The sequence below is a fragment of the Schistocerca nitens genome, chromosome 8 (assembly GCF_023898315.1).
Source record: "Schistocerca nitens isolate TAMUIC-IGC-003100 chromosome 8, iqSchNite1.1, whole genome shotgun sequence".
NCBI lineage: Eukaryota > Metazoa > Arthropoda > Insecta > Orthoptera > Acrididae > Schistocerca > Schistocerca nitens.
The window spans coordinates 545,716,541-545,788,629 of record NC_064621.1 but is presented as its reverse complement, the minus strand read 5'-3'; positions in this window follow the sequence as shown (position 1 = coordinate 545,788,629).

The following is a 72,089-nucleotide window of genomic DNA, read 5'->3' as shown; positions in this document are numbered from 1 at the left end:
TTGTCATCTTTGAAAATGAAGTCAGAGCTCAATGCACCCTTGCACAGACGCACATGAGGAAAGAGTACAGTATGACAATAACATTGGCCTATGTGTCCACCATGTCCAAAGATTTGGAGGTCAGGATGTCCTTGCAACATTATGCCTCCTCCCACCGTAACACCTAGAGCACGAAAACGACCATGAAACTTACTGACAGATTAAAACTGTGTGCCGGACAGAGACTCGAACTCGGGACCTTTGCCTTTCGCGGGTCAGTGCTCTACCATCTGAGCTACTCATGCATGACTCACGCCCCTCCTCACAGTTTTACTTCTGCCAGTAAAGCACTACTCACTCCCCGTCCTCACAGCTTTCAAAAAATGGTTCAAATGGCTCTATGCACTATGGGACTTAACATCTGAGGTCATCAGGCCCATAGACTTAGAACTAATTAAACCTAACTAACCTAAGGACATGACACACATCCATGCCCGAGGCAGGTTTCGAACCTGCGACCGTAGAAGCAATGCCGTTCCGGACTGAAGCGCCTAGAACCGCTCGGCCACCACGGCCAGCTCTCACAACCTTACTTCTGCCAGTAAAACTGTGAGGACGGTTCGTGAGTCGTGCTTGCGTCGGTCAGATGTGCTCTACCATCTGACCTACTCATGCACGACTCATTCCCCCTCCTCACAGTTTTACTTCTCCCAGTAAAGCACTACTCACGCCCCGTCCTCACAGCATTACTTCTGCCAGTAAAACAGTGAGGACGGGGCGTGAGTCGTTCTTGGGTAGCTCAGATGGTAGAGCACTGGCCCGCGAAAGGCAAAGGCCCCGAGTTCGAGTCTCGATCCGGCACACAGTTTTAATCTGCCAGGAAGTTTCATATCAGCGTACACTCCGCTGCAGAGTGAAAATCTCACTCTCAAAAAGATCGTGGTCGGCAGTGCTGGGCGTCTCATATGGCGAGAGATGCAAAGACGTTATTCACCCACGAACATTGTGTAACATGCTCGTTTTCGTGGTCCAGGTGTACTGACCTCCAAATATAGGGTGTACCATTAATCTTGACCACGCCAAATAACTCTTTGTCCAGATGCAAATTACAAAATGTTTCAAGCAAATGTTCTTTAGACGTCAGGGGGACACCAATTAGCATGATTGCCTTCGTTGTAGCATTGTCTTTTACAAAGATATGAACATTGCTGCGACTATTTTAAAAGGCATCATGTATTTTTTATACGGTAATTCATTTCCTCTCCTAAAGGCCTATTCAAAAATGTATCACAGTGTACCATTCACTGAAACACATCGTTATTAATTACATAACACAACATTGACGTTGACACTTCCAGTGTTTACCGCAGGTACTCGGGGTAATGGACCACATCCAAGTGCTGACGTTGACAGAGGACAAATGTAAACATAGGTAGAATGCAGACCCGTCATTCCGTCAACCATCATCAGTTGAAGAGTTGTATGAGCTGAATGCACACCAAAGAAGAGAAGTTAGAAGTGCTACTCATCTATCGGGAATGTAAGTTAGAAGAACAGTAATTCCAATACTGTTTTCTTATGAACTGTCACATTTAGTACACTAGTTTAGCCCTTTTAAATACTGTTGTGTACAGTAGGCATACAGTAAAAGCTGTCCTTCCTACAAACTGCATCGACATAATGTTTCTTTTATTGCTGTTGTTGAAAGTAGGCGAAATTCTACGCAGGCAGCGGAACTGTACAGAGAGATATATCCTGACAAGAACCCACCTTACCGAAGGATGTTTTCTCGTCTAGCTGCGACGATTCAGGAAACAGAAAGTTTGAACGCACGACAACGCAATCGTCGTAGCACTTGCACAGACGAAGCTGCCGAAGTTACTGTTCTCGCTTCCGTTGCTATGAATCAACACGAGAGCACATGACAGCTTGAACACGAGATTGGCGTTCCTAAAACCAGTGTACATTGTATTCTCACACGTCACCTATTCCATCCTTACCATGTACACATATACCAAGAATTGCAAGGGAATGATTTCCAGAATCGTGTACAGTTGTGTCAGCGGGCACAGCTGCAAATCCTTGTCAAACCAAACTTCTTCTCCAATGTTCTATTTAACGATGAGTGTTCCTTCTCAAATAAAGGACAGGTAAATACAAGGGACATGCATTATTAGTCCAGCGACAACCCACGATGCTTTAGACAGCTGGAACATCAGCGTCAGCAGAGAATTAACGTCTGGTGTGGAATGCTTGGTACTATAATTATTGGCCCTTATTTCATCAGTGGTAGTCTAAACGGCACAGTGTATGCCATCTTCGTCAGACGAATTCTTCCTCCTCTTCTGGATGAAGTGCCGCTAAGAATCAGAATTCTTATGTGGTATTAACACGATAGATGTCCAGCACATAATGCTTCGCGTGCACGTCGTGTTCTGAACCGAAGGTATCCCGCCAGATGGATTAGTCGAGGAGGAACAGTTACTTGGTCTGCTAGGTCTCCTGATTTAAATCCTGTGGACTTTTTTCTTTGGGGATGCATTAAAGATGTTGTCTATCGAAATATTCCAACATCTCCAGAGGACATGCAGCAACGTATCGTGCTTGCTTCTAAATCTCTTCAGCAGGCAACACTGGAAGCAGTAAATAATTCTTTCATTCAACGAGTGCACCAGTGTATCCGTGACCAGGGTCACCACTTTGAGCACCTTTGAATGTCTACTCCTGGACATCGGTACAGGAGAGTCAAAGTCAATTTTGTGTTTTGTTTTTACTTGGCTTTCATTTGTTTTCTGACAACTCCAGCAAGTGGACAAGTTTGTGATCCCGGGCTCAAAGTCAATGTTGTGTTATGTAATTAATAACATTGTCTGTGCACCGTGATACATTTTGGAATATATCTTTACGATAGAAAATGAATTATCGAATAAAAAATATAGCGTTCCATTTAAAAAAGAGTCATACCGTTGCTCATTTCTGTGTAAAAACAAAGCTACAACGAAGGCAATCATGTTGACTGATTTCCCGCTGACGGCTAAAGAACATTTGCTTGAAACGTTTTGTAATTTGCATCTGGACAAACAGTTATTTAGGGTGGTCAAGAAAAATGGGACACCCCATTTATGAGAACTGTACGCCGGTCAATGTTATTGTGACACTGCACTCCTTTCCCCATGTTCATTCGTTCCCGACTTCAGTTTTATGGATGACATCCCATCGAACAGCAGAGGTGGAGAAGCTCTTCGAACGAGAGGATATTCGTCGAATGGGCTGCTCTGCCTGTGGACCCGAATTAATTCCCATGGAGCAGACGTGATACGCGTTGTGAGACGTATTACAGCAGCTCCTCTTGCACCAATCACCCAGCAGCCATCAACAGGGCTGGTGGAATAATGGAATGCCCTACCACGAGAACTCCTTACCGACCTTGAGTTGGACAGTGGATTAGGTTACAGAGCAGACGTTATGGTCCATGTTGATCACATACCCTATTAAGGACCACGGGACCATCATAAATCGCGGTGACATCAGTATAATTATCTTCTTTGAACAAAAGAGTCATTTGTGTTCCTCTCATTACGTATTTCTTTCATTTGGCTTCTGTAATAACTTGTAGCTATTCTTTCTGTGTATGATCCAAGTTTCATAGAGCTATGTTACTTGTCAGAGAGCTATGCTACTTTCGTCCTTAAGTTTCCATCGCCAGTGTAGTTGTACTTGACGAGCAGCTGTACAAAACCGTTACGACAGTTTCAACCGTTTACAAATTATTTGTGGAGAGCACATCACATGCGTTATGTTTCAACTATCACATGCGATACTTGTGATTCAGGAGAGAGTGTGATCGTAGTGGGCATATGATCTGTCTGTGTGATCGACAGCAATCCCTGCTTCACAACTATGACATGCCAGTTTTCGTATTCCATTTGTTTATACGTTGGGATTATACTCTTTCTGTCCTTTACAATTACCCATTCAGCAGATAACTTTTACTAGGAGGGTTTTATACTTCATCATTGTACATCACCTCCACTTCATTGCAGAAGCGCCATCTTCACCTCCATCGCATGCTGTATACCTTAATCCATTACTTTTAAAGAAAGAACGTGTAGGCTGAAAAGTGTTGATAGACCCAGACAGTGCTCCCTATGAGGGCAAAACGAAATGACCAAGAAAGAAGGAAAAATCTGTACACTGAAACACTATGTAGTAAAACGCCACAAACTGTGTGTTTTGGAGGACCTGGAAATAATTCTTTAAAGAAAGAGTACCTGGGCAAATGAGTATCGTGGAATGTCTAACCAGAGGTTCCAGGAGAGATCTGCCCATGTTTAAAGGCATTCCAACGTATATGAATGTCAAACTAGGAGCAAACACTGTCTCCTGCAAAGTAGAATTGATGTTTCCTCCTGTAAGTGCAGCGTAATGCACTCTTAAAACAGGTATAGCTTAGACTGTTCGTAGCAAGATCACTGTAAAGCTACCTGTTGATGAGGAAAGAAACTAGTCTGCCAAAGTACATAAGGAATCCGAGAAGCAATGATCTGCAGCGCAATGCCAGCGTGTAGACTGGTATTGGGCTTCTATTCGACGTGGATAAGTTTCCTAGAGTGTTATTGTAAATCGAAACAAGTCGTTACTCTGCACTGTGCAAATACTTAATATGGCCTGTATAATACCAAGTCCCGCGGATTGTGACTGGTAGTGGTTTCTGAAAAAACATTTCATATTTTTGAACAGTCACGGTCAATTAACAATCAATATTACTTTAAATAACCGATTTTCTTTTAAAAAATACTACCGTCATCCAGGAAGTAACGTCAATTCTGTTTTAATAAAAACAAGAAATACATTTTATTAAAAAGGTACACGACATTGAAGGTAATATCTGCTGGGCGGTTAGACCGCGTTTGTTCCTCTTCAGACAGGTGTTACCAGATTTTTGAATGCTCAGAAACTGACACTTGCAAAAATTTACGATCGACAGAAGAAAGCTATTACTGATACAGGAATTGACAAACGAAATGTAAGAAAGAGATTTGAAATGTTCGACAATGGAAAAACCGATTTCCATGAGCAGTCTCGAGCTCTCTCTTCGTAAGTTTGAAGAATCGAGTGAAGAAAGAAATCCTGTTGACGACACTCAAAATGTACCTGGACGGGAAAAGTTATGAAGTGATGCGAAGTTGAAGAACACAGTGAAAAGAAGCACAATGGGCTCCTAACAACGAAGAACGGTACGCGTATTCCAAATTTGGACGCTTGGGACAAGTGCTTAAATAACAGAAGAAAACCTTTTCTGAGCGATTATGCAACGGCCTGTTCTTCAAACTGCTTCTGTACTCAATATTCGGTTAACTGGAGACACCTTAAGCCTCCTGAGGAAGGCTCCTCCGTAACAGTGCGGTTGAACCACCTAGTACTGAAGAAGTAGTCTGAAGAGGAACAAACGCGGTCTAACCGTCCAGAAGATATTACCTTCACTGCCGTGTTCCTTTTTAAGGAATTTCTTGAATTTATTAAAACAAAATGTTCGTTACTTCTTGGATGACAGTAGTGTTTTTTTAAAAGAAAATAGGTTATTTAAAGTCATATTGACTGTTAATCGACCGTGACTGTTAAAATATAAAAAGGTTTTTCTGAGACCGCTGCCAGTCACAAAATTTGTTGACTTACTCAAATGTTTCGGGGTATAAACCGCATCCTCATGCTAAAATGACAATACAGTTACATTTGGAAAAGTACACATAGATTCTGAAGTTGTTCTATTCAGTGTTCGTATCAGCTGTCATCCTGTAAAAAAAGAGAAGGATAACCTAACATCAAGGAATATTTACTTCAAATGTTGGTCTGTTATTCTCACAAAAAGACTGCCATTTCACATGAACGAAGTGATTGATTATTAATCCTTTTATGCGAACAGCGGACCAACATACCACGTGAATGCATATACGTTATCTTTTTTCATTCTCCACACTATGACCACTACACAGTCCAAGGCTGAAGAGAATAATTTTGGTATTTACGTGTACTTTTCTCAATTATTTTTTTATTGCCGTTGTAGGCTGAAGATGAGGTTTATACCTCGAAACATGTTGCATCATTAAAGAATTTAACAAGTCAACACATTTAGTGACTGGTAGCGGTCTCTCGAAAAAAGTCTGTTATATTCCTAAGTATTTCTTTGAAAACATAATCAGTTGTTGAAATACGAATTTTTAACTTTTTCTGCGAATTTTGACAATTTTGAATTATAATGGACCCTTGTAATGCCTACCTGCAACAGTGGTCGAAACGTAGTTTTCCATTATTACGCAGCTACACGCCCCAAAGCATATTACTGAAATGTGAACAGGCTTGGCTGAATAGCGCTCGGCACGACACTTTGCAATGGAGTCAGTGGTCGTCGGCGACATGCACGAGAAGCGCCGCCCATCTACAAGCTAAGCTGAGGGTCGTCTTTAGGCGAAGGACCAGCCGCCGTCTACCGCCTGGTGAGAGGGGGTGTCGAGGGGTTCGCGCAAAGCGACAGGCAGATGCAAGTAGCAGTGCCGGCGGAGTGGCTAGAGGAGGCAGGCGAGCCTCGCTGGCCGCGGAGCGCTCCGCACCGTTCTAGCGATGGCCACGGAGTCGTTGGTGGCGTCGGTGAAAGCCCGCCTGAGACGGGCCCTCCGCGCCTGCGCCAGAGTCTGCGGGCAGAGGAGCACGCCCTGCGTAACACCAACAACAACGCTACGCTGCAACAACACACAGGCACGACCACGTCACAACACGGGGGGAGGAGGGGGGGTTCACATGGTGGGGACTCTGGGGAGCAGGCATCCTTCAGCTGGGAGGTTGCCACTGCTCGGGATATTGGATGGTTTATGTTGGGAAGTTTGGGAAATGGGGCTGGGTTCGCTGCTGGTAGCTTGTAGAGAAGAAGGTATAACTCAAACAGGGGCTCACTTTGGTGGCATTCAGCAGTGAGCTGGGAATGTGTGTTGGGAGTTTCGACAAATGGAACAGGAACATTTGCTGCTGTGGTTTCGTAAATGGAACGTTCCTGAGTGGGCTCTGGTGCTGAGGATATGTGACATTAGGGAGAGGGGAAAAAGCCTTACTAGCGTCCCTCAACTGAGAGATTACCGCTGCTCGAAAGACTGTGTCAGTATGGTGAAGCATTGTCTTGGGAAGTTTCGGAAATGGGGCTGCAGTCACTGAATGAAGCCTGTGGAGAAGAAAGCACAACTGAAACTATAATTCATTTTGGTATCATTCAGCTACGATTTAGAATTAGGGTGTCTGGAATGAGTTTTTTGTAAGGACTTTTTGCCAGTGGAATAGGAATCCTTACTGGAATGAATTGGTTAAAGGAATATTCGTCATGTGAGAGTTACTTCTGCAGTCAATTAACTAGGTACTGGGAATGTCTGAGTTCGGATAAGCTCTGATGATGAGGAGATGCGACATTGGGGAGTGACCTTTTGCTCGTCATTTAGGAAGTGGACACTGTTCAGGATATCAGGCAGGTGTGGCTGGGAAGTTTGAGAGAGGTAGCTGTAGTTACTAATGGTAGCCGGTTGAAAATAAATTCGAAACTCAAAATGGGGCTCGTTTTGATGGCACTCGGAAATGAACTGAGGATGTGGGTGTTTGGAATGAACTCGCTATTCAGACGTTTCGGAGGTGGAACAGGAAACCCTATTTCTCTGGCTTCGTAAAAGTAATATTCCTCATATGAGAGCTAATTCTGCTGTCTTTAATCCACAAAATGGGAATGTGTGATATTGGGAAGTTTGGGAATGAAAATTTATTAATCATTAATAGACGTTGTTGAACAGAGTTCCGAACAAATTGTAGATCATTCAGTTGTCACTTGGCTAAGAATTTAAAGAGAGTTTGCGGAAATGGAACGGCAGCAACTGTAGGTATCCTGAGGAGGATGGCGTGCACGTCAAACGGAAGTTCTTCTGTTGTTGTTCATTTAAAAAGGAACATCTGCTTGAGAGACTTGGTGTGTGTGTGTGTGTGTGTGTGTGTGTGTGTGTGTGTGTGTGTGTAAGTCTCATTTTTGGGCTGGGAACTGGAAAAGTCACAGCCAGGACCTTCTTAAAAGAAAAATTAGTCTCTGTTAACACCAAAAAAATTAAGGATCAGAAGAGTAAAGGGAATTTATTGTGGTGGCATACAGCCACGAATTTCGCGATTGGGTGCGTGGTGATGCATTCATGTTGAAGTGTGTCTATAAACGAAACAACAGTACCTGTTTGCACTTTTTGGAGAAGGGGACCAAATTCTGGAGGGAGTTCATTCCACTGCTGCTCAGTTAGGAGCACTGATTTTGAGAAGTTTGGAAACACAACAGTTGCTGCTGGTGGCCCGCCCAAAAGGGCTGTATATGTGCTGTGATTGCTGTCAATGGCTATAGAAGGGATCGGTTGGTAGTCATTAGAACAAGGGTAAGGTGACAAAGAACAATTTCAGTGAAAATCACGCGTTACGAATTTTTTCTTGGCATTTTCGTTTTGACAGGTGGTTGAAACTCAAGCATTTTCTGTCTGATTGCTCCCAGCCCATATTGCCGTGTTCCAGGTGATGGCGACTTTCATAAACAAGGCGACCCACATAATACGAACAGCGCCATATTTACATGAACGCTTCCGAATATCCGACCAAGGTTTTCAGCTAATAATAAAAATCATAGTGGCTATTATACCTTACGTAATTAACAATCCAAATGGTATGCTAGGAGACATATCAATAAATTTTTTTGTTGATGGTTAAAAGATGTACCTCACTGAAGTTCTTACAACTCGTTAAAAGAGCAATGTCGTACTGTAAAAACTTACATATCTTAAAACTTAATCAGTTACATTTTGAAATTTGAAACGCATTATTTGTGAGGTTGGATAAACACAATTTTGTAAGCGTTGTCTTTCAAACGTGGCGCAACGGGGCTAAAATTATACTTTGCAGATGCTAGTCTGTCATTTTGCACGTACCCCAGTTATTTTTACGAAGAAGTGCATCTACACTTTTGTAGGTCAAAGGTTCCGAATTTTGCTTAGTAAATCAGCTGCAGAAACTATTGTTTTAAGGTCTTATTGCAGTTATGGGATAATAAGAGGTATACATATTTGACGACAGCAAAGGCATCTGAGAAACCTATATCACTAACATGCCAAATCTAGATTCAACAGGCCGAGACCGTGTACATACGGGATAAAGAACGAAGAAGAAGAAATGGATGTGTCCCCGTAGTGTGAGCCACCTTCGCTGCCGGTAATGACGTCACTGGTGTTTCCGACATCGCCCTATACCTCCGTCCATGGCTTCACGCCATAGTCTGCTAATCTAATACGAATCAATTTCTTTTATGAATCTATGCTATTCCAAGTCATTGCCCATCTGTATCTACATCTGTACTCCGAAGCCACTTTACGATGCCTGGCCGAGTGTATTTATGATACCACAATCTTCTGCCCCTTCCCGTTCCATTCACAAATGACGCGTAGGAAGAATGATTATCAGTGAAACTCCGTAAGAGTTCCCAGTTTCTAGTCGTGGTCATTGCGCGAGACGTATGTGGAAGGAAATAAAATGTTGAGCGATTCTTCTCGGAAAGTACACTTGCTAAATTCCACCAGTAAATCTTGCCATGATACACAACGCCTCTTTTGTGGCATCCATCACCGAAGTCTATTGAGATTCTCCGTATGGCTCTCGTGCTAAGTAAAGAATACGGTGACGAAACGCGCCGCTCCTCGTTGGAGCGTCTCTATTTCTTCCAATAATCCTGAGTTATCAACAACACGCCTAAGTGTTTCACGTAGTTATTATTTCCAGTCATCGGTCACAGTAACGTAATTAGTAACGAATGTTTTCGTCTGTATAAGCGCAATACCTTACATTTTTGTATTTCAAAGTTATTCAGTAGATCATTAATGTAAATTGAAAACAATTGCTGTCATATAAGAATCCCTTGGGGCACTTCCGAAATTACATTTACATCTGTCGTTTATCTTTAGGCAGCAACGACACGTTGAGCTCTGTCTGCAAAGAAGTCTTAAACCTAGCTTCAAATCTAATCCGATACTCGGTCACGTTCGTACTTTGATCAGTAAACGATATTGTGGTACCTTGCCGAACGGCTTCCAGAAGTCCAACAACACATCATCGACTAGGCTGTCTTTGTCACTGCCGGTCTGGATCTCACGAACGAATATTGCGAACTGAGTTTCTCAAGATCTCTGTTTGCGAAGTCCATATTGACTTTTACATAGGAGATTTTCGTGCTCCGCAAACGTCATAATGTGTCGGCATAGACCGTTTCCCGTAACTGTACAACAGACTGACGTACAATAACGCGTATCTGACCGACGCAAAGGGTCGTTTCATACTATAGCACTCCTGGCATCATGCGGAAGGTTTCTGAGATTCCGTAAGGAAAGTTAGCTTCTGGGAACGTGATACCTGGAAAAACTGCTCAGCGAGCACTTTGCTCTGCATTTGATTACGAAGTGGTATCCAGCTGTCGAAAGGCAAAAGCGGACGCAAAACGAAAACATGTGCTACGAACCTGTGACGTCATGACTGGAAGGGCAGCTGTATAAGGATGGTGACATCGAACGAACGACACTAGGTTCGCTTTGCATATTAGACAGGGAACAACCGCCTACATATAAAAGAGAGAGAGGAGGCTCAATACAGAGCCACTAGAGACGGCGAAATCGTAGAGGTATAACCCTCTTCCGCTGCGGATATCCGCACGATGTTCTAGTGCAACGAGTTGGCGCAAGATTCTACTCTACTTGCCATTAAAATTGCTACACCACGAAGATGGCGTGCTACAGACGCGAAATTTAACCGACAGGAAGAAGATGCTGTGATATGCAAATCATTAGCTTTTCAGAGCATTCACACAAGGTTGGCGGCGGTGACTCCTACAACGTGCTGACATGAGGAAAGTTTCCTACCGATTTCTCATACACAAACACCAGTTGACCGGCGTTGCCTGGTGTAACGTTGTTGCGACGCTTCGTGTAAGGAGGAGAAATGCGTACCATCACGTTTCCGACTTTGATAAAGGTCGGATTGTAGCTTATCGCGATTGCGGTTTATCGTATCGCGACATTGCTGTTCGCGTTGGTCGACATCCAATGACTGTTAGCAGAATATGGAATCGGTGGGTTCAGGAGGGTAACACGGAACGCCGTGCTGGATCCCAACGGCCTCGTATCACTAGCAGTCGAGATGTCAGGCATCTTATCCGCATGGCTGTAACGGATCGTGCAGCCACGTCTCGATCCCTGAGTCAATAAATAGGGACGTTTGCAAGACGTCAACCGTCTGCACGAACAGTTCGACGACGTTTGCAGCAGCATGGACTATCAGCTCGGAGACCATGGCTGCAGTTACCCTTGACGCTGCATCACAAACAGGAGCGCCTGCGATGGTGTACTCAACGACGAACCAGGGTACACGAATGGCAAAACGTCATTTTTTCGGATGAATCCAGGTTCTGTTTAGAGCATCATGATGGTCGCATCCGTGTTTGGCGACATTGCGGTGAACTTGTCACCGCCATACTGGCGTATCCACCCGGCTTGATGGTATGGGGTGCCATTGGATACACGTCTCGGTCACCTCTTGTTCGCACTGATGGCGCTTTGAACAGTGGTCGTTAGATTTCAGATGTGTTACGACCCGTGGCTCTACCCTTCATTCGATCCCTGCGAAACCCTACATTTCAGCAGGATAATGCACGAGCGCATGTTGCAGATCCTGTACGGGCCTTTCTGGATACAGAAAATGTTCGACTGCTACCCTGGCCAGCACATTCTCCAGATCTCTCATCAATTGAAAACGTCTGGTCTGTGGTGGTCGAGCAACTGGCTCGTCACAATACGCCAGTCACTACTCTTGATGAACTGTGGTATCGTGTTGAAGCTGCATAGGCGGCTGTACCTGTACACGCCATCCAAGCTCTGTTTGACTCAATGCCCAGGCGTATCAAGGCCGTTATTACGGCCAGAGGTGGTAGTTCTGGGTACTGACTTCTCAGGATCTATGCACCCAAATTGCGTGAAAATGTAAGGACATGTCAGTTCTAGGATAATATATTTGTTCAATGAATACCCGTTTATCATCTGCATTTCCTCTTGGCGTAGCAATTTTAATGGCCAGTAGTGTACATTCGTGGACGTCAGCGACCAGACATTTATGTGGAACGACGCTGGTGAGGAGTCGGGGAATGCGCTTATCACTGTTGCAAGGTTTGTTTTTCGAATATGGATGAGTAGTTCTAGAAAAAAGTGATGTAGCCGAAAGGTGCTTAGAAGCAAGGTTTATCTATGTAGCTTTTCCAAGTATCTGTACATAATGGACACAATGTATCTGCAACACTTTGTATAAGGAAAACGTTTCCATTAGAGGCCGTTGCTGCAGCGTATAAGCAAGCCAGCGCGACACCGATGCGGGTATACAAGTTTGTAAAGAAGGCGACTGCGACAAGGGATGCTGCTGCCTCATGATGACGCGGGTCCCCATACCTCAAGTATCGTAACGCAGAAGTTACGACAGCTCAAGTGGAAGGCACCTGCGCATTCCCCCTATAGTCCCAATCCGTCATGTCGTTATTACATCTTCGGTTCCTTAAAAAGAGGCCTTGAAAGGTCGACGATTCGTATCGGACAAGGATGTGCAGCAGGCAGTTACGGACTTCTCCACGCAGCAGGACATGGTGTTTTACCAGACTGGTGTCGTCCTAATTGCTTGATTCGATTACATTCGCTCAAACATTGACGAAAAGGGCACGAGCGAGTTAACTGTCATCCCAGTCAGAACCCCACTAACCTCTTTGGTAGTGGCCAACAGTAACATTACTACATCAATTTATTTGCGACAGCAACGCATTTCTTGGTTGTTATGTTATCAAACGACTTCAGATTCAAACTTTCGAACGAAGGAAGAAGTTTTAGGGATCAACAATCCGCCGTCAGCCAGACCATTAGAGATGGGGCGCAAGCTAGGACTGTACGAGTATGAGGAAGCAGATCGATCGCATCTTTCTCAAAGCAACTACGTCTGTTGATTTAGGGAAACTACGGAAAACTTGAATCTGGATGTAAAGACGGGTATTTGAGCCCCTCTGCCCCCACACGCTAGCTCTGTGTCTCACCCGCCGAGTACTGAATGTGAATCACCAGACTGACTGTACAACCATTATAACCAGCAGGCTTATTCCTCCTGTGGAGAGGTCGGTATTCCAGCAGGTATCAGAAACGGTCAAAATCGAAAGCTTTGTATGGGCATTATTTCTCCCAACTGGCTTTCGGCCCATTTTGTACAACTATTTGCATGTTCTCTTTTTTGGACAATACAATACTTTAGCAAACAGAAGAAATGAAGTTGGTCACAAAGCAATGTACTTTCACCGTGACGCTATGCCGCGCCTCAGCCGCACTTTTCCACATTCGTGGCTACGCGAGACAGACTGCGAAAATGCACTACAGACGCTGCTGACGTCTATTAGGAACGTCGAGGTGCGCCAACGTGAACAATGCAAAAGAGCAATAGAGTTGACGGTGAACATCTTTGAAATTTTTTGGTGAGCTATTTAAACTTCATTATGTACTGTCCAAAACGTATTACGCCCTGCTGTAAATTTGTAATTTTGCAATAATTAACACGTAAAACCAACTGAAAACATCTACAATAATAAGACTCTCAGCACAGCAGCCCAATTAAGACATCATACCACAGCTGAAGTAGAAGGTATGTAGGCTTCAAGGACCCTGTGCATTAATCAAAAAAGACGAGTCCACAAATCACTTAAAAGATAACACAGGAGACTCGAAAGATCTTAGGCAGTAAATGAGTTGGAGGACAGGTTCGATTCATACCACAAAAAGAAGCAGGCAGGAAGGAGGGACCGATGAAAATAACAATTAAAAAAATTGGATTACTCTTCAACGGGCACATCTTTCTTGTGGCTAACGACCGTCTCAGGAAGAAAGGCTGATATTTGCTTAAACCGAAGTGTCAAGATGCTTCCAAGAGTGTGAGAGTGTTGTTCGAAAGATGGACGTTGCTGAAGATAAAATAAATGACAGGGACTACTTAATAAGGAAGATGAAGAGCTATCATTGTTTCATGATTGAATCGGTACCCAGAAGACGATCAGGGGTTTTACCAGAGGAGCGAAAGAAAATACCGATTGATGGGCTCACGTACATACAGAAAACGGTATAAAACCATGTCAAGACGACAGCAAATATTTCACACCGTTGCACTGAAAACCATACGGTATGGAGTATATGTACATTTGAACTTGATAGCTTCAAACGACTATTTCCGTCTCCCCCTGTAATATTTATTTATTTGTCTCTTGGGGTTAATACAGATGCTACAATTTACATTTCGCACACTACGTTTATTCTCCGTCACCACCATATTTTTAAATATTACACTTGAATCCATATGGTACATAGGTTTTTGGGCAGATGTTGGGAGAAAGAATGATATAGAACTGTGCAACAATATACATAATACCATGGCCATAGCGGTCAGAAGTGAGAGGGTAATAAATTAAAGATCTATGTTAAAGTTGACAAAACCGAAATCTTCCTAGGGGTACATAAACCGTACGAAAATAATAGCAGTTGTTGTCCTTGGTTAAATGATGCCACTGAAATATAACACCTCCTGTAATAAGTTGATGGAACACAATGAAGCGTTGACCTGTGCTTTGCAGAAACGTAATAACTGTGATGCCAATGAAAAATACGTAAATTCATAAGTAGCCTAGAAGAAATGTGAGTAAAGTTGCCAACTATATTTCTTTTCGCTATCACGTCCAATGGCCAGTTACTGATATACTGTCTGTCTAAGAGTGCACTATTTTTCACATGCAATGGACTGGAAGCGGTATCAGCCGTTAAAGTACAAAGGTGACAATGGAGAGGGAGGTCTGAATGTTTAGCAGTCCTTTGGGTGCTCTATGGGACTACAGAATTGCAAAGATTTGCTACGAGTACCAGATTACGAGATAACGGGACCACCGAGGCCCATTATGTCACTAGCAGGGATTCGAATTAGAGCTGGTGTATTTTGTTATCAGTAAGATCTATAAATGAAGGATATGAACAATCCGGAACAATGACACAAACACGTTCTAAAAGTCAAAGCTGCTAAATGCTTCTTAGCCACATGGATGGGACGGGGGAGGGGAGGAGAGGAAAGCTCCGTACTATGTACACTAAATGCCCAAAGAATGGAAGAATCTGATCTCTACACATTTTCGAACTAGGTAGGCTTGGTAAGCGGCAATGGAGTAAGCAGCATGGACCAAATATCAGAGTTAAAGAAACAATGTGGAGGGAGGTAGATCAGGTTTCAACACTTTGTCGACATCCAGAGATGGTGCCCGAGCTCTGTTAGGTAAGAATGCAGAAAGGAACAGAATGTGATACTGTCTGGGGAAGCGTCGCAGAATTCGTCTCGACTGACTTAGGGAAGCCGTGACAAATGCATTTTAGGATGAGTGCGTGGTGAGTTCAGCCACGCTCCTTCCGAATATCAACTGAAAGAATAGAGTGAAGATTTCCCACAAATCTTATCCCATGGCGAATTTTGTACGAAAAATTATAGCTCTGGCGTGCCTGGAATTTGAATGTGCCTCCATGAAGCTATGAATGCAATGACTTGCAGCTTAATTTACGGACGTCTGACTGCCATAGCATTACTATGCTCACAGTCATCCCTAACGCAAAACGCAGTGTTGCTGTAAGCTGATAACATATCAGTGTAGCTGGTATCACCACTTGGGTGGTTACACTGCTGCAGTGATTCCCCACTCCATAAATCACGTGAAAAACTCTTCATTCTTCTAATAAATATATAAACTTCTTCCTCTTACCAACCATAGTCCTCCCAACGCTTTTCCTCAATTCTGTACTCAATTTTCATATGCATCCGTTGACGACGTTGTGCAGCCCAAAAATTTATAGTGCATTCTCTAACTTCCCACAGACTTCAAGCCCAAAAGTCGTGATTTCAATTACGTAAACATAGCGCTGAAATAAGCATCTACTTTGAGAACTGAAAAGATACATTCTGTCATCTACATGTCTGAGTGTGAAACGGAGTCTGTATGCATTTGATACATTGAAATGGCAGTTACGCTTCTAGATACCAAACAATGGCAGGGACATAATCGATCATTACAAAGGACACCCCTCTTTACCCGTCAAATGTAGGGGGTTCATATTACTTTGGATGATGGGCTGGATTAATGCGAAATAGCATCCCACAGACCTTAATGTTATCTTAATGCATTATCCCCCAGCGCATAGTTTGATTTTGATACCGTTATTTCTTGGAACGGAAATCATCGTAATATCCACTCGTTATTCAGAACGGATGTTCAGAAAAACCGGAAACGATAACTATATTTAAGAGGATATTTAAATTCAGTGCTACAAGGAAAAGGGCTTAAGGAGGTGTGATTTAGAAGGTAGATCAGTAAGCAGTGGGAAAAATAGCATTCATAAGAGACTTGCAGCAGTTAATAAGGAGTTTTATAAAAGGTTGTGGGTGTATTTAGAAGAAATTTAGGAGAGACGCTGAAGGAGAAACACAGTACATTAGAAGACGCAAAACACTGACACAGACACAATTAATGCTAAGAGACACACAAGTGAATCCTGCAAGTTGTTTCACCGTTATTTATTTTCCCAAAATATAAATTTACTGTTTTATGAATGTAATACTTATCATTTACTTCAAACATGTCAACTTGCAAAATTCTTCAATGCTAGGTAAAGAAAGAGAAACTGCAAACGACATCACACAAGCAGGAATAACAGATCTAAGATTAGAAACAAGAAGTACAAAATTAAGTTTAGAAAGCACAACTATTAAAACACAAGAATCAGTTATACATTTTAAAAATTATTGCACAAGTAAAACTAGAGAAGGTCATATAGTTAAGTTGAAACAGAATTTTAATATCTACAAGTTTCAAATTAGTATGAAAAGTTTGTGAATGCAGGAGAAAGAAATAGATTTACAAGATCTAGCAAATCTACAATATAAAGCTGCTCATGCAAAGTGACAGAGAACAGTATATTCAGTAGAATAGCTAATCGCAGACTGTTGCTCTGTTTTGTGATGAGTAACCATTTCAAAACGCAATTTAGAAAAGGTATTGTTGCTGTTGATCTTGTTGTTATCTTTAGTCCGAAGACCGGTTTATTGCATCTCACTAAGCTAAACTGTAAGGGGCAAGCCTCTTCATCTCCGAACAACTGCTACATCTTGAACCTGCTTATTGCAGCAAAGCCTTCGTTTAGCTCTACAAATTTCATCTTCAAACACTACGCTGTACTGCTGAATGAACCATTCCTTGTCGCCTTAGAAAGTGTCCTATCAACCGACCCCTTCTTTTAGTCAAGTTATGCCAGGAATTATTGTCCTTGATTCCGTTCAATACCTGTTGTTTAGTCATAAAATCTGCACATCTAATCTTCAACATTCTTCTGTAGCAACACATCTGAAAATCTTCTATTCTCTTTTTGTCTGACCTGTTTATCGTCCACGTTTCACTTGCATACAAGGCCACACTCCAGACAAAAGTATTCAGAAAACGCTTCCTAGCACTTAAATTAATTCCTCGTTATATAGCATGTCTACATTTTATATCATCCCTACCACTATCACTGTCGGTTAAATTTGCTCTACAAATAGCAAAATTCGTCTACTAGTTCCAGTGTCTCATTTCGTAATCTGTTACCCTCAGCACCACCTGACTGATTTTGACAGCTCTCGCTTACCCATGTTTGTTTGGCTTATATTCACTTTATGACCTCATTTAGAGTCAGTACCCATTCTGTAGAATAGTTTTCCCGAGTACTTTGCTGTTTCTAACAAAATAAAAAGCCATCGGGGAACCTTACGTTTTTATTTCTTCTACCTAAACATTTATTTCCTTCTCTGTGTGTATCCATGTAGAATCTGCCATTCTCCATCGGTTTGGTAGCTATCTCATACCTTTGTAACTCCAGTCTGTATAGTCCCCTTAGCCTACGAACCATCTTGTGATATGTAAGTGTATAATATTTCCTTTAATACGAAATGTTCTCTTATTGCATCTATATGTCTCTCTCTCTCTCTCATACTTCTTTCCTTTTCATACGCTTTCTGTGTTAAGCTACTCGATAATTTTTCAAATTTTGTGAGGTACAGTGAGGTTAAGGACGTAAATATTGAATGGTAAAAAATGTGTCAACTTTTTGGTCAGCTCACAAATCAGGGGTGGCCACAGTATGCCAAACGTCACGCGCGCAGTGCGTGAGGACCACGGGCAGACCAAGGTCCTCCATACCACTCGGCTTTGCTCGGCCTTTCTCGGAAGTACCGGAAACAGAGCGATATTTCATTTAGCACTGCGGTGAGGCGTTTTTCGCTCGGAAAAACTCGCTTCATTTCGACAGAATCGGGCTGTCAGCGCTGTTTAACCTTCGCTATTTACTCGGTATATGAAGGACGTTGACAGGTTCAAAGACTGTTTGCATGAAAAGAGGCAGTCTAGTGATCCATTGTCACAATCGTTTAAAAAGAACAGGAAAGGCAGAAGAGAGGGATGAGAATTCTCACTTCACTTAACTGATAGGTACTGCATATTTGCTTCGAAACGACGTTATAATAACATGCATGAATAATTTAAGGATTTAGCTGACAATGAAAAAGGAAAAAGTTACAACAATCGACAAACGGGATTCTTTGTTCTGTATACTAAAAAGGACTTTGTGCTAAATTTGCAGGGTGGAGTACGTGAAGAAGTTGGTGGTACGAACTGCAAAATTTCTGAACTCCCAGGCATTATTCCATTGTTAGTTGCAACACCTTTCAGTGGACGTGAAAGAAGAGTATGGAGACTTCATATGTTACTGCAGAGTACGTAGGTTAAGTCAAGGGGCAGGCCTGGAACAATTTTTCGATTTAAAACCCGCTGCTGTTGAATTTATGAGGGAAAAAGGAGTGGAAGAACGAAAATTAGAACGTCCGGAATGTAGAGCAGATTTCTCATTTTAAATGGACTTGAATGCACACTGCCCACAGTAAGACATTTCAAGGTAACTTCTTTCTCATTTGATGCGGATGCATTTAAAAAGGAAATCGAAGGGTACCATTGTGGCAAAGACAGTCAAATTCCGTAAGCTCACTGCCATTAAATAAAACTCAAAGTTTCAGAAATTCACTGTGGCCTTGTCAGAATTATAAGGACAGTTTCCTAAGTGTTTTGAGGACACTGTCAACCTTACAGCTGTTTCTAGACAGTTTTCCGATTCAGTTGAAAGCGACCTTGTGCACGTGTGGATTTAACTAATTAACCTAAAAGGTAATCCCAGCATTAATGACAAGTCTTTTTACGTTAAAACCGATCAGGATGCCTACATTACTTTCCCCAGGCAGAGTTTCCAAGTCTCCGTAGCGAGGTTGCAAAAGTGCCACGCTCTTTCAATCGACATATTTGTGTGAAAGACTTTTTTCGATTATGAAACTAAATAACCCACGATTACGTGGAAACCTAAGTGCGGAGTTCTGTGACGTTTTGCCGGCAGTTTGTACTACATAAGAATTATATTAAGTCTTTAGCGCGCCAGAAGTAATTAAATAATACTGAAAATTCGTTTTGTTTGTGATCAGTGTTGTCGAGAAATGTGGAATATAAAATCAAGTCGTATGCAGTGCGGCGGCATTGCCATTTAAATGGTGTGCGTTCGCAGTTTTCCCCAGTCCCCTCTCCTCACGATCAGGCAGCACGGCATGGTGGTGGGGGAAATGAGAAGTGAGGCTGAGGGCTTTGGCACTCGGCCTCAGACACGACATATAACCCGACGAAATCTTGGCCGCCCCTGCCTCAGATACTTTTGGGGGAAAATCTGCTTTCATATATAGTATTTTGTCCTAGGTAGCTCTGTTTGTGCTGGTGTCAAAATCCAATTTATGCAAATAGGTGCATTTCATTTACACAATAATGTTACAAAGTAATATTAATTGCGTAACTTGACCCAATACATTCATTGGTCATCTGTGTCACCCTTACCAAAAGGATGGATTTTAAACTCGTAATTTTTCTCGAATTAACAGTGTCTTTTATCGTTTGTAGATCATTTTAATTGTTTTCTTAAAATTTCTAACAAATACAATTGCTGCCTTTTGTTCCAATCTATATTAAGTTGTCAGTGTCATATATTTCGTTGAATTGAGTAAATACGACTACTGTCGCGGCAAGAATATTTTCTGTTCTGTAAATTTCAGCCCATGTGCTACTCGAGTCAAGTGAAGTTCATAAGGATACATATGAACCCCAACACCGTTTGCAGCGGAAAAAAAATGATCGTATGGTCATTATAAATTTGGCACGTACTTGACAGCTAACTGTTTCAAGAAGCTGTCAGTTGAGTTAACTGGCTAAATATGATTTGCACAGCAGCTGTATTTCTACTGTACTGTACACAAGTCATGTCTGTGAGACAGCAGTCCGCCATCATGTATAAAAGCGATATCAGTTACACGACGTGTGTCAAATCGTGACAACTTTTGTCTGCAACAATGTTAAAGACTAACTGTATCAAAACCACAGCATGCAGGAAAGCATTCACCTAACACATAAGGCAATACGATAATGGTCCATGTGCTTCAGCCATTAATGTGGTATGGGGCCATTAGTAAAACCTCAGGTGTGCTGTGTGGGACACGAAGCACCTGATCATCCGAGATTCGAAATGAAAGGAAGTGGCAAGTGTAGCTTACACAGGCATCTGTCCACAGGAATTTTCAAATAAGTCGGATAAGAGGAAGTGCAGATTTTCCAGCCGGTCCAGTGCAGCGGCTTAGGAAATCGTGGAAGTTCTAACAAGATAACAAGTAGCTAGGGTATCAGGCATCTCGTAGCATCTTAATTTAAGGTTTAGTTCGAAACTTTCATCCGTAGAACGTGAACAAAAAGTAACGCCAAAGGGCTGTATATCACACTTTGATACAATATCTCTTTGATATTTTTCGATGTTACTCTTTAATCATGAATGTATAGGAATTCCATGTAGACAGGTACCAGGAATGGATCTTTGTGAATGAAAGTGTTTAAAGACCTTCACCAGTCCTCGAAAGTCTTCCTGAACGTGGAGAGACAGTAATGTCAAAACGATCCTCCTTAAAATGAGAAAAATATTTCTTTTTCTGTGTTCTGTCCAATGGCATTATTCCCACACACGGCACAAATGTTCCTGGCTCCCTTCGCTGATGTCACCCGTATACCATTTATTTATTTATGCATTTATTTTACCGGCAAGATAAGGGCCTTCAGGCCCTCTCGTACACCTAACCAGGCATACTCAGATTGAACGAATTTCAGTTTGTACAGAGCATTATGGACATACCACGTGTTATACAGTAATAATGTTAAAGAAAAAATAGAGATTATAACAGCAGTACAAGACTAATTATAACAATCAAAAAAATAATTTGAACAATCAAGAATAATAATAATAATAGTAATGACTATCTATATCAAAGTTGGCATATTTTTCTTTTATAAATGTCAGTCCTATTGCTAGCTGGTAATACTAAACTCAAACAAAAGAATATGTCGAAAATGCTCAAATTTCTCCGTTTGGCACATCATTTTCTAGAATCCTTAGCTCCACTCACTGTCTCCAAATGAAAAAGTGGCAACATGTAATCTCGAATAGCAACAGTGAAGTACAAATAAGAATGACAATCGATAAATAAACCCATAGCAACCAGAATGTTACACGCAAATCAAAAACGCTACGAACTTATTATGTACCAACATAGTATAGTGTCAATGATACAGTATTAGTGATAACAGCACGTGTAGAGTACAAGAGAACCAGTAGACTGTCAGAAGTTCGGTGTAAACGATGGTGGGCGCTATATGCCTACGAAAAAACTGCGGGCGCACAAATAAGTTTATATGTTGCTGGCGTGGTTTCAAGCACCTAACAAGGCTCTGTGGGGGTGATGAGCATGCAGTTTGTGGACGACATACAATGTCAATCAAGAAGGAACTACAAGAGAATTATTAAGGCAAGAGTACTGTGTGGCCAGAGCATATTACTGGAAGAAGAGCCTTCATTAAAATAACTGTTGCCACCGAACTACTGCGTCACGCCAACAGCGTCACCTCTAGGAAGACTGTAGCATCTCAGAAAATTAGAACCGTAAAGGATTTGTCAGTGTCGTGTTGACTCCATCCGAAAGCTTTAATGTCACTCCTACGTTAATTATTTGCTCAACTCATTATCACACGCAGGATCCGTGTCCCATCAACCTACCAACCATAAATCTCACTCTAATAGGAAAGGAAAACTTTTGTATAAAGTATTAAATGTGAATCGATGTATATCGAGATTTCTCTCTTACTTCGATAGTCTTTTTTATGTTAAGGATTTCAAACGAGCCACTAGATGCACTTTGTGTTTTCTATTTACCAGTTTCGCTCTTCAAATAAAGAAGAACATCATCACAATATATACTGAAAATATACAAATTGAGATAATACGAAAACTTACTTTCACGTTACATAAAGTACATATTCTATTTCCAGTATGGTGACTTTCGTTTAAAGTAGACTGCTCTAAAGATTAAACTGCCCGTACCACAGTACTTAAACTTACGTTTAATCTACAGTAGTAAATGATGACATTGACAGTGCGAAAGGTGAACTTGGTTGTGCAACAGTACTTGTAACGTCCATGATATAGTCAGTCAAAGACAATCTGCAACTACGTAAAACGAAGTTTATATTTCACTCGCATCTTTTATGGGCGTGTGTATGGAATTGTCATATCTGTACATATCTGCTTCCAGAACGTACCATTACATCTGTAAAAATTGAAGTATCTTTCAAAATACATTATAAAAATATATGCCTTTAGAAAAATATATCCAAAATCACAGTTAAAAAGAATTCTGTTGACGACAGTTCTATTCAAAGGAACCAAGCAAGTTTTAAATGAAACAACACACAAGGCTTGTGTGTTATTCACAGCTGAACATGAAACTGATAATACACTAGTGGCCATTAAAATTGCTACACCACGAAGATGACGTGCTACAGACGCGAAATTTAACCGACAGGAAGAAGATGCTGTGATATGCAAATCATTAGCTTTTCAGAGCATTTATGCAAGGCTGGCGCCGGTGGCGACATCTACAACCGATTTCTCATACACAAACAGCAGTTGGCCGGCGTTGCCTGGTGAAACGCTGTTGTGATGCCTCGTGTAACGAGGAGAAATGCGTACCATCACGTTTCCGACTTTGATAAAGGTCGGATTGTAGCGAATCGCAATTGCGGTTTATCGTATCGCGACATTGCTGCTCGCGTTGGTCGAGATCCAGTGACTGTTAGCAGAATATGGAATCAGTGGGTTCAGGAGGGTAACACGGAACGCCGTGCTGGATCCCAACGGCCTCGTATCACTATCAGTCAGGCATCTTATCCGCATGGCTGTAACGGATCGTGCAGCCACGTCTCGATCCCGGAGTCAAAAGATGGGGGCGTTTGCAAGACAACAACTATCTGCACGAACAGTTCGACGACGTTTGCAGCAGCATGGACTATCAGCTCGGAGACCATGGTTCCGGTTACCCTTGACGCTGCACCACAGACAGAAGCGCCTGCGATGGTGTACTCAACGACGAACCAGGGTACACGAATGGCAAAACGTCATTTTTTCGGATGAAACCAGGTTCTGTTTAGAGCATCATGATGGTCGCATCCGTGTTTGGCGACATTGCAGTGAACGCACATTGGAAGCGTTTATTCGTCATCGCCATACTGGCGTATCACCACGCGTGATGGTATGGGGTGCCATTGGTTACACGTCTCGGTCACCTCTTGTTCTCATTGACGGCACTTTGAACAGTGGTCGTTACATTTCAGATGTGTTACGACCCGTGGTTCTGCCCTTCATTCAATCCCTGCGAAACCGTACATTTCAGCAGGATAATGCCCAACCGCATGTTGCAGGTCCTGTACGGGCCTTTCTGGATACAGAAAATGTTCGACTGCTGCCCTGGCCAGCACATTCTCCAGTTCTCTCACCAACTGAAAACGTCTGGTCAATGGTGGCCGAGCAACTGGATCGTAACAATACGCCAGCCACTACTCTTGATGAACTGTGGTATCGTGTAAAGCTGCATGGGTAGCTGTACCTGTACACGCCATCCAAGCTCTGTTTGACTCAATGCCCAGGCGTATCAAGGCCGTTATTACGGCCAGAGGTGGTTGTTCTGGGTACTGATTTCTCAGGATCTATGCACCCAAATTGCGTGAAATTGTAATCACATGTCAGGTCTAGTATAATATATTTGTCCAATGAATACCCGTTTATCATCTGCATTTCTTCTTGGTGTAGCAATTTTAATGGCCAGTAGAGTAGCATGAGTTACAGGAGTTATAAGGACATGGGTCTGGAGGCGTTTCATTTCCTTGTTAGATCAGATTTTCGACTTCACTTCATAATCACATTAAACACACATAAACAGAACGTACCAGCGACACATGAATCGTTTTGTTACAAGAAATGTTCATACCCTCATGTTTATGTTTGATTAGAATCTACAGTACATTTTAACTCTTACGTTCACCAACAGTGATTGTTGTTCCAATCGAACGAAGGTAATGCTGATACGTAACTTACTTAATTGCTTATGTTTACAAACGACTAACTTCACTGCTCTACCGGCATCAAGCACAGTTTAGTGTTCATCACGGACTGCGTTTCCGGCGGTCCGGTAGAGTGGAACTAAACGTGTACTCAACCGTGGAGTTGACGGATGCGCTTTTTCTATACGGGTTAGTGGATGTTAATGGCTGTAGCGCTCAACAATTGTATCAGGAGAGATTGCTAGAACGACGATGCCACGACTGAAGCAATTGATCGTAGTGGTAGGAAGCAGGGGATTCAATGCTAAAGCGAGTTGATGCACGTTTTCTTGCTAACGGAGGGCATGTCTAACATTTCAACTAGGAAAATATTTCATACTGTGTTGTTAAGTACGTTTACTGTGTCTTTCCATTATTAATAAGATTATCAAGAGAGAACGAAGATAAGCTCTAACATGGAAATAAAGCATTTCCGAACCCATGTCCATACAACATAATTTCTTCCACTTTGTCCGCAGCTCGTGGTCTTGCGGTAGCGTTCTCGCTTCTCGCGCACGGGGTCCCGGGTTCGATTCCCGGCGGGGTCAGGGATTTTTCTCTGCCTCGTGATGACTGGGTGTTGTGTGTTCATCATCATTTCATCATCATTGACTCGCAAGTCGCCGAAGTGGCGTCAACTAAAAAGGACTTGCAATACGGCGGCCGAACTTCCCCGCATGGGGCCTCCCGGCCAACAATGCCATACGGTCATTTCATTTCACTTCTTCCACTTTGTCTGAGGAATGCCTCCTGAAAGTTTGGCGAAACATTATCAAATACCAGGCGTGGTATTGGGACAAAGGGAGTCCCAAATGGGAAGATTTTGCCAGGGAATTTCTCTTGCAACCATACGAAACCTCCCAAAAACCTTAGTCGATCACTGGGGATGGAACTACTTTTAATTTACTTCTGTGCTGATATGTTTCAGGTAGAAAACGAGAATAAAAAGGAAAAAAATTGAAAGCCTAGTGTGTGTGTGTGTGTGTGTGTGTGTGTGTGTGTGTGTATTTTTTCTGTATGCAGTGGTAAGTCGATGACTTGCTCGAAATTTGCTGCGTATCTGGTGGGTCGGGCAAGCCCTGTCTAGCACTCCAAAATAAAAATGTGCAGAAGATGCATGCATGATTGCTGTCACTTTTATTGATGCCGAACCCGAAAATGATGGAAGAAGCTCGTTTTAAAACAGTGTGAGAAAGTTAGAGCATAATCTTGAGGACATCTGGCATCACTGTGTAACTCTAAACTCTGTCGATACCAAGTAGTTTCAAGCCATACTTCTGCTTACAGATAAGACGTCGTTTAAGGTTGTTTCTAAAAATCTCGATAAATTCTTGGCCGATTTATTTAAAATTCTTACATTTTACTCTAACAAACATTCAGATGGACACAGGATATATATATGGTGTCCCATTTATTTTGACCACCCTAAATAACTGTTTGTCCAGATGCAAATTACAAAATGTTTCAAGCAAAAGTTCTTCAGCCGGCATGGGGACATCAATCAGCACGATTGCCTTCGTTGTAGCTTTGTTTTTTACAAAGATTTGAACAGCAGTATATATTCCTCCACCACCTCTCTCTCCATGTCCACTTCCTCTTTCTCTGTCCTTCCTTCCTTACCCCTGTCTGTCCATCTTTTCTACGTACCACCTCTCTGTGACCTTGGGCCTTATCCATTGTTACTGGAAACGAAACCGTGATTGGGGATTGAAGTCGCTTAAAATTAATAACTAAATCGGTTGGGATCATTGGTATATGTGGTATGAGAGAGACCTCTTGAGCTGCTGGATGATAGTAGTTTCAGTAACATAATTTCTCAATGGACAAAGAGAGGGGAAGAGTGATAAGGAGAGAGAGAGAGAGAGAGAGAGAGAGAGAGAGAGAGAGAGAGAGAGAGAGGAAGTAGAGATGGAGAAAGAGGTGATGAAGGAAAGTACGGGCAGAAAGAAGGAGAGGAGGTGACGGAAAGAGAGAAGGGTGAGGAGGAGATGAACAAATAGAGGAAGGAGGATCAGATGGATATGGAGAGGCGGAAGAAGAGGATTAGTACGTGTATCCACTTCCCATACATATGAGTATTTAGCAATTGTAAATCAATGCCGGGTTCGTTCTTTGACATATGAAACAGGAGTCAGACAGACAAATACAGAAAATCCTTCCAGCATGACAACATGTATGCTCATGTATCAGACACTGTGATGGCAAAAGCGCACCATATTGATTTATAAATAGTTCTCCATAGATCCTATTCGAAAATTCGTTTGCAAGTGGTGTTTTTTTTTTTTTTTTCGTTTTCGCAGTCTCAAAGAAAGATTCGATTTGTATGCTATATTTCCGTGAAATGAAGACATGCTGACAAACCACAATTGGCAGACGCTTCAAAATACATGTCAACAATTCCGCAAAAAGACTACTCTAAAAGTTTTGATAACCAGTATTAAATGGAGAATTTAGACTATTCTCCAGCCACATAATATCACTCCCACAGGAACCACAACGACAATATTAAAGAAATTAAAGCACACCAACAGTCATGTAAACGATCATTATACACACAGATGGGTCAGGTAGAATAATATATGGTACAATGGACAGTATCCTGCACCATGCACTACACGGTGCTGCTGCACGGTATAGACTGCATGGATATTGCGTAGGCATGGTAACAAATGGAACCTAGCTGTCATGTTTTAATTGAGCTCAGTTGGGATTACATATGAGAATACATTTTTTCTAAAGGTTATCCAGTAAGCATGTTGTAGAACACGGGCTGCTAGGAATTTGGCTCATGGGCTGTGCTCTTGGCACGAGTGCCATTGATAACTACAACACAGCCGAATTTAAATGGTAAAGCAGTCGCAATTGATACGAATTGGTTTTATGTTTCACATTTATCAACAAAATAGATCACAAACAAACCAAATTTTCAGTATTTTAAATAACTTTCGGCGCCCTGGAGATATAATTTTCATCTGCTACAAATTGTCAGCATACAGACAGGAAAGGACAATTTGACAGATTTTCGTACTCAGGTTGTCATGTAATCCTGACTTACTTAGTTTTATAATCGAAAAAGATCTTTCATTACATATGTTGATTGGAATATTGTAGCACTTTTGTAAGCTCGTTGTGGAGAGGTGGAAACTGTCAGGAAAACAACCTAGACACCCTGAACTATAAAAACATAAAATAATTTCGCTTTCAAATGGGAATTATACTGCAGATCAATCAATTCTCAAAATGCAAACCATCTCGAAAACAGTTCGAAAATGTATTAACGTTTAGAAAAGTATCCTTCTTCACGTGCTCCATGCATGCAAACTTAGCATAAAGAGCTTTGTTTGGTCTTTCATTTTCAACTAAATCTTTAAAGTCTTTGTGCATGGTATTACAATATTGTTTCGTAGCGAAGCTCAATACTCGCCACTTGCGTGACTGCGTAATGTATATTGAGAATTCTCATCCCTCTCTTCTGTTATTCCCATTCAGTTTTAAAATCTGGTGACGATAGCCGCTACACTGCCACTTTTTGTGCAAACAGCCACTGAACTTGCGAACAAATAGCACATGGTTAACAGCGGTGACGTCACGATTCTGCCGAACTCAAAGGGGTTGTGCGGACAGACAAATGCCACAGCAAAATATTAAACTAATCGTGGCGCTCTACCGAGTACTTCCGAGAAGGGCCGAGCAGAGCCGAGCCGCGGCAGGGTCTCGGCCTGCAATTTGCCCGCACACGCGGCTCGCTAGCCTTATGGCACGCTGTGTCTGGCCCTGTAGCAGAAAACCGTGACTACATATTAACTGAACATAACTACAGATGACTGTTGTTTAAACTAGTTTAATACAGAAATGAAAAAAATATTTTACAACTCATTGGTTGAGTTACCAACATTTACACTCAATAAATTACCCAAAAAACTTGTTGCCTACAGTTTTGTGGTCAACTTCATAACTCATTCTCATACTTATCTAACGAGATTCTAGTCTGTCTTTTACAAACAATTTCTTCTTTGCATTGGACCTATTACTCGTTTCCAAGTGGACAGAATAAGGCGGTCCCCGGCGTTAACGCCAGTGTCATGAAATCACAATAGATTACGACAAACAACAAAGGAAGGTTGCACTGTCATGTCTCCCACGAGTGTTTTGCAAGCAATGTCCTTTGTAGACTTAACTGTATCCATCCCATATTCTACCCATGAACCGAGGTCTGCCGCCTGCTTTGCCTAACATTTCATATCACTACAAATTATTATACTTCGGTACTTGCCTGAGCTGCCAGCTTCTGGTTGTTACTCGTTGATCTTTTACTTCTACATCTATGTCTACATGATTACTCTGCTATACAATTAAGTGCCTGGCAGAGGGTCTATCGGAACACCTTCAAGCTATTTCTCTACTGTTCTACTCTCGAACAGCACACGGGAAAAATGAACACTTCAGTCTTTCCGTGTGAGCTCTGATTTCTCTTATTTTATTACGATGATCATTACTCTCTATCAGGTTGGTGCCAACAAAATACTTCCACACTACGGGGACAAAATTTCTCATTGAAATTTCCTGAGAAGATGCTGCCACAATGGAAAACGCCTTTGCTTTAATAATTGCCCCCACTCCTCTCTCCCCAAATTGTGTATCATATCCGTGGCACTCTCTCCCTATTTCGCAATAATACGAAAAGAGCTGCCCTTCTTTGAAGTTTTTCGATGTCCTCCGTTAGTTCTACCTGATGCGGGTGGCACAGTGCACAGTAGTTCTCCAGGAAAGGGTGGACAAGCGTAGTGTAAGCAGTCTCTTTAGTAGACTTGTTACATTTTTTAAGTGTTCTGCCAATGAATCGCGGTCTTTGGTTTGTTTTCCCCACAACATAATCTATGTGATCCTTCCAATTTAAGTTATTCGCAATTGTAATCCCAACGTATTTAGTTGAGTTTACAACCTTCAGATTTGTGTACTTTATCCTGAAATCGAAATTTAGCAGATTGCTTTTGATACCCATGTGGATGACTTAACACTTTTCATTATTTAGAGTCAAATGCCACTTATTACACCATACAGATGTCTAAATCATTTTGCAATGTGTTTTGATCATCTGTTGACGCTATATAACGGTAAATGTCAGCATCATCTGCAAAGAATCCAAAAAGACTGCTCAGATTGTCTCCTACTCGTTTATGTAGAACAGGAACAGCAGAGGGTCTACATCTCTTCCTTGGGGAACGCCAAATACTTCTGTTTTATTTGATGACTTTCCGTCAGTTACTAAGAACTGTAACCTTTCTGAGACTTTAGTTGTTATAGCTACAGGGTACAACATTTCTACACTTTTTAAAATCTGCAATTTAACATTTCTGTACATTTACATCGCGTTACAAATCTTTGCACGAGTTTGAAATCTTATCAAGTTTAGGCTGTATCTTTGTGCAGCGTTTTTCAGACAGTACGTCGTTATAGATAACTGCATTATCTGCGAAAAGTCTGGTTTGGCTTAACTCAAGAATGATAGCGTGATTTCGCAAGTACACAGCTTGCTGCAGAAAGAAAGCAAAACGCGGATATTCACGCGAGAGTGTTTCTAGACACACTGGTAATCTGTCACTGAATTCGTTTTGACGCACGCTCGCCTGCGGAGGGCGAAATTAAATTCCGAAACTCAAATCAGTACCCCGTTCCGCCAGAGCTGGTGATACAGTGTATCCTCTTACTAGATCCAAGGCGGGGCCTGGCCGTAAAACTAAAAGCACCCGCCGATGTCTGTTTGCCATAAAACACAGCCGGGCACTGCGATACGAGTTTCTATTACTTTGTCACTCAGCACTCTTGTGGATGAGCCAACAGTGTCTTCCATTCCGTTCTATGCTGCAGCCATCTTCTTTTCTCTGCATGTTTCTAGTACTACAAATATCTACACCTACATACATATTCCGCAAGCCACCACACGGAGGATGGTGGAGGCTACCTTGTACCACTGCTAGTCACTGTTTAGCGAGCACAGGATTATCCCGGTTTCTGCGAACCCCAGGCTGCGCGGATAACCGAAAACGCGAGTAAACCAAAATACACGAGAGTTCATTTCCGAATACTGGTAAAGACGTCATTTACAAAACATGCTATACACTCACAATTGAAAGCCCACTGCATTACGTATCATATTACTCACCATCTTCAGATGGAATCTCAATAATGTTTTACAGGGAATACTCCTCGGCACTGGCCCCTTACTTAGCTTGCGTTTTTCGAGAGTGCCTTGCTCAATACAAAGTAACAAGCGACTGGAATAATGTGCAGGCGACTCGTGTACGGAAGAAGAGTGAAAGAACGGACACAAAAAATTAAAGATGAGTGTGCTTAACAGCAGTTTGCTGCACAATTCTTGAACGTATTAAGAGTTCGAATATAATAAATTTCTTTGATATCGAAAAGCTTATGTCCACGAACCAGCACAATCGTTGCTCGTGCAAAACTCAGCTTGCCGTTTTCTCACATAATATACTGCGAGTTATGGATGAGGGGCAACAGGCAGAATCAATATTTCTAAATTTACGAAAAGCATTTGGTACGGTGCCCCACTGCAGACTGTTAACGAATATACGAGCATGTGGAATACGTTCCAAGATATGTGAGTGGCCTGAACACTTCTTACGTAATAGAATCCAGTGCGTTGTCCTCGATGGTGAGTATTCATCAGAGACAAGGGTATCATCAGGCGTGCCCCCGGGGAAATGTGATAAGAGCGCTGTTCTTTTCTGGCGAACAGGGTGGGAAGCAGTGTACGGTTGTTTGCTAATGATACTGTGATGTACGGGAAGTGTCGTCTTTGCGTGACTCTAGGAGGATAGAGGATGACTTAGACAGAATCGATATTTTGTTTAATGAATATCAGTTTACCCTAAATGTGAAAAAAGGTACGTTAATGCGGATGAGCAGCAGGGAAAACAATCCTCTAAATTTCGTATACAGTATGCTTCACACAATCACATCGAATAAATATCTAGGCGTAACGTAACACAGTATTTCCGACTTCATTCTTTTAGTTTAATTTTCTCAAATCGTCCAATTACGCACTAACGATCCGCAGACCAGATAGCCCGCACTCTCACTCCCAGAAGCTCGCAGAATCATGCACATCGCTTCCCCCGTGTCAAAACTTTTCAATGTACCGCAGCACGTAGCGAAAACTTTTTGTGGTGCTAGTTACCCAGTTTCGTTGCTCATCCTTCAGCTTTATTTGTATCATACTTTGCTAGTGCTACGCTTCAGATGCTTTTTGTTGGTTCATTCATAACTATCGGAATGTTATCATTTCACACATAAGCAGTGGTGAATTTATATACGATTATATAGCTTCGGAAAAAGCAAGTGTGATTCATCTCCAAGTTTCTACAACAGTAGACTACTTACTTATTTTTTTCTCCTTGCAACATCTTTATTACGATAGTTTTGTTGATTTTGTTCCATAGACATCAGAAGCCTCGCGCGAAAGGTATTTCTTTCCGGTCAATTTAATGACAAGTATTGTGGTGTCACCGCCAGACACCACACTTGCTAGGTGGTAGCGTTTAAATCGGCCGCGGTCCGGTAGTGTACGTCGGACCCGCGTGTTGGAACTATCAGTGATTGCAGACCGAGCGCCGCCATACGGCAGGTCTAGAGAGATTTCCTAGCACTCGACCCAGTTGTACAGCCGACTTTGCTAGCGATGGTTCACTGACAAAATACGCTCTCATTTGCTGAGACGATAGTTAGCATAGCCTTCAGCTACGTCATTTGCTACGACCTAGCAAGGCGCCATTAATGTTGAACGTAGCTCTTGTCTGTACATTCTTTACAATATCAATAGCAAGTATCATCGACTCTAGCATTCTTAATTCATTTTCTTTCCAGTATGGTTACCTTCATTCCCACTTTTTCGCTATCCAGTCCACCAGCTTTCTTTAACTGGCCTATGTATTCTAAATCTGTATTGTAACTGTTCTTTGAAGCAAAATTTCAATCGTGAATTTCAAGATTAATATTTGTTACCCGTTTTTGTTCATTGTTTCACTTTTTCTTCTTTGTATTTGTTAAACAGGATCAAGATAAATGGGATCTTTGACGTACCGAGTGTCCGTTTCTTGAGTTGCGGGTCTTTTTACATTGATTTAAGTTTTCTGGATATAGTAAGCAACATCTTACTCATCTACTTTTCCTAAGTTAACTGCCTGAGTGTCTTCTGTTTTATTCGATTACATTCCATTACCCTTATTTTACTTTCGTCGATGTTCATATGATAACCTCTTTTCAAGACAGTATCCTTTTTGTTCATATGCACTTCCAAGATCATTGCCATTTTTCATAAAACTAGAACGTTCTCGGCAAACCTCGTAATCATTATATCTTCTCCTTAAATTTTAGTTACGTTTAAAAAATTGCTCCTCGGTTTCCTTTGTAACGCGTACAAATTGAATAACATTGGGGATAGGTTATAAACCTGTCTCACTACCTTCTCGATTACTGCTTCCCTTTCACGTCCTTCGGCAACGGCCTTGCCGCAGTGGATACACCGGTTCCCGTCAGATTACAGAAATTAAGCACTGTCGGGCGTGGCCCGCACTTGGATGGGTGACCATTCGGGCCGCCATGCGCTGTTGCCGTTTTTCGGGGTGCACTCAGCCTCGTGATGCCAATCGAGGAGATACTCGACCGAATGGTAGCGGCTCCGGTCAAAGACAACCATCACAACGACCGGGAGAGCGACGTGCCGACCACACGCCCCTCCTATCCGCGTCCTCATGCGGAGGTCGGATGGTCCCGAAGGGCCACTTGTGGCCTGAAGACAGAGTGGTTTTTTCATGTCCTTCGACTCTTATAACCACAGTCTGCTATCTGTAGAAGCTGTGGATAACCGTACGATGCTTGTATTTTGCCCCTGTTACCCTCAGAATTTCAAAGAGTGTATACTAATCACCATGGTCAAAAACTAACTCTAAATCTACAAATGCTATCAGCGTAGGTTTGCCTTTGTGTAACGTATCTACTAAGATACGTCGTAACGTCAGTATTGCGACATGTGCCAATAAAGATCATATAAATTTCGTTGCCTGCAAAAAGAGTGAAACATGCAGAAATGGAGGAATGAACAAAATGAAACTACGCAGTTGGAGATGGCATGTGGTGTTACTTAAGTGATTATAAAATCGATTCAAACGGTTAAAGAAGTTGGCAGTGTGAGCACACTTAATTGCATGGCGTTGCATCCCCAGTGGCCCGGATGCTTGCACTGATTCGTTAGGAACGGTGTCACGAACGTGTTGTATCCTCTCCTGACACAACCTATACAGAATTGTTGTAAGTGTTCCTTGATAGCCCGGATACCGGCATTGGGACGGAGTTGACGACCCGGTGCTCCCTCCCGCGTTCTTTCGGGAACAGATGTGGGAATGTTACTGGCCACGGAAGGAACTCGTCACGCAGACAGTTCACACGGGCGAATGCGTGTGAGGACGAGAATTGTCATACTGAAAACTGGCCAGTGATACTGTCGCCTGCGAGGTAACATATGACAACGCAGGATATCCGTGACACAATGATATGCTGTCAAAGCTCCCTCAGTCACTATCAACTATGACTCTTAGTCATACCTGACGGCTCCATACACCATGGCGGCAGGAGTAATGCAGCTGTGCCTCTCGAAAACAATGGTAGAACACAACCTGTTCCTGATCTGCGTCATACTTTCCAGCGATGGTCTTCCGGAGAAGCGCAGGAACGCATTTCGTCGCTCAACACAAAGCGACGTCATCCGGCAGCAGCCCACGCTTTCCCGTCATGGCACGGTTCCTCCAAACGCAGTCATTTACGTTGTGCTGTTAAAGGCAGTCTACGAGTGGGCTTTAATTCCCTAGTCCACCAACTGCTGCTCTTCTACCAGCGAATCAGGATGACACAGAATGTTGTAGGAAGTCCATTACTTGGTCGCGAATGGAAGGCTCAGATGTGAGGATTACGGTGTGTTAAATGCAAAATGTGGGCGGTCCTTCCTTTTGATGCTTAAATATGGTCGACCAAATGCTTGACGTCGAGTATGTCTGCCCTCATGTTCCCATGCAGTCCAACACTGGGCCACTGTCACAAAGGAATGCCTATCAGATCTGGATATTTATCGATCGACCAGTCGGCGAAATTGAGAGCCGCACTGAGGCCCCTTTGAAACTGTGTCACGTGCTGATAACGCTGTCTCAAACGTGTACATAGCATTTCCGCATATTTCACCGTGATAACTCAACACATGGCGCTGTTCAAGCTCCTTATATACCAACAGGGCCTGGTTACAACACTAAACACGAACAGCATTAATGCACATAGGAGGCCGTCCTACCACTTACAGAGATTTGTAAATCTAATGATTACATATCCGCACATGTTATGTAGATGTACCAAGTTACACTGACAAAAGATCATGTCTTCTGGGCTCTTCACTTCTTTTGTGAGGCAGCACACAGAGTGAACATTACTAAAACCGACAAACTGCAGGTACCGATTCCTGACTGGAAATGGAGAAAAAAAATTGCTATCAACATGTTTCCGGAAATTCTCTGGCGAATACAGTTACTCTAGCCACGTGACGTGGGTTCCTTGTGTATTTCAGCCTATGTGATTGCCGCAGCGTACTGTAAACAGCAGAATGGTCCGGTATTCGTGTCGGAAACAAGCTGAGATGGTGATTGTGTACGGCCAAGCAGATGGAAACGGCCGAGAGTCAGCACGGCTATACCAGAAGAAGTACCCTCACAGACACCAACCACATCACGCAACATTTCAAGCCCTTTTTCGGCGTTTATTTGATCTTGGGGCCTTTCAGACATACGAACGTGCAGGGAGGTGGCGGGCTGTGTATATTCAGATTTGAAAGACCGGGTTCCACAGGCTATTGAGACGAACCCTAGTACAAGCGGCTACACGGGTAGCAGGGGTTGTGTGGCGTGGGCTGGGCGGTTTTTTAGGTTAGATGGCCTCGGGCAAGTACAGAAAGGGCAACAGCCTCAACGGGTGCGGGGCAAAGTCAGGACATGCGGGGACCAAGCAGCAATCGGTATTGTAATTGTCAACTGTCGAAGCTGCGTTGGTAAAGTACCGGAACTTCAAGCGCTGATAGAAAGCACCGAAGCTGAAATCGTTATAGGTACAGAAAGCTGGCTGAAGCCAGAAATAAATTCTGCCGAAATTTTTACAAAGGTACAGACGGTGTTTAGAAAGGATAGATTGCATGCAACCGGTGGTGGAGTGTTCGTCGCTGTTAGTAGTAGTTTATCCTGTAGTGAAGTAGAAGTGGATAGTTCCTGTGAATTATTATGGGTGGAGGTTACACTCAACAACCGAGCTAGGTTCATAATTGGCTCCTTTTACCGACCTCCCGACTCAGCAGCATTAGTGGCAGAACAACTGAGAGAAAATTTGGAACACATTTCACATAAATTTTCTCAGCATGTTATAGTCTTAGGTGGAGATTTCAATTTACCAGATATAGACTGGGATACTCAGATGTTCAGGACGGGTGGTAGGGACAGAGCATCGAGTGACATTATACTGAGTGCACTATCCGAAAATTACCTCGAGCAATTAAACAGAGAACCGACTCGTGGAGATAACATCTTGGACCTACTGATAACAAACAGACCCGAACTTTTCGACTCTGTATGTGCGGAACAGGGAATCAGTGATCATAAGGCCGTTTCAGCATCCCTGAATATGGAAGTTAATAGGAATATAAAAAAAGGGAGGAAGGTTTATCTGTTTAGCAAGAGTAATAGAAGGCAGATTTCAGACTACCTAACAGATCAAAACGAAAATTTCTGTTCCGACACTGACAATGTTGAGTGTTTATGGAAAAAGTTCAAGGCAATCGTAAAATGCGTTTTAGACAGGTACGTGCCGAGTAAAACTGTAAGGGACGGGAAAAACCCACCGTGGTACAACAACAAAGTTAGGAAACTACTGCGAAAGCAAAGAGAGCTTCACTCCAAGTTTAAACGAAGCCAAAACCTCTCAGACAAACAGAAGCTAAACGATGTCAAAGTTAGCGTAAGGAGGGCTATGCGTGAAGCGTTCAGTGAATTCGAAAGTAAAATTCTATGTACCGACTTGACAGAAAATCCTAGGAAGTTCTGGTCTTACGTTAAATCAGTAAGTGGCTCGAAACAGCATATCCAGACACTCCGGCATGATGATGGCATTAAAACAGAGGATGACACGCGTAAAGCTGAAATACTAAACACCTTTTTCCAAAGCTGTTTCACAGAGGAAGACCGCACTGTAGTTCCTTCTCTAAATCCTCGCACAAACGAAAAAATGGCTGACATCGAAATAAGTGTCCAAGAAATAGAAAAGCAACTGGAATCACTCAACAGAGGAAAGTCCACTGGACCTGACGGGATACCAATTCGATTCTACAGAGAGTACGCGAAAGAACTTGCCCCCCATCTAACAGCCGTGTACCGCAAGTCTCTAGAGAAACGGAGGGTTCCAAATGATTGGAAAAGAGCACAGGTAGTCCCAGTCTTCAAGAAGGGTCGTCGAGCAGATGCGCAAAACTATAGACCTATATCTCTGACGTCGATCTGTTGTAGAATTTTAGAACATGTTTTTTGCTCGAGTATCATGTCGTTTTTGGAAACCCAGTATCTACTATGTAGGAATCAACATGGATTCCGGAAACAGCGATCGTGTGAGACCCAACTCGCGTTATTTGTTCATGAGACCCAGAAAATATTAGATACAGGCTCCCAGGTAGATGCTATTTTTCTTGACGTCCGGAAGGCGTTCGATACAGTTCCGCACTGTCGCCTGATAAAGTACGAGCCTACGGAATATCAGACCAGCTGTGTGGCTGGATTGAAGAGTTTTTAGCAAACGGAACGCAGCATGTTGTTATCAATGGAGAGACGTCTACAGATGTTAAAGTAACCTGTGGCGTGCCACAGGGGAGTGTTATGGGACCATTGCTTTTCACAATATATATAAATGACCTAGTAGATAGTGTCGGAAGTTCCATGCGGCTTTTCGCGGATGATGCTGTAGTATACAGAGAAGTTGCAGCATTAGAAAATTGTAGCGAAATGCAGGAAGATCTGCAGCCGATAGGCACTTGGTGCAGGGAGTGGCAACTGTCCCTTAACATAGACAAATGTAATGTATTGCGAATACATAGAAAGAAGGATCCTTTATTGTATGATTATATGACAGCGGAACAAACACTGGTAGCAGTTACTTCTGTAAAATATCTGGGAGTATACGTGCGGAACGATTTGAAGTGGAATGATCATATAAAATTAATTGTTGGTTAGGCGGGTACCAGGTTGAGATTCATTGGGAGAGTGCTTAGAAAATGTAGTCCATCAACAAAGGAGGTGGCTTACAAAACACTCGTTCGACCTATACTTGAGTATTGCTCATCAGTGTGGGATCCGTACCTGATTGGGTTGACGGAGGAGATAGAGAAGATCCAAAGAAGAGCGGCGCGTTTCGTCACAGGGTTATTTGGTAACCGTGATAGCGTTACGGAGATGTTTAATACACTCAAGTGGCAGACTCTGCAAGAGAGGCGCTCTTCATCGCGGTGTAGCTTGCTCGCCAGGTTTCGAGAGGGTGCGTTTCTGGATGAGGTATCGAATATATTGCTTCCCCCTACTTATACCTCCCGAGGAGATCACGAATGTAAAATTAGAGAGATTAGAGCGCGCACGGAGGATTTCAGACAGTCGTTCTTCCCGCGAACCACACGCGACTGGAACAGGAAAGGGAGGTAATGCCAGTGGCACGTAAAGTGCCCTCCGCCACACACCGTTGGGTGGCTTGCGGAGTATAAATGTAGATGTAGATGTAGAAAGCGGCGCACCAGCACGGTGTAACCCAAAATACGATTATGTGCATCCCGCATGACACACGCTACTACCCCTATCACCTGCACCGAATGCAAGGATTTTCAGCAGCGAATTTCCCTTTGGGGGAAACATTTTGTTGATAGTTTTGTACCAGACCATCAAAATTACGGGTTTTTTGTTATCAGTCCTCTTTAAGATGAAGCAACCTTTACCAGAACTGGGCACATCAATCTGCATAATCGTCATCTGTGGGATACAGACAATCCTTGGGGAGTTGTAGAGGAGCCTCATCGGCATAGGTTCGGCATCAATGCGTAGGCAAGTATTCTTGAACCGGTCATATTTCACAACGCCTAGACAGAGGAACGTCTCCTGCAGAATATTCTGACCGCGCCGCTTGACAACGTGCCTTTGGCGACACGGCAGCATGACGGGGTACTACCCAACTTCCGCCTATCCGACACCTGAACAACACTCTTCCCCGGACGCTGGAAAGGACGCGGCGGCCCTGTAGCATAGCCTGCTAGATCACCGCACTTAAACTCCCTGGAATTTTACCTGAAAATCGTTGTGTATGCTGAACCAATTCCTCATGTGCAGACTCTTCAATAGCGTGTTCACGACGTCTGCGACGCTATTCGGAGAGGGGCCGGAACGTGGAAAAGAGTGCGGTAGTCCATGATGCGGCGTATGAACGCATACATTGAATCCCATGGAGGCCACCTTTGAACTTCCGCTGTGACGTGTATGCGATGCAGCTCTGTACTGTTTTCCGTGATGATCTCTTATCGTTGCACGCACCCCATACATTTCCGGATACGTCTTCCTAGGACCTCTTTTCCTCCATTTCCAGTCTGGAAGCCGTCCCTGCAGTTTGTCGGTTTTATTAATGTCCGCCCAGTTTATCGACGTATCCTGCAAGCATGGAAGTTCTCCATTGTGAGTTTGGTAGCGTTCGGTCAGGATTTCCATGGTGCAGCGCTTTCCATTTCAGTAAGAGTAGTTTGCCACACAGAGTTCAAGAAGAATATAAAAATTCCAGTCCCAAAGAGAGCAGATGGCGACAGATGTGAAAAATACCAAACTATCACTTTAATAACAGCTGCAAAATACTAATGCGAATTCTTTACAGATGAATGGAAAAACTGGTAGAAGCCGACCTCGGGGAAGGTCAGTTTGGATTCCGTAGAAATATTGGAACACGTGAGGCAATACTGACGCTACGACTTATCTTAGAATCTTGATTAAGGAAAGGCAAACCTACTTATCTAGCATTTGTAGACTTAAAGAAAGCTTTTGACAATGTTGACTGGAATACTCTCTTCCAAATTCTGAAGGTCGCAGAGGTAAAATACAGGGGGCGAAAGGCTATTTACAATTTGTATAGAAACCAGCTGGCAGTTGTAAGAGTCGACGGACATGAAAGAGAAGCAGTGGTTGGGAAGGGAGTGAGACACGGTTGTAGCCTCTCCCCAATGTTATTCAATCAGTGTATTGAGCAAGCAGTACAGGAAATAAAAGAAAAATTTGGAGTAGGTATTAAAATCCACGGAGAAGAAATAAAAACTTTGAGGTTCCCCGATGACATTGTAATTCTGTCAGAGACAGCAAAGGACTTGGAAGAACAGCTGAACGGAATGGACAGTGCAATGAAAGGAGGATATAAGATGAACATCAACTAAAGCAAAACGAGGATAATGGAATGTAGTCGAATTAAGTCGGGTGATGCTGACGGAATTAGATTAGGAAATGAGACACTTAAAGTAGTAAAGGAGCTTTGCTATTTGGGGAGCAAAATAACTGATGATGGTCGAAGTAGAGAGGATATAAAATGTAGACTCGCAATGGCAAGAAAGCCTTTCTGAAGAAGAGAAATTTGTTAACATCGAGTACTGATTTAAGTGTCAGGAAGTCGTTTCTGAAAGTATTTGTGTGGAGTATAGCCCTGTATGGAAGCGAAACCTGGACGATAAATAGTTTGGACAAGAAGAGAATAGAAGCTTTCGAAATGTGGTGCTACAGAAGAATGCTGAAGATTAGATGAGTAGATCACATAACTAATGACGAGGCATTGAATAGAATTGGGCAGAAGAGGATTTTGTGGCATAACTTGACTAGAAGAAGGGATCAGTTGGTAGGACATGTTCTTAGGCATCAAGGGATTACCAATTTAGTACTGGAGGGCAGCGTGGAGGTTAAACATCGTAAGGGAGGCCAAGAGATGAATACACTAAGCAGATTGAGAAGGATGTAAGTTGCAGTAGGTACTGGGAGATGAAGAAGCTTGCACAGGATAGAGTAGCATGGAGAGCTGCATCAACCAGTCTCAGGACTGAAGACCACAACAACAACAGTTTGCCACAAATAAAATTTTCGGACGTGTATGTGTTGCAGTGATACGGTGTCACGAATAAAAAATAAGGAAAAAGAATTACGGAAACTTGGCAGCCAATCTAGCGATGTCTCGTTACGTTCAGAGTGCCAGGAAGGACGTTCGGTACGCCGTGAACTGTCCCAGAGACACGGAAGCTCCGCATACGAAAGGTGCATGTGCTCTGCACCGCGCGTCGGGCGACACCTGAGGACCAGAGAAGAGAAGCGGAGGGACCCAGCACAGCCGAACGTGTGGCGCGGGCGCAGCAGGTGTGGCTTCGTAATCCTGTTTGATGTGCCGCTGCCGCTGCCTGCACTAGCTAGAGGCGGGGCGGCGTGTTGGGCGCTTGGGAGGCCTCCCACCCAACGACTCCCAGAGTGCGAATTGACGCGGCCGGCCCAACACATCGGACCATGTCGAAAGGAGACTCCAGGGAGGCGGCGCAGTCTGCATCTACATCTACACCCATAGTCTACAAACTACTGTCAAATTCATGGAAGAGGATATTCCCCATTGTACCAGTTATCGGGAATTCCTTCCGTCCCACTCATGTATGGAATGCGAGAACAATGTTTAAACTCCTCTGTGCCCGTTGTAATTTAGTCTTACCATGTCGTTGAGATCCCTGCTCGAATGATACGTAGGAGGCTGTAATACGCTCCTACATCGATAATTTAAAGGTGGTTCTACAACTTCCTATGTAGCGTTCCACGGGAAAGTCTGCGACCATACTCGACTATCCACTAACTCATTTCTTTCAGCATATCCGTGACACACTCCAATCCGTTCACCATTCGTGTTGCTCTTCTTTATATCCATTTAATATCCGCTGTTGTCCTATCTGCAACAGCTCCCACACACTTGAGCAAGTGTTTTTAAGTAATCTCCTTTGTAGTATCATTCCATGTTCATAGTATTTTACCAATGAACCGAAGTCTGACACTATCTTTATTCTCCAGGACGGAGCCTAAGCAATCGCTTCATTTCATGTTTGTCATCAGTCTACTGACTGGTTTGATGCGGCCCGCCACGAATTCCTTTCCTGTGCTAACCTCTTCATCTCAGAGTAGCACTTGCAACCTACGTCCTCAATTATTTGCTTGACGTATTCCAATCTCTGTCTTCCTCTACAGTTTTTGCCCTCTACAGCTCCCTCTAGTACCATGGAAGTCATTCCCTCATGTCTTAGCAGATGTCCTATCATCCTGTCCCTTCTCCTTATCAGTGTTTTCCACATATTCCTTTCCTCTCCGATTCTGCATAGAACCTCCTCATTCCTTACCTTATCAGTCCACCTAATTTTCAACATTCGTCTATAGCACCACATCTCAAATGCTTCGATTCTCTTCTGTTCCGGTTTTGCCACAGTCCATGTTTCACTACCATACAATGCTGTACTCCAGACGTACATCCTCAGAAATTTCTTCCTCAAATTAAGGCCGCTATTTGATATTAGTAGACTTCTCTTGGCCAGAAATGCCTTTTCTGCCATAGCGAGTCTGCTTTTGATGTCCTCCTTGCTCCGTCCGTCATTGGTTATTTTACTGCCTAGGTAGCAGAATTCCTTAACTTCATTGACTTCGTGACCATCAATCCTGATGTTAAGTTTCTCGCTGTTCTCATTTCTACTACTTCTCATTACCTTCGTCTTTCTTCGATTTACTCTCAAACCATACTGTGTACTCATTAGACTGTTCATTCCTTTCAGCAGATCATTTAATTCTTCTCCACTTTCACTCAGGATAGCAATGTCATCAGCGAATCGTATCATTGATATCCTTTCACCTTGTATTTTAATTCCACTCCTGAACCTTTCTTTTATTTCCATCATTGCTTCCTCGATGTACAGATTGAAGAGTAGGGGCGAAAGGCTACAGCCTTGTCTTACACCCTTCTTAATACGAGCACTTCGTTCTTGATCGTCCACTCTTATTATTCCCTCTTGGTTGTTGTACATATTGTATATGACCCGTCTCTCCCTATAGCTTACCCCTACTTTTTTCAGAATCTCGAACAGCTTGCACCATTTTATATTGTCGAACGCTTTTTCCAGGTCGACAAATCCTATGAAAGTGTCTTGATTTTTCTTTAGCCTTGCTTCCATTATTAGCCGTAACGTCAGAATTGCCTCTCTCGTCCCTTTACTTTTCCTGAAGCCAAACTGATCGTCACCTAGCGCATTCTCAATTTTCTTTTCCATTCTTCTGTATATTATTCTTGTAAGCTGCTTCGATGCATGAGCTGCTAGGCTGATTGTGCGATAATTCTCGCACTTGTCAGCTCTTGCCGGCTTCGGAATTGTGTGGATGATGCTTTTCCGAAAGTCAGATGGTATGTCGCCAGACTCATATATTCTACACACCAACGTGAATTATTGTTTTGTTGCCTCTTACCCCAATGATTTTAGAAATTCTGATGGAATGTTATCTATCCCTTCTGCCTTATTTGACCGTAAGTCCTCCAAAGCTCTTTTAAATTACGATTCTAATACTGGATCCCCTATCTCTTCTAAATCGACTCCTGTTTCTTCTTCTATCACATCAGACAAATCTTCACCCTCATAGAGGCTTTCAATGTATTCTTTCCACCTATCTGCTCTCTCCTCTGCATTTAACAGTGGAATTCCCGTTGCACTCTTAATGTTACCACCGTTGCTACAAGCTGCTACACGGAGGTATTTGTATGAGTTGCTTATGTTGAAAGCTTATGTTGAAACTTCATCTGCAAGCACCTGAGAGTGCGGTGGAGCCAATTCTCGCAGTGTCCCCATATCCCTGTCGGCACCTTCCAGAACCTCACTGACCCTCCTCCTGCATCTCCACACTGCATCATTTGTTTATTCAGGCGCCTGAGAGATGGTCACATTAACGTCACAGGAGCATGCAGTTTAGTTGTTAGAAGATAAAAATGAATTGCAATATGATCTAAACAAGATATCTGTATGGTATGAAAAGTGGCACAAATAATTAAAAGAGAGAGGTTCTCCAAAGTGATTACGAAACAAATTCCGCCAGATTTCTGGTACACGATGAATCACACAAATTTAAAGGATGTTAATGTAGCTAAATGCCTGTGCATTACAATTACGGGCAACTTATATTGGAATTATCAAACAGGAAGGCGAAGCGAAGATAGAAATTTAATGACAGAACACTTAAAGTTCAAAATGGTTCAAATGGCTCTGAGCACTATGGGACTCAACATCTTAGGTCATAAGTCCCCTAGAACTTAGAACTACTTAAACCTAACTAACCTAAGGACATCACACACAAGCATGCCCGAGGCAGGATTCGAACCTGCGACCGTAGCAGTCCCGCGGTTCCGGACTGCAGCGCCAGAACCGCTAGACCACCGCGGCCGGCCAACACTTAAAGGATACAATAAATCCACTAAACAGACTGCCTACATTACGCTTGTCCATCATCTTCTGGAGTGCTGCTACGCTCTATGGAATCCTTGGCAAACAAGATTGCCTGAGGAAGTCGGAACAGTTCAAAAACTGGCACCTAGTATTTTATTATCAAAAAATAAGACAGAGTATAATGGATATGATAAGCGAGATGGTGGGAGGAGGGGAGTGGAGGGGGATCATTTAAACAAAGGCATTTACCGTTGCTACGACCTCATTTCACAAAATTACAATCACCATCTTTTTGCCGAATGCTGAAATATGTTGTAGACTTTGACATACAAAACAACAATGGCGGAGATAAAGAGCCCGCGCTGAAGGATTTTTATGTTCAGTTTTCGCGCTTACTACTCGGGAGCGGATCGACAGCGAAATAGTTTGAAAGTGGTCTATGAACTCCCTACCCAACAGATCGTGTAGATGTAGATTGTTGCAGACATTAAATCTAAACGAATTGAGAAGATTTATACAGTAACGGGACATTGCCCTGGACGGCAAGTGTTCATCAGGATCAAAGATGTCAGGAGTACCCCAGGGAAATGCAATAGGACCCCTCCTATTCTCCCTGTAGATAAGTCACCTGTCGGATAGGGTGTGCACGAAACTCAATATTCTAATAGTCGAAGAAGTCTATTAGTGTTTGGTTACACTGTTAGTGAGAAACCACTGGAACAAGTAAGTAACGTAAAATATTAGAGCTTTCTTAAAAAAAAGGCTGTCTCTACCGCATAAAAAAAGTTTATTTATTTATTGGTTACTTACTGGTGACTGGCTTCGACCATTGTTTTGCTTATAGTCAGAGGCATATAACCACTGCTGTCGTGGTTATACAGCAGTGGTTACATGAGTAATGGTTATATGCCTCCTAGAGTGGCGTCTGCTCCTCGCTAGCTTCAGCAGACTCCCATGGAGTAAGCGGTCTGATGATGACCAGAACAGTGGTCGAAACGGATCACCAGTAAATAATAGTAAATAAATAAACATCATCATGCGGTTGGAAATGCTTTATTACATAAAAAATATAGCATTTGTTATAACCGCTGACTTTCCAATAGAAATAAGGTAAAATGTATCAAAAAGTCTTAAGTACCGTAAAATGGCTAAAGGAACCATCCGGAGCGATCTGAAGTGGAACGATTACATAAAGCTGGCGGCATGCAAATCAGAGGCAAGGCGGCAAGGCTGAGATTCGTTGTGGGAGAGCTCAGGAAATGTAAATTATCCACGAAAGACGAGTCTTACAAAACACTAATGGGACTGATTCTTGAATACTGCTCGTCAGACTCAGGTTCTTCCTAAATTGGATTAATAGAAGTACCGTAAAAATGGAGATAGCCAGACCACTGTTTCTGCACGAGAAATGTTGTCAAAAGTCACTAATAGAAGTGATGGAGAACAGCCCACGAGGAGCAGAGCTTTTGGTGACAAGATAGCTAAGTCGGCGCCAGAGCGTTTGCGGAAATGCTCAGGACGCTGAAATGGCAGACGCCACAAGAGAGGCGTTGCTGAACAAGGAGAGCGTTACTGCTGAAATACCTGTCGCGTACGTTCCAAAAAAAAGGGTCGAGCAGCATTTTGCTTACGTCTCGCAAAATGAACGCGACGAGACAATCCGAGAAATTAGAGCTGTTACGGAGCTGTTCTTTCCAATACCGTTCACGAATGGAATAGGAAACGGGGAAAAGGGACAACGGGGGCAAAAATACTCTCCGCCAAGCACCTTGAGGTGGCTTGCTGAGTACAGATGCAGATGTAGGCGCTACTGTGCGCCGTAGAGTGTCGTCTTTGACTGACCGTAGGATTCAGGAAGGCCTGGGCTGAATTTCTATTTTGTGCGTCGCACGGCACACTGCTTAAGATGTGGACAGATGTAAATTGATGCAGATGAACAGGAGAATCATTACAGTAATGAGGAAATACGTTGTTTGACTTAGTCAGATAGGTTAAATATGCAAGCGAATACTACGAAACGGCATAAAACTCAACGAGAACATGAAGTCAGTTGTGAAACACGCGAGTGGTCGACTACAGTCTGTTCAGAGAATTCTGTTGCAGTGTAGTGCACGTAGAAGGAGACGTGTAGATAATTCTTGCGCGAGCTATTGTTTAGTGCTGCTCAAAAGCCTTGGATCCTTACCAGTTCGGATTAAAGGAACACATAGGGGCAATCCAGGGGCTCGCTCCTAGTCTTGCAAGCGACCACTGCTGAAGTGTTGTGGATATGATCCGTGAGCTTAAGAGGTAATATTTGGACGGTTGAAGATGATTCTTTTGGGAAACGCTAGTTTGGAGAGCCAGCATTTGCGGCAGACTGCAAATCGGGTCTACTGCCTGCAATGCATAATGAACAGCGTCTTAATCAACTCAGCCGCGATGAGCGGCAAACTGCACAAAGTAATCGAGTGCACAGCTGAATGTCGCCTGGAATGGCTTGGTCTACATGTTTCGCAATCTCGGTTATCGGAAAGAGTGTGAGTGATGGGTCCCAAGGGTGCTTAAACGAAAAATAAAAATTAAAAATAAAAAAATCATTCTATAAAAATTTGCCGGAATCTGCTCGACCAATACGACGCTGAAGGTAACAATTTTGAACACCACCATCATCGAAGACCAGTCGTTGTGTGGCCGCTATGAGTTTGAACTAAAAAGGCAGTCCCTGGAGTGGTGACACGTGAATTCTTCGAAAAAGAAGTGCTGAGACACCTGCATCTGCAGGCAAAGTGATATCGTGCAGTCTTCTGGATAGATAGGGTGTGGTTCTTTTAGATGTATTACAGCCTTAAGCAACTGCTAATTCTGAACTTTGAAACACGACGCCGACTAGGCGGAAAGCTTTTATTTACAGGGTCAGGCCAGAGAAGAAGAAAAACTTCCACTTGCCACACGATAGCACAGGCTCCACAACAGTTTCGATACAGAGGAACTGGTTGTCAATTCTGACTGGACTGTCCAACTACATACCGTGTACAGTCCTGATTTAGCACATTCCTTTCATTCTGGCCTATGGAGGATGGACTGCATGGTGCGATGGTATAAAATTTGTGTGTAGTAGGTCGTATTGTGCTTGAACTTGGATTCCATGATATGCAGATACCAGTGGATCGTGATGTACTTTCTACTGTTAAAACGCGCTCGGCCGCCATCTATAGCACACATTTCTCGCCATATATAGCACACAGTGGACGCAACCACTACACCACATACAGCAGAAGAAATAATACCAGCAGGACATAATAACGCCAAGACTGCCACTGGGTTCCTAACCCGGAGTAAGCAAAAGAAAATGAAGAAAACACTGAACTGTAATACAATTGTTGTTGTTGTGGTCTTCAGTCCTGAGACTGGTTTGATGCAGCTCTCCATGCCACTCTATCCTGTGCAAGCTTCTTCATCTCCCAGTACCTACTGCGACCTACATCCTTCTGAATCTGCTTGGTGTATTCGTCTCTTGGTCTCCCTCTACGATTTTTACCCTCCACGCTGCCCTCCAATGCTAAATTTGTGATCCCTTGATGCCGCAGAACATGTCCCACCAACCGATCCCTTCTTCTTGTCAAGTTGTGCCACAAATTCCTCTTCTCCCCAATTCTATGCTATATCTCCCCATTAGTTATGTGATCTACCCACCTAATCTTCAGCATTCTTTTGTAGCACCACATTTCGAAAGCTTCTATTCTTGTCCAATCTATTTATCGTCCATGTTCCACTTCCATACATGGCTACACTCCGTACAAATAGTTTCAGGAACGACTTCCTTACACTTAAATCTACACTCGATGTTAACAAATTTCTCTTCTTCAGAAACGCTTTCCTTGCTATTGCCAGTCTTCATTTCATATCCTCTCTACTTCGACCATCATCAATTATTTTGCTCCCCAAATAGCAAAACTCCTTTACTACTTTAAGCGTCTCATTTCCTAATCTAATTCCCGCAGAATTACCGGATTTAATTCGACTACATTCCATTATACTCGTTTTGCTTTTGTTGATATTCATCCTATATCCTCCTTTCAAGACACTGTCCATTCCGCTCAACTCCTCTTCCAGATCCTTTGCTGTCTCTGACAGAATTAGAGTGTCATCGGCGAACCTCAAATTCTTTATTTCTTCTACATGGATTTTAATTCCTACTCCAAATTTTTCTCTTGTTTCCTTTACTGCTTGCTCAATATACAGATTGAATAACACCGGGGACAGGCTACAACCCTGTCTCACTCCCTTCCCAACGACTGCTTCCTTTTCATGCCCCTCGACTCTTATATTTGCCATCTGGTTTCTGTACAAATTGTAAATAGCCTTTCGCTCCCTGTGTTTTACCCCTGCCACCTTCGGAATTTGAAAGAGAGTATTCCAGTCAAGAGTAAGTAATATACTTACTCTGTTAATTTTCCTGAAGGGCTATTCCTGTCATAATATACTATTGCTTATCCCACTAAATCTAAGTTATGAATTGTTCCTTAATTGAGAAAGCTAACGCCGATGGAGTAAGGCCATCACTACCAGCATCTTGCTCATGAACAAGTCTTCAGCGTTCACCAGGCACGCACGAGAGAGCAGTAGCGTCGTTAGTGGTCAGTCTCCTCTCCTGACCATCTTGTGAAATGAATGTTTGTGCCAGACCATCAGGGGCTTGTATCTCCCTCCAGATTACTTTCGCTTTTAGTATGATTTACGATATTTACGGCTGTTAAAAATAATTGTACCTTGACTTGGTAGGACAGCGAGTCTCTTTCACTATTTGTCTCGAATTTAGGCAAGATTCTTTTAATAAATATGACGCACAACTAACTGCAATTAACGGTTTTACACGTCTCCAGGCGGGACTTTACATTCTAATCTTTCATCTTACACTTCTCCAGCCGTCGTCTGCCTCCGAGCGAGCAGCATTCGAGCAAGCCAGACACGTACAGGCAGCTGTTCTGCGTCCTCGAAACTTCTGCCGGCATGTAACTACGTGCCAGCTACTTTGCACTCCTGCACCAGCACTCACCCCATTTTTGCGCGTAACTGCAACATCTAACATCAAACTTGTTGCCCCCTTTTCTTTTGCATTATGTTGCACTACAGCGATCAACATCTACCAGACTGACATTTCGTCGCCAAAACTGTAAGAAATCACATCTGGTTCAGGTTTTTGTTAAGCTGATGCATAAGTTGTTAGAGGTTTTGTTTTGCATGTTGGTATTCCGGTTGCTATGGGTTTATTTCTCGACTGTCGTTTTTTCTTTCCAGTTTACTTTTGTAATTTGAGTTTACATGTTGTCATTTTGTAATTTGGAGGTAGTGAGTGTAGCTGTGGCAGCTAGAAACTGAAGTGCCAAGTGGAGTAATCGAAAAATATTCGACATATTCTGCTGTTCTTCTTCAGTAGAGGACTGACAGAAGACGGCAGTCAGAAACGTATGTGCTGTGCATGAAGACAATACTGCTGGATATGGCACGGCATGAAAATGCTTTGCCGGCCGCTGTGGTCGAGCGGTTCTACGCGCTTCAGTCCGGAACCACGCGGCTGCTACGGTCGCAGGTTCGCATCCTGCCTCGGGCATGGATGTGTGTGATGTCGTTAGGGGACTGATAACGTCAGATGTTAAGTCCCATAGTGCTCAGAGCCATTTGAGCCATTAGAAAGTGGCTTTCTCGTTTTAGGGAGGATCGTTTTGACATTAGCGATTCTTCACGTTCAAGAAGGTCTTCGGATTTGAACAATCAAATGTTTTGAACTGCGATCATTCCACGATCGTGCGACTTTGTATGTAATGGGAAAGTTTCAAAAATCAGTTGCATCACATACCCTGGGCCAAAATCACAAAAATCAGCAAGTAGCCGTATATGGGTATCTGCTTAGTTGATCGTGAACAGTACGGACTGCTCCTAGCCTATATCAAACAGTATTGCGAGGAAGCCAAACACAGCTCAGATTCATTGTAAATAACAATAACAACAGTCAATAACCATTCCAATTATCATAAAACTGCAAGAATTAAAAATCAAGAATGATGAGGTTTTCCCAAACGTGACATAGCTGTATGGAGGTGCTTTCTTCACACCTATAGCTTTCGAATCTGTATGGACGCATCATCAGGTTTATAATGTTTATATTTCCGTAATGTAGATGGAGAATTACGGACTCCCAGTCTTCGGGACCTTATCCACTTTACGAGGCAAACCACTATTACGCGCTGTCATAATAAAATTCAGTACACCAAAAAGATGCTTGTCGAACTGTACAAAGCGTAACTGTTGAATAAGCCAGGCCAGATAACACCCCGTGGAATATATTGTAAGATCCGGTAGACACATAACCAACGTAAGAAAAACTTAAAAGTCCAATGTGATAAGCGTACTTCCGCGTCGTTGCTAACAGGCCGATTTTGTGTAAGTTAGTCTCCACTGGTGACGAGAAATGGTGTACTTAGGCTATCATAAGGAAAAGAAAGGAATGGTTGATCCTAAACAATGCAGAAAGCCCCACTACAAAGACCTGCGCACGTTCACAGAAGATAATGAGATAATGTTACACATTTGGTGGAACAGCGACGTTACAGTGTACTACAAGCTGGTTCCCTGAGGTGTAACCAGCACTGCTGACATGTACTGTCAACAACTGAGGCGTCTTGCACACGAAATTCAAGAACAACGACGAGGTAGACTGCGTGAAGTGATGCTATTCCACGATAACGCCTGCCCGCATACTGCTAGACTGACAAGAAACACTGTATACACCACTGGCCATTAAAATTGCTACACCACGAAGATGATGTGCTACAGACGCGAAATTTAACCGACAGGAATAAGATGCTGTGATACGCAAATGATTAACTTTCAGAACCTTCACACAAGGTTGGCGCCGGTGGCGACGCCTACAACGTGCTGACACGAGGAAAGTTTCCAACCGATTTCTCGTACACAAACAGCAGTTGACCGGCGTTGCCTGGTGAAACGTTGTTGTGACGCCTCGTGTAAGGAGGAGACATGCGTGCCATCACGTTTCCGACTTTGATAAAGGTCGGATTGTAGCCTATCGCGATTGCGATTTATCGTATCGCGACACTGCTGCTCGCGTTGGTCGAGATCCAATGGCTGATAGCAGAATATGGAATCGGTGGGTTCAGGAGGGTAGTACGGAACGCCGTGCTGGATCCCAACGGCCTCCTATTACTAGCAGTCGATATGACAGGCATCTTATCCGCATGGCTGTAACGGATCGTGCAGCCACGTCTCGATCCCTGAGTCAACAGATGGGGACGTTTGCAAGAAAACAACCATCTGCACGAACAGTTCGACGACGTTTGCAGCAGCATGGACTACTATCAGCTCGGAGACCATGGCTGCGGTTACCCTTGACGCTGCATCACAGACAGGAGCGCCTGCGATGGTGTACTCAATGACGAACCTGGGTGCACGAATGGAAAAACGGCATTTTTTCGGACGAATCCAGGTTCTGTTTACAGCATCATGATGGTCGCATCCGTGTTTGGCGACATATCAGTGAACGCACACTGGAAGCGTGTATTCGTCATCGCCATACTGGCGTATCACCATACGTGATGGTATGGGGTGCCTTTGGTTACACGTCTCGGTCACCTCTTGTTCTCATTGACGGCACTTTGAACAGTGGACGTTACATTTCAGATGTGTTACGACCCGTGGCTCTACCCTTCATTCGATCCCTGCGAAACCCTACATTTCAGCAGGATAATGCACGACCGCATGTTCCAAGTCCTGTACGGGCCTTTCTGGATACAGAAAATGTTCGACTGCTGCCCTGGCCAGCACATTCTCCAGACCTCTCACCAATTGAAAACGTCTGGTCAGTGGTGTCCGAGCAACTGGCTCGTCACTACTCTTCATTAACTGAGGTATCGTGTTGAAGCTGCATGGGCATCTGTACCTGTACACGCCATCCAAGCTCTGTTTGACTCAATGCCCAGGCGTATCAAGGCCGTTATTACGGCCAGAGGTGGTTGTTCTAGGTACTGATTTCTCAGGATCTATGCACCCAAATTGCGTGAAAATGTAATCATATGTCAGTTCTAGTATAATATATTTGTCCAATGAATACCTGTTTATCATCTGCATTTCTTCTTGGTGTAACAATTTTAACGACCAGTAGTGTAGTTGGTTGAGAAGTCACTCGGCACCCACCTTATTCACCTGATCTTTCAAGCTCAGATTTTCGTCTTTCCCGATCTCTTTGGAACAACCTTCAAGGATGAAATTTTCACTCTACAGCGGAGTGTGTTCTGATATGATTCCTGACAGATTAAAACTGTGTGCCGGAACGAGAGTCGAACTCGGGACCTTTGCCTTTCGCGGGCAAGCGCTCTACCTACTGAGCTACCCAAGCACGACTCACGCTCCGTTCTCACAGCTTTAATTCCGCCAGTACCTCGTCTCCTACCTTCCAAACTTCACAGAAGCTCTCCTGCGAACCTTGCTGAACTAGCACTCGTGGAAGAAAAGATATTGCGGTGACATGGCTTAGCCACAGCCTGGGGGATGTTTCTAGAATAAAATTAAAGCTGTGAGGACGGAGTGTGAGTCGTGCTTGGGTTGCTCAGTCGGCAGAGCGCTTGCCTGCGAAAGGCAAAGGTCCCGAGTTCGAGTCTCGGTCCGGCACACAGTTTTAATCTGCCAGGAAGTTTCTGTGGTGTCACCGCCAGACACCACACTTGCTAGGTGGTAGCTTAAATCGGCCGCGGTCCATTAGTACATGTCGGACCCGCGTGTCGCCACTGTGTGATCGTAGACCGAGCGCCACCACACGGCAGGTCTCGAGAGACGTACTAGCACTCGCCCCAGTTGTACGACGACTTTGCTAGCGACTACACTGACGAAGCCTTTCTCTCATTTGCCGAGAGACAGTTAGAATAGCCTTCAGCTAAGTCCATGGCTACGACCTAGCAAGGCGCCATTTGTACCATTGCATGTACCTCAAGATAGTCTCACTTGTATCATCAAGATTGCTGTATACCAAAGGACGATATAAAAGTTAAGTGTTCTAGTAGCTACGTTCTTTTCTTTATCACATTCATTACGAATCCTGTTCCAGACTTAACGCCAGACGGCGTGAGTTTACGCGTGCCCTTTCGGCTACTTCACTGTGGACTGGCTGCCTTAACAGTCCACTACAGTTTCAACCTTCAATGAACTTCCTTTCCGGCTGGAAATGCGCTCAGAAAATGGCTCGACGGTTCTTCGCCTCAGAACCTTGTGATTTCTACAGTCGCGGAATCGGAAAGTTACCCCGGTGTTGGCGGATTTTGTAAACAGTAAAGGAGAATACATTACTGATGACTAAATTCTCTGTGCTGTGTATCTGATGAGTCTATTAAACTTACGGAAAAATGTTTGGAACTTATGCACCATACTAATAAGTGCGGTACCTGCAGGCTGTTGTTCGCCGATGCATAAGGAATGGTAGACAGTGGGGAAAAAGGAAAGTGTGTAGCTGAAATCTCGGTCTATGTAACTGTGCTATTTTGATCACTGTATTTATTGTAATTTTCATAAAAGTAGGAATACGGCGCTGGTTTTGCAGTGGCCCTCCTACTGTCCACTCATCAACGATTGTCTGGTGATGGCTGTCTCCGGGCTCCTGGGAAGTCGCAGCGGTTTCCCCGTTAAGTCCGGTTCTGCGTGACCTGCAATACGGTTGGCAGATGGCAGATGGCGCTCATTAAGGAAGCGCCTGGTGGACGGACCGGCGCGTCGTGCGTCTGCCGTAATTGCGAGGCCCAGAAACGACACGAAAATCGTTATGGCGCCGCGAAGCGACGGCGGCGATCGCGGCCGCCACGGCCGATATCGCAAATAACCGGCGCCGCTCGGCGCTAATCGCTTCCCTTCGTTATTTTTAAGAGTGCGATTTTACCATCAGATGGTTCGTTGTACGGAGGTTCTCTCAAACAATTAGCATATACACTCGTGAGCCAAAGAGACCACTTGCTTAATAGTTTGTTTGTACGTTTTTGGAACGAAATAAATCACTGATTCTGGGTACCAGGAATCCGACAGTTTATTGTTAAGTTTGTAAAGGTACACTATGTGATCAAATGTATCCGGACACCCCAAAAAAACATACGTTTTTCATATTAGGTTCATTGTGCTGTCGAATGCTGCCAGATACTCCATATCAGCAACATCAGTAATCATTGGAAACTGTGAGAAAGCAGAGTGGGGCGCTGCACGGAACTTACGGACTTCGAACGCGGTCAGGGGATTGGATGTCACTTGTGTCATAAGACTGTAAGCGAGATTTCCACACATCTAAAAATCCCTATGTTCACTGTTTCCAATGTGATAGTGAAGTGGAAACGTGAAGGGACACGTATAGAACAAAAGCGTACAGGTCGACCTTATCTGTTGACTGACAGAGTCAGCCGAGGGTCGTAATGTGTAATAGGCAGACATCTATCCAGACCATCACAGGGAATTCCAAACTGCATCACGATGCACTGCAAGTACTATGACAGTTAGGCAGGAGGTGAGAAAACTTGGATTTCATGGTCGAGCGGCTTCTCATAAGCCACGCATCACGCCGGTAAATGCCAAACGACGCCTCGCTTGGTGTAAGGAGCGTAAACGTGGGACGATTGAACTGTGGAAAAACGATGTTTGGAGTGACGAATCACGGTACACAATGTGGCGATCCGATGGGAGGGTGTGGGTGTGGCGAATGCCCGGTGAATGACATCTGCCAGCGTGTGTAGTACTAACAGTAAAATTCGGAGGCGGTGGTGTTATGGAGTGGTCGTGTTTTTCATGGATGGGGTTTTCACCCCTTGCTTTGAGTGGCACTATCACAGCACATGCCTAAATTGATGATTTAAGCACCTTCTTGCTTCCCACTGTTGAAGAGCAATTCGTGGATGGCGATTGCATCTTTCAACACGATAGAGCACCTGTTCATAATGCACGACCTGTGGTCGAGTGGTTACACGACAATAATATCCCTCTATTGGACTGACATGCAGAGAATCCTGACCTGAATCCTATAGCACACCTTTGGGATGTTTTTCAACGCCGACTTCGTGCCAGGCTGCACAGACCGACATCGATATCTCTCCTCAGTGCAGCACTTCGTGAAGAATGGGCTGCCGTTCCCCAACAAACCATCCAGGACTTGACTGAACGTATGCCTACAAGAGTGGAACCTGTCATGCAGGCTAAATGTGGGCCAACACCATATTGAACTCCAGCATTACCTATGGAGGGCGCCAGGAACTTGTAAGTCATTTTCAGCCAGGTGTCCGGATACTTTTGATCACACAGTGTATGTGGCATTAGACGTCTACGCACAGGGCGTGTAATTAGCGTAAATAACGGGCCGCTAATTTGCGTACGCGGTGATGGCGGGCGATAGCGACCCAGGTGTGTTCCATAGGATTCACATCAGGTGAATTTGGTCGTCGAGACGTGAACGTGAGTTCATGATAATGCTCCTCAAACCACTATGTCGCGTTTCTCCTCCGAGACACGGACAATTACCATGCTAAAAGATGGCATCGCCGTCGGGGAAGACAACAAGCCTGAATGGATGCAGGTTGTTCGCAGCTGCTCAAATGGCTCGCAGCACTATGGGACTTAACATCTCAGGTCATCAGTCCCATAGACTTAGAACTACTTAAACCCAACTAACCTAAGGAGATCACACACATCCATGCCCGAGGCAGGATTCGAGCCTGTGACCGTAGCAGCAGCGCGGTTCCAACTAGAACGCCTAGAAACCGCTCGGCCACAACGGTCGGCTGTTTGCAGCTGTCAGTGTGTCTTCGATTACGACAACATATCCCATTCAAGCGTGGGAGAATGTCTCCCATAGCATAATACTCCTGCCATCAGCCTGCGCCCGTGGCGCGCTACACTTTTCGAGCTGCCGTTCACCTCGATGAGGTGCTTCTAGAGCCGACCATCGACGTATTGTTGCAAAAACGTGATTCACCCGATGAGCTGACACGTTTCCATTGATCGACGGTCGAATCCCGATGGTCCCGTGCCCACTGCAATCGTAACTGACGATGTCGTTGGGTCAATATGTGAACACGTGGGGGTGGTCGGCCGCGGAGCCCCATGTTCAACAATGTACGATGAACGGTGTGCTCCGAAACACTTGTGCGTGCACCAGCACTGTGCTCTTCCGGCAGAGATACCACAGTGAACCATCTGTCTACTTTACAGAGCAGAAATCTCCGAACCCCACGTTCTGTGAAGAGTCGTGGACGTCCAACCATTTGCCGCCAAGTGGTAGTTTCACTGTCCTCCTACCTCTTTCAGTATTTGCTCACGACAGTAGCGCACGAACAGTCTACTAGCTTCACCGTTTTTGAGATATTCGTTCACAGGCTCTGCGTAATAATAATCTGCCCTCTGTCAAAGTCGCTTATCTCAATGTATTTCCCAATTTGGAGGTCATGTATTCTCGACGATGATCCCCGTCTGTGTCCGCTTCGCTTACATGCGTTTGTTATCGTTTCACGTGCTCGGAACGCCGCCGTGCGGCATCCAATGTCACGGTAAGCAGTGTTCATTATGTTTTGGCTTATCAGTGTACGCGGCCGTACTAAAAAAGTTAAGCATGCAGAAGGGGAACAGCAAACGAAATTAAACAAAGCTGGCATTGCCCTCGTTTTCATTTTACCTATTTTCTATTAGAAAACGAAAACAAAAGGTCAGCTGTGTTTGTAGTAAAGTGTTGAAAAAACTTCATTTACATGAATTTGTGAAAACACCTTCGAATTTATGGAACAGTCGCACGTGAAAATAAGGAATAATGTATTGATGTACAAGTACAGTATCCAAATTGAGAAACATGATCCCGGACAGTTTCTGTATGATGGCCGCAGCTGTTTCGCGTAACTACAACGCGCTTTTGTAAACGTTTCTATGGCAACGCATATTCATAGCTCTATAGACGGCTACTGTTTCCCCCTAAGGCCGTTTTCACTTCGCAGTTGAAAGCAGTCAGAAGTGCTGCCAGGGTGTAATGAATTACGTTAATTTTACTCGACTATACGAGGAATGTCTTAGTGGTGAAGAATAAATGTATGAAAATTTCATGCAGGATGCGGCAATTTTTCACGCATTCTGTGTTTATGACATCGTATCTCTTGTACTGGGTGCCGTACAATGATGTGCCTGAGTAGGTACATTCAGTGATATATGTGGATATTGATCAGATTCCTGTCGTGTCTTTAGCCGGATCAAACTATTATCTGCACACAATATTTCCGCAGTCCACGTGGCCGACGCCATCTGGTGAGAAAAGCTAAGCCGCTCTCGCCGACAACTAATTCAGTCAACGATGGAACCTTTGTAAATAGCGTTAACGTAAAATGCGCAAGCGCTTAATCGTTGCCGCTGGCCCCTGATGCAAGAGGAGTTGCAGCGCCTCTATTGGTGAATACTGCCGAAAAACGATGTATCGTTACGACCATTACACACAGCCGGGCGATGCAGATTCTGTTGTTTCTTCAAGTCTGATAAAACAGGATTACAAGTTTTACTTCGTTGGTATCTCTTATCACGCTTAACGATATTATCTGCTACTCTGATTTCGACGCATACTTTTACGACACAGCCCCAGTAACGCTTGGAAGGACCTGTGTCTCATTGTACAGCATCCCATGTCCTGCCGTAAGACTGTGCTCTGCCAAAGCCGATTTCTCGAGTTGTAATGATCGCGCATGACGATCTTGTTCAACACATCTCTCATCTATGGTACGAATAGTTCGGCCAATGTATATTTTACCGCACTAAAACGGTATTCTGTTGCCGCCAAGCATCCTCGAACCTAAATTGTCCTTTACATAGCCAAGAAGTGCTCTAACCTTAGCTGACGGACAGAAAACACGTCAGATTTCATATTTCTTCAAAACCCTACTTATCTTGGCAGACACGTTCTCAGCACATGGAAGGAAAGCTACAAAGTGTCTTCAGCTGGTTTAGGTAGGGGCCCAGACTGAAAAGCACGACTAATCTCTGTGTCCGTATAGCCGTTATAATTAAACACGTCCTTAAAATGTTGTAGCTCTTGTGGTAAATTTTCAGCTTCCGATATAGCAATAGTCTTTTGACCAAGGTCCGTAGGACTCTTGTATGTTGAACAGTGGATGATAGCTGGTAACATGTATATACCTATCAGTATGAGTCGGTTTGTTATAAACTCTGTGTCCAAGAGTTCCGTCATTTTTTTAACAAACCAGTACATCCAAAAAGGATAAGTTCCCCTCCTTTTCATCTTCCATCCTGAATTCGATTTTAGAATGAAGACAATTAAAATGTTACAATTAAAATGCCGCAAAGAATCTATTCTAAGTGGCCAAACAAGAAACAGATCATCAACAAAACTCAAAAAGAAGTAGGCTAAAGAAAGTATGCTCTCAGGGCCATATCCTTAAAGTTATCCATAAAACGATTAGTGAATATGGAGGATAAACGACTCCCCATAGCCGCACAAGCACTCTGTTCAAAATATTTCTCATTGAATAATAGGCGGGCGTCAGTACATGACGGCAGAGCTTAGTCATTTCCATGTCTAGTTTTTCATTAATTAAAATCAATGACACTTCAAGAGGGAACTGAGTAAAAAGAGGCACCACATCGAGACTGACTAGTAAATGAGAGGGACCAAGTCGAAGTGACCTTAAACGCTGAAAGCCGGCCGGTGTGGCCGAGCGGATCTAGGCGCTTCAGTCTAGAACCGCGCTGCTGCTTCGGTCGCAGCTTCGAATCCTGCATCGGGCATGGACGTATGTGATGTCCTTAGGTTAGTTAGGTTTAAGTAGTTCTAAGTCTAGGGGAGTGATGACCTCAGATGTTAAGTCCCATAGTGCTCAGAGCCATTTGAACCATTTTTATACGCTGAATAAAATCCATGGAATTGGAAACATGGTGTTCAGATTTATCCACATGAGAGCTGAGGACCGACGCTAAGTATTTCGCCAAGTTGTAAGTCGGCATAACCAAATTACTAACAACCCGGCGTAACGGGACCCCACTTTATGGACCTTCGGCAATCCGTATAATCTAGGTGGAACGGCCACATCAGAACGACGTTTTTTAATAGTGTCCTCAGATAATGAGCTCTTCCTCAGAAGTGAAGTCGTTATCCGTTTTATGCGATCCGTGGGATCCTTCTGTAATATACGATACGACGGATCCTTAAGTAAATCCTACCTCTTATTCATATAACCGGCCTTGGAGATTAAAACGGTAGCGTTGCCTTTGTATGCTGGTAAAATTAGTAATTCATGGTCCTCTCTAATAGACCGAATAGCTGCACGTACAGCGGAGGAAATGTTAGTCTCTGGAGGTCGAGCCACATGTTGAAGGTGATAAATCTCCTGTCTGATCTCTTCCTCCCGTTCTTCCGATAGACGTGACACTGCTTGCTCAACAGAAAAATGAATTCCATGGTGGTAACGCTTCTAGTCGTGCGTGCACATTGTGGATACTGTCTGCGAAATATGTTGCGCAGAGGGTTAGTAGCAGCCGAGTAATAAATTTAAACGTCAAGCAGGATGCGGCACTTTCTTACGTATCTCGGTGGTTAAGACGTCATATCTCTTGATCTCTGTGTCATACAATGATATAGTTGAGTACGTTCAAAATGGTTCAAATGGCTCTGAGCACTATAGGACTTAAACATCTATGGTCATCAGTCCCCTAGAACTTAGAACCACTTAAACCTAACTAACCTAAGGACAGCACACAACACCCAGTCATCAGGAGGCAGAGAAAATCCCTGACCCCGCCGGGAATCGAACCCGGGAACCCGGGCGTGGGAAGCGAGAACGCTACCGCACGACCACGAGCTGCGTACAGTTGAGTAGGTACATTAAGCAGCATATATATGGATACTGACTGCAAAATAAGCTAAGAACAGAGACGACAGAAAATATGTAATAAACTTAAAGCTCATGCACAATGAGGCAGTTTTTCTCGCATCTTGTTGTTTATGAAGTCGTACCTCCTGAATTACGTTTGGTATCATGATATACTTGCAGGTACATTTAGAGCCATATGTGGATACTATCTGTGAAATTAACCGCGAATATAATTAGTAGCAAAGAAGTAATACATTTAAATGCCATCCACGATGGGACAGTTTTCCACGCACCTCACTGTTTATGACGTCATATCTCCATGACTATATTACGTAGGACTTAGCCCCACAACGATTGTTCCCTAGCTATAAGAGAGATGTGAACCAAGTCTGGTTGAAATTGCTCCCCTGGTTTAGGGGGATATGTGAAACATGCAGACAACACACACACACACACACACACACACACACACATACACACACACATTCACATGTATACGCACGTACACGTAAACACACATAAAAAATCACCATCCGAACAGGTCTTGAAGGCCCAACGGTACCGACGGTAGAGACCGGCCGCCGTGTCATCCTCAGCCAATAGGCGTCACCGGATGTGGATACGGAGAGGGGCATCTGGTCAGCACACTGCACTCCCAGCTATTGTCAGTTTTCGTGATCGGTGCCGCTACTTCTCAGTCAATAAGCTCCTCAATTGGCCTCACAATGGCTGAGTGCACACCGCTTGCCAACAGCACTTGGGAGACCTGGACCGTGGCCCATCAAGTGCTAGCCAAGTCCGACAGCGCTTAACTTCAGTTATCTGATGGGAACCGGTATTACGACTGCGACAAGGCCGTTGGCTATGTACATAGCCACATTTTTATGAAAGTACAGATGTGATGTTATTTCAGTGGTTGCAAAGTCGAGTCACATTTGTGAAGATTTAGGCAGTACGATCTCACTCATCAGTATGACACTGCATCTTACCTTGGTCTGGATGCATGCACTGATCATTTGGGTAAAGTTCCATTAAGACCCTGCAACCTCTCCTGCGGCAAGCTGGCCCACAACTGTTGTTACTGGTCCTCGATATGTTGGATACTGGTACTGGTTCATAGTTGCCGTCGGAGCTGGTCTCACATATGTCTTCCCAGGGACAGATCTGGGGATCTTGCTGACTACATGCCGTCTATGGCACAACGGCCTCATTCGCAAACTCAGCGACGCGGGATTCCCCGATGGGCTGGTGCGTCTACTACACTCATACCTCACAGACAGGAGTTTCAACACTGACGTGCAGGGAAAACAATCAACACGACACGGTATACACGCGGGAGTACCTCAGGGAAGCATCTTAGGGCCTCTACTGTTTAACCTCTACATAAACGATCTCCCAACCACACACAACACAACGATGGCAATCTGCGCGGATGACACCGCAATCCTCGCGCGAGATTGGAAACCACCAAACATTACGTCACGCTTACAGACTGCACTCAAGAGTGTCTTAACATTCTGCGTGGTGTCTGTTTGTTCTATATCGTGTCTCCCTACCACTTTCGCGCAACGACCCTCTGAGCGTCTTTTTTAGGGAATTGACTAGTTTGAACCTGGGACCTGTTGCTGGTAAGGAGACGCCAGACCACACATGACATGTAGAATTCAGAAGAGTTCAGTGAGACTAGCGATGATATAACCAAATACTTAATGATTTCAGCGTCAGCTCCACTGCACTCCCTGTAAAAGAATCTTAATACTAACTAAATTTAGTGGAAGGGGTTCAAGGCTTTCCTATTTTTAGTTAGCTGGTAAAATAACGTCGAAAAAGCAGTTAAGTTTACCATTGGAAATTTTATTCTACTCACAAAATATTGTTTATAAATTGCACTATTGATAAAAGGAAATGTTTTAATACAGGATGGTAAAAACCAACTGCGTTCAACAAAAATGTGAACGAATATTCCCTGAATGCGTTTCCAAGTTCTACAATGGATCGAAGGATGACCTGTACCATATCACATCTATAATTTAGGTTTAAATTAAGTTTCACAAAAGAGAAAACTATCAAAATGGTCTACAGTGACCCTCAATTATCTTTAATTACTTATCTAACTTGTCGTAAATGACAGTGGCTGATGTGGCTTCTCAATAACTAAGAAAAATCATCGCGTTTCAGATTTTTACTTCAAGTGGCAAATGTGAACACCATGAGCTTTAATTGACGATCGACACTAGTATTACGCAAAAAGGGGGTGTAACAGATGAGAATTCCGCAGTTCTCAGTGAAGCTTTATGCGCTGTTATGCGGCATCACGTGCGTTCATTACCTTCTCGGTGTTCGTCAGGGGGCGGCGGACAGCACAGCTCCGCTCACCTCGCCGTCTCGGAAGCAACTCTCTCCTAACTTCTCCTTACTACAATTTAACGAAGTTGGTTTAAAAAAACTATCTGGCTGTGTTTTCATCTGACCAATCAGGGTCTCAATGTTAACCTTAAGCTCCGCCTACAAAAATTCTGTCTATCCAATGAGAAACGTTATACTTTTCGTGGTGGGGCAATGTTTTTAAAGTTTGCAACGTAACAGAGACGCGAAAAAGTCTCACGCTAAAACTTGCAGCTGGTGTGGTCCTTTTAGCGTTATCGTAAGGTCTTCTTCTGGAGGGCTCTATCTTTTAACATGGGCTGGGGTGTGGTCCTGACGTAACAGAGACGCGAAAATGTCTCACGCTAAAACTAGCGACTGGGGTGGCCCTTTTTGTGTTATCGTAAGATCTATGCTGTTTTTCTGGAGGGCTCTAGCTTTTAACATGGGTTGGGGGGTGGTCCTGACGTAACAGAGACGCGAAAAAGTCTCACGCTAAAACTTGCGGCTGGGGTGTGGTCCTAGCGGTTATCTGGCGACGTGGGTGTCCGTCCCTTATCGTGGGGCCTTCCAGCTTAACACGGTTCTGCTCTCGGCTTCTGTTCTCGTTTCTCCCCTCGGAAGTGCGTCTGTCTCTCGGTGGAAAGGTATGACACGCATTTAGGCATTCTTGTGTTAGTCTATGGTATTCCATTTGCTCACTCGTTACTCGTATTACTTTGGTTAATTTAATGTCAGGATTTATTCGGAGCTATGTGACATACTACTGGATTTGCTTATCATGTCAGGGTTTTCATGGAAGGTGTTGGATCTGCCTGACACCTTATAACTGGCTGAGCCTTGGTTGGAGAAATGGCGTGTGAGAGTAAACGTCGATAAGTGCGAAGCCGTTCTGTTCACTAGAAGACCGAAGCAACTGCACAAACACCGATACTGCAGACCAGTAACTCTACATGCACGCCTAATACGTTTCCGTGAGAAATTCAAATACCTCGGTGTCTGGCTGGACCGGAAATTACTCTGGGGGGGGGGGGGGGGGGGGACCACATACAACACATGACCAACCGAGCTAGCGCGAGGCTCCAACAGCTCTACCATAGGCTCAACAGGCATAGCACACTGAACAGAAGGGTGTCGAGGTCCATGTACATGACACTTATTCGACCCATGATGACGTACGCAGCTCCTGTATGGGGATACGCTGCGCCTACATGCCTGCGCCGTCTGCTGCTCATACAAAACAAAGTACTCAAAATCATAAGCAATGCTCCATGATACACACGCATCGCGTACCTTCACCGGGAATAGCGACTTGAGACTCTCACGGAGGTAATCCACAAACTCACCACAAGACTATACAGAAACTCCAGACATTCGTAGAACCCGTTTATTCTGAATCTGGGGAACTACGACCACAACAATAGATGGAAACATAAAAGACCAAAAGACATCCTTGTAAGGACCTAACATCTATGGCCAAGCACACGCAAACAAAACGGTACAGGCGAGCCCGTGTTAATCAGACGCCATTACTGGATATCCAGCTGGAATACACTGCCGAATAACTCACACCACGCAGGAAAGCCGTACCGTACACTGCATGCAGACAAGCTCCTCACATCCCCCACACAGTGAGATGATCTATGGCCGATCTCCCACTACTATATAACGATCTTGATTGTTCCAGGAATGTAGCGGCTGCAGCAACTGGGATACATCGCCATCGCTTGCCACGGTAATGATGAATGATACCCATACTAATAAATCCAACCTTGCATGAACTGTCGCAGCTAGTAAGCCACTACTGCTCTTACTACCCATCCCACTGCCGCAGAGGTTTTTTTCCCACGGCACGAGCCTTTGCACTTTTTTTCCCTCTGCTCTTCAAATCGCTACCCTCACTCGCGTTTCGTCCACTAACTATCACCTGATGGACCGTTTTAATGCGTAGTCTTGCCCAGACGCACGGATAACATCACAGCCCAGCATCCTGTGATCCACTTACTAGATAACTAACATGTTGACGGAGGTAACAGTAGAACTTTAGGTTTGGTCACCACGTTGGTGCGGGCGTGGAGGGGCCCCATCTCTAAATAGTCACATAGTTCACAGAGACACGTGCCATGTGCGGACGAGTATCGCCCTGTTCGAAAATGTCACCAACATACCGTTGCATGAGAGGTAAGACATGAGAAAACAAAAGGTCCGTGACGTATGGTTCTAGCGTCACAATTGCCCGAGTTTCCACCAGCCATGGCTGAAGCTATGCCCAATGGCTACACACACCACAATGCCACAAGCAACACCACTGCACGCCACCAATACATTGGAACTGGGACCTCTTCCGAGGTCGCCACGAGACTGACTGATACGATCGTCACTGTGGCAGAGCAGAAACGTGCGACTCCATGCATCACGAGTCCATGCTTCTCGGTAATGGCACCACTACTAAGGCAGGCTTCTGTTTTGTGGTGTTAATGGCGGCCTACACACTGGCAGGTAGTTCCCCAGTGTAGCTACTGTCGGTCTCCAACCAGTGAAGCGGGGGGACGCAGAACGCTGCACGGAGTCCGTCACTTGTTCTTGGACGGCAGGCGCAGATGTAAGGGAGGTACGATATTGTTTGTGGACAGTGCAGTGACCCTCCTTTGCGACGGTGAGCCGTCGTGGAACGATTCAGTGAGTCCCCACTCAGTTCAACACCGAGTCACAGTGAGATGCTGTTGCCCGACAAATCTGCATATTGCACGATTCGACCAGCCAGCCAAATGGCGATCGACAATGAGGCCACTTTCAAAATCTGTCAGGCACCGATAACGCTGTCTCACGCGAGTACGCAAGATCCCCGCGTTCTCGAATGCAATCACTCGACATCTGACATTGTTCACATACCTTCTATACCTCACCAGGTTTGATAACAACACTCACTCTGATGTCCACTCTGCCAGTCGCACAGAACTTAATTCTAATTCTTTACATACTCGCCGAAGGTGTGTACGTGTACGATGCTAAATTAACAACCGATCAGTCTGATGGGTGCTTCACTTCTTTGTCAGGCAGTCTATATGAAAAAGACGCAAATTAGCAGACAAGACTGGTTCCAGTGTGATCGAAGGTAACCATCGCATATTGACCCCGGTGGCGAGTTGGATAACACATTGAATTTTCCTTAGTGAAGCCGGCCGGGGTGGCCGAGCGGTTCTAGGTGCTACAGTCTGGAACCGTGCGACTGCTACGGTCACAGGTTCGAATCCTGCCTCGGGCATGGATGTGTGTGATGTCCTTAGGTTAGTTAGGTTTAAATAGTTCTAAGTTCTAGGGGACTGATGACCTCAGAATTTAAGTCCCATAGTGCTCAGGGCCATTTGAACCATCTCCTTAGTGACGTTTCACACATTAACACGCCGACGATTCTCAATGAAAGTATAATCATATGGTGTATCAACCAAATTTTGTCAGTGGGTTGAGGATTTCTTGATAGGGAGGATGCAGAGTGTTATTTTACATGGAGAGGCAATGACAGAAGCGGAAGTAACGTCAGGCGAGTCCCTTGCTGTTCACGTCGAGTAAGGGATGAGGAGGAGGAGATTAGTGTTTAACGTCCCGTCGACAACGAGGTCATTAGAGACGGAGCGCAAGCTCGGGTGAGGGAAGGATGGGGAAGGAAATCGGCCGTGCCCTTTCAAAGGCACCATCCCGGCATTTACCTGAAGCGATTTAGGGAAATCACGGAAAACCTAAGTTAGGATGGCCGGAGACGGGATTGAACCGTCGTCCTCCCGAATGCGAGTGCAGTGTGCTAACCACTGCGCCACCTCGCTCGGTGTGTAAGGGATGATCGAGGAGTTTCCGTTTGAGGGCATTACTGCAGCGTATATCCAACGTAGCGTGACTCCTACACGAGTATATAAGCACTGGTATGTAGGCAAGGAAATAGTGAGGCATTCCTGTCTTTCCGACGTGCGTGCGGTAAAAATCGAAACGTGAACTACGAGGAAGTTATTGCCAAATGCACTCAGCAGGACCAACATGCTGTAGTCCTTTCTTGACTGCCGAAGGACAAACGCTGCTAGACATCCGTCGGAGAATGAAGGGGGCATCATGTCGAAAACGACCGTTGTGGAATGGTGCACGATAACGGGTGCTTCTGATTCATGATAGCGCACGTCCCCATGCCGAAAATGTTATGCCAAATTAAGCGACAATCACTCGTGCACTCTCCCTTTAGTCCTGACCTTTCACCATGCGATTATCACGCCTTTGCTCCCTTAAACAAGGACTTGAAGGGTCGAAGATTCCTGTCGGACGACGATGTGCGGAAGACAGTTACGGACTTCTTCACGCAACAGGACACGGTGTTTTCCCAAACGGGTATCTTCAAGCTGGTGCGCCGGTGGGATGTCTGCGGCCGTGTTCACGGCGGTTTAGCCAGAGTGGCACACCGAGTGTGGACCTTAAGATCTTCAACGGAAACTTTTTGGTAGCCCGTAAAATATTAATGACCTGGGAGATCAAATGCAACATATCCAAGAACATTGCTAAGTATGGCGTGGTGTAACCCCAGTAAGTTTAATATTAAAATTCCGTGATATTCCGTTCCAAGAACGAAAAGCTCGAAAGACTGGCAATTGATTCAGTTATCTACAAGAAGCAACTTCTGAGAAGTGCTGTAGAAATATTCCGTTAGATGTTGATAACATTTCTAAATCGTACACAGAGTAACAACTTGCTTTGAAGAATCAGAAATACAAAATTATACACTTCGCAAAAGGCAGAAAAATAGTATCATGCAACTATAACATCAATGAGTCACACCTGGAATCACACAATGCATACAAGTATCTGGGTGTAATGACTTTTGGGAATGTGAAGCTGAAAAATCATGTAGACTCGGTCATAGTTACAGCCTACTTCGGTTCGTTGGTAAAATACTCGCAAAGTGTTGCCAGCCCAAAATTACACTGCTTACAAAGCATTCGTGCTACATATCAAAGAACATTGCTAAGTATGGCGTGGTGTAACCCCAGTAAGTTTAATATTAAAATTCCGTGATATTCCGTTCCAAGAACGAATAGGTAACATATTACTTCCACCCAGATACCCTTACTTACTGGTTATTAGGGTGGCCACACAAACCGTAGTCGGTCTTTGGCCTCACCGATTAGCCTCCTTAGTCTTCCCCGGCCCATGTCGTCTTCTCCAGCTAGTCACATCTCCTCTGACGCCGTCGACCCATCTCAGCCAAGGTCTTCCTGTTGTATTGTCACCTCCAGTGCCTTCTTCTACCAATTGAATGGTGATCTTGCATTCTCGACGCATTGCGTGCCCATACCAGCTCAGTCTCCTGTTTTTAATCACAGCCACAACGTCCAGTGATTTGTACAACTACTCCAATTCGAGGTTCATCCGTTTTATCCAGTCGTCTCCATCCTCCACTCGTCCAAAAATCTGTCTCAGAACAAATTCCTCAAATTTCAGGAGTTTACTTCCAGCCTTTTATGCGAGAGTCCAGATACACTATTTGATCGAAAGTACCTGGTCACTTATTAATTTGTCTACCCTTCGTCTTTATAACGGCTTCAAGTATGCTGCGGACTCTATGATTGAGGTGTCTGAATGAGTTCATTCTTCCTTAAGAACGGAACCCAGAGAAGGCAGAAATGTTGAAGACTTCGATCTGGAGCGAAGTCAAGGCTCTAATTCATCCCAAAGTTTTCTGGATCCTGGAGGTCAAAGGGCTACTGCCGTTCACTACTGCAATTAAATGAAACACCTACAGCCGTCCTTAACATGTCATTTATTGTGTAGCTACCAGTTTCGACACTTCAGTACACCATTTACCAAGCCTAAGTGGATGCCGAAGGGGTTATCACGATCCATATATACGATACATCAACGGCCAACGTAACAGAATAGTGTAACTGTGAGGTCGTCTCTCCAATTATTAGCTGTCAACTGTTGACTGTTGACAGTTGATGGTTGGAGAGACGACCTCACAGTTCCAGGTATTCTGTGTATACCACTCATGTTTGTCATTGATGCATCGTGTATATGGAACGTGATAACCCTTTCGGCATTCACTTACGCCTGTCGATGGTGCACTGAAGCGCCGAAACTGGTAGATAATAAATGACATCTTAAGGGCGGCTGTAGGTGTTTCTTACATCCAAGAGGTGTTCCATTCGGCTCACACTGGGGAAGCCAGTCCATTTCAGGAATGTTACTGTCCATAAACCATTGCCTCACGGATTCTGCTTTATGACAGTCTGTATTGTTATGTTGATGTAATCATCGATCACGAACTGATCCTCTAATGTATGCACTACACATCGCTACAAACTTGGCTCATATTCTTTCGCATCAGCATTTCCTTAAGCGGAATAAGGGGATCACACTCCAACCATCAAAACCACCCCCTTACCGTAACACCATCTACTCTGTACTTGGCTGTAAGCACTACACACGGTGGAAGGTGATGTTGTCCAGTAATTCTCCAAACGCAGACCTTTCATCGGATTTCCACAGGGTATAGCGTGATTCGACACTCCACAGCACTCGGTTCCAATCATGGTTCAAATGGCTCTGAGCAGTATGGGACTCAACATCTGAGGTTCAAACGGTTCAAATGGCTCTGAGCACTATGGGACTCAACTGCTGAGGTCATTAGTCCCCTAGAACTTAGAACTAGTTAAACCTAACTAACCTAAGGACATCACAAACATCCATGCCCGAGGCAGGATTCGAACCTGCGACCGTAGCGGTCTTGCGGTTCCAGACTGCAGCGCCTTTAACCGCACGGCCACTTCGGCCGGCCAACATCTGAGGTCATCAGTCCCCTAGAACTTAGAACTACTTAAACCTAACTAACCTAAGGACATCACACACATCCATGCCCGAGGCAGGATTCGAACCTGCGACCGCAGCGGTCGCGCGGTTCCAGACTGAAGCGCCTAGAACCGCTCGGCCACACCGGCCGGCTTCCAGTCGTGCACTGTCTAGTGACGTCGCCCTACAGCCGACCTCAAGCACTGTTTAGCAGTAACTACAGAACTGTATGGCGTAAGAGGAGCTGCTCCACCATTGCATGTCATTGTTTTTAACTCACTAGACACAGTCATTGTACTACCTGGACTGATGGTAGCACTTTCGAACGCACGAGTGGTTCCGTTAGTACATGAGATCTGCCTGGTTTATCTGTGGCTGTTTCTTCGCGTTTCCACTTCACAGTCACATCATGAATAGTCGATTTGGGCGGGTTTTAAAATGATTGAAATTTCTCTGGTAGATCTGTCGCTCAGATGAACTGCAAAGTCCATTTTCGACTCACTGAGCTCTGTTGAAAGACCCACTCTGCTGTCTCTGCTTCTCTACCGACAAAACAGTAAGAGAGACATCCTTTTGTAGTACTAGTTTCTCCTCTTGTGACATCTAGTGGTCAGTCCCGTAGGGGAGCCGGTTACTTTTGATCAGATTGAGCGAAATGAGTACCAGAATAAAACCAGAGAAATTAAAGATCATACGGTATCTTACAAACAGCCATTCTTCCCACACGCCATTCGCTATTAGAACACAAAAGCAGAGAAATAGCTGCGATACGAGAAGTACCCTGCGTGTCCCACCGTAATGTGTGTAGCGGTCTAGATATCTAGATGCTGAAACGAGTCGTTTGCGGCAGGATGGCGACGACAGTTGAGCTTCGCATTAACTTTATGTTGATTGCAGACGTCGCCAACGACCTGCCATTAAATAACTAGTGTCGGATGTCTTACTCGTGCGGCCAGACATCACATCTGGCTAACGTAACACGCTCGTGAGGTACGGTAAATTTGAGGCTGCGACGCGGTGTAAAGTTCTCCATTGCCTCGGGGAGGGACGAGCGCTGTGGGCGAAGACAAATTACAGTCGCTCAGGGGTAGAGAGGAGTGTCGCGTGTCGCGGGGTGAGAGGCGGGCGCGTCGGCGGCCACTCAGCGCCGCCCCAGAGGCGAACTGACGGCGGTCGCGCGACGCGATACGCGGGGGCGGCTTCCCGCCACGTAATGGCCCTGTCGCCTCCCGTCCTAAGGCGGCGCCTTAACTCTGGACAGGCGCCGCGTCGCCGCCGGAGCAGTTCACGCCGCTGGTTGGTCGCGTGGCCCTGTAGCGGAATTCTCAGATCGAGTGCATCGTCTTCCAGTTACGACACCTCGACACTGCCAACCACGACGGCTGATCTAAACGCAGACGTAAGACAAAATCGAAAATCTTGTAACAGTTATGTCAGACATCGACTGTACCTCTTTTACGTAACTAAGATGGTTCCCCACAGTCGTTTAATGAACAAAGTAAGACCATAAGGACTATCAGACCAATTGTGCGCTTGGATTGAAGAGTTCCTAGATAACAGAACGCAGCATGTCATTCTCAATGGCGAGAAGTCTTCCGAAGTAAGAGTGATTTCAGGTGTGCCGCAGGGGAGCGTCGTAGGACCGTTGCTATTCACAATATACATAAATGATCTTGTGGATAACATCGGAAGTTCAAAAATGGTACAAATGGCTCTGACCACTATGGGCCTTAACATCTGAGGTCATCAGTCCCCTAGACTTATAACTACTTAAACCTAACTAACCTAAGGACATCACACACAAAAAATGGCTCTGAGCACTATGGGACTTAACATCTTAGGTCATCAGTCCCCTAGAACTTAGAACTAGTTAAACCTAACTAACCTAAGGACATCACACACATCCATGCCCCAGGCAGGATTCGAATCTGCGACCGTAGGAGCCCCGCGGTTCCGGACCGAGCGCCTAGAACCGCTCGGCTACCACGGCCGGCATCGAAAGTTCACTGAGGCTTTTTGCGGATGATGCTGTGGTACATCGAGAGGTTGTAACAATGGAAAATTGCACTGAAATGCAGGAGGATCTGCAATGAATTGACGCGTGGTGCAGGCAATGGCAATTGAATCTCAATGTAGACAAGTGTAATGTGCTGCGAATACATAGAAAGAAAGATCCTTTATCATTTAGCTAAAATATAGCAGGTCACTGACTGGAAGCAGTTAATTCCATAAATTATCTGGGAATAAGCATTAGGAGTGATTTAAAATTGAATGATCATATAAAGTTGATCGTCGGTAAATAGATGCCAGACTGAGATTCATTGGAAGAATCCCAAGTAAATGCAATCCGAAGACAAAGGAAGTAGGTTACAGTACACTTGTTCGCCAACTGCTTGAATATTGCTCACCAGTGTGGGATCCGCATCAGATAGGGTTGATAGAAGAGATAGAGAAGATCCAACGGAGAGCACCGCGCTTCGTTACTGGATCATTTATTAATCGCGAAAACGTCAGGGAGATGATAGATCAACTCCAGTGGAAGACTTTGCAGGGGAGACGCTAAGTAGCTCGGTACGTGCTTTTGTTGAAGTTTCGAGAACATACCTTCACCGAGGAGTCAAGCTGTATATTGCTCCCTCCTACGTATATCTCGCGAAGAGACCATGAGGATAAAATCAGAGAGATTAGAGCCCATACAGAGGCATACCGACAATCTTTCTTTCCA